Raw genomic sequence first — 66066 nt, forward strand, 5'->3', positions numbered from 1 at the left:
TGAGAAATTAGCTAAAAAAAAGGAATCCATTGTTTAAGGAGCTAAAAGAAAAAAATACTTTAATCATTTATTACTTCAACAAGGCTTATAAGAAGAGGAAATCTCTTTAAACCTTCATTCTTCTTCCACTGTTAGTTACAGCACCTCCTACTGTGCACTTAACATCATCTTCAGCTGTGTACTTGTTAGGTATAATGATTTAGATGCCACATTTTGAACTGTGAGAGTTGTAAAATCTGGGCTGAGTTCTGCAGCCATCTCTCCCCACTCTTCCTGTGGTGAGATGGCCTGCCCAAGTCAGCACCTCTGCAGGCAGGGCAGGACAGGAACGTCCTCCCTGCCTGAGCAGGAAACAACCATATGGCACCAGGCAAGGCAAGAGACTGCCCAAAGCTCATGAGAAAGGATGTTAAACTCACTATTCAGTCAATCCATTATCGTGAACAAACTTACACATCTGAAAAAGGAATGAGTACATCCTGGCTTTGTTGAAGATAGTAGATGGATGATTGGAGACGTGGTTGTGTCTCCCTAATTATTATAGAGTTAGGCAATAACGCTTAGTGAAACAGACATGCATTTATATTACCTAGGCTCACTAATATAAAGCAATCTTCACCCTTCCCTCTTTAAATACATTCCTTTCCCCTTTTTTATTACTTATGGTAGAATTACTTATTCTTTACAGATAAACACATTCCTAAGGAACTCATTACTATGGCATTTTTCCTTTTTTTTCTGCATATATTCCTCTTTGCACAGTTCCTGTTTTGTTTCATCTTTGCACAGTGCAATCATGTGCCTTAACTGTTAAAAACATACATTCCTCTTAGCTGCCCTCCTAGCTTAGCAATATTTATCCATAAAGGAAAAAGGAGCTGCCGAGAGAGAAGGCTGCCAATTGCATAGCCAAAATATACCCAGTCACACCCTGAGAATGGATGGATTCTGGAAGGATTGCACAGATTCCACCCTGATAGGTTTTGGTACCACATGCCCTATCTGATCCACTTATTTCAGTGAATACCACAACCATGAAAAGACAGGTCTGACCTGTTAATTCCTGCAGGCATAGTTATCCACTCTACCCTGATCTGAACCAACAGATTTACCCAAAGTTTCTGAAGCACATTTTTTCATCATTATTTATTTAAGACTCAAACCCAGCTCCTGTGAAGTCAGAGGGAATTTGCCAGTGAATGTCAACACCTCTGCTATTTTATTCTTTGGCTTCCTAAGCAGGAACTGCCAATCATACCGTATTACACAGTCATTTTATTAGGCATCCAATCATGCTTTCATGAAGTAGAGACAAGTTACCATGTGCCTTTGCCGGCTGCAGAATTGGGCGCCTTCAGCAAACCACCACATTCTCTACATGTTTCTTTTCTTGGAAGACACAACACTAAACTTCAAACCGCTCTGCTTTATGAACAGAAAAAAACCCAAAACATTATACTATAATGTATATATAGTACCAAACTTCTATCTGCAAGCCTATTTCCTGACATTTTTCCTCTCTTTCAGAACCTAAGTGTTTTCCTATTTCTTTCTGAATACTAAAGGCTGTAAAATAGACATTGGAAGATTCAAAGTTATGTAGTTTTACAGAACTAGAACAAAGAGTCAAGAAAACATAATATATCTAAATCTCGTTTTTTCATCAGACAATCAACTTGACCTTTATAAAAATGTGTAATTATGACTTCAGATTCTTTGTCTAGAGGTGTTTATTTTTGACTGAAGTATTTTTTTGTGCTATTCTTAAAAACAGTAAGTCTACATATAACAAAATGTATGCCTAATAATATTAGGCAATCTTCTTAAAATATTGGCATGTTAGCATAGCAGCTCTTGGCAGAACTGAAAGCAGCAGACAGATATGGCTTAAACTGTCTTGCTTTCTTTGCTTCCTTTTCTGCAGTTCCAGCTACACCCAAGGCAATAAGCCACCTCTAAGCTTCTTTAGCATTCAATAGCCCTTGGGGAGGGAAAGCAGAAATATGGCAGTACACATGCACTACTTAAGGAACACAAAATGGGAGTAACACAAGACTCCTCCACCCAGGGGGTTGTTTTAAAGCCATTTTGCACTGTCAGCATCAGTCGCGGCAGCTCTAAGCACCATGTGCCATTTGACTGCACATTCCCCCTATTTACACTGTTGTCTTGAACAAAGCTGGCTTTCTAAGCACTCTTCAGCTGACCAAACAAAGTGCTGAAATAAATAATAAAAGACATTTGAGATTAGTACAGTCCAGTTTTGATACCACTTATTCATAGCAGTCCTATGAGGAACACTTACACAAAGCATCCAGGTCATACAAATACTAAGGACCAAAAGAAGCAGGAGATAAATAACATGATATGACCACTTCTGACAAATTAAACTGCAAACACAATACACAAGCCTTAGAGCTCATTGAACAAAAGAGATTACTTACAGATTGCCAAAAAAAAAGAAACATCTGTTACTGGGGTCTATACAGAGAAAATATTACTGTTTAACTGCAATCAAAACCATTCTGTCCCTCTTAAAATCCACAGTTCAATTTAAATGCATTGTTTGGGGTTTTTTTTTTTTGAAACTTGATACTTTGTAAGGTTTTCTTTATCACTTAAAAAATGCTTTTCTGCAAAATATTTCCTAATAAATCTTGAAATTCTTTTCAACAGGTCTAAGTATACCGAGCAATACTGCTTACAAAAGCCTTTTAGTTACATTGTGGTAACTCTTTGGATTGTGAATCAGTGTTTAGATATATTTTCTTTGAGACTTTCAGGCTCTACACTGTACTTTTAAAATGTTACCATAATAAATTAAATATTCACTGTAAAGATAAGGGTCTTGGGAAGGTGTGCATATCAGTAATTATATTGATCATGTATTAAAGGATCAATTATACATAGAAAGTTTAAAATATTTCAAATCTAAAGTCTTTCTTATAAACAAAGCACTTAAATATAAACTCCATAAATTCCATCAAATTACTTTGCCCTTACCCATTAAGTGCTTAATTAATTTTGAGAGCTGAGATTCCTATGATGACTAAAGTATATCAGATTATTTTCTCTATTATGGCAAAATCATAAATTATTGGCTGGAAAGGGTCTTCGAGGTCTCTAGTCTAACCTCTTGCTCAAAGGAGGGCTATTTTTGCAGTTAAATCAGGTTGCCTATGGCCCTTTTGAAAATCTCCAAATTTTGAAAAATCTTCAAGAATGGAGAATATTTACTTCCCTTCACCCCCTGGTGGTGTTGCTTATACCACCCAGGATGCCATTCAACATCATTGCTGTGAGGTCCTGCTGCTGATCACGTTCAACCTGCTGTTCACCAAGAGGCTCCTGTGACAGTCAGTGCATGGGGGTTTTCTGCCTCCAGTGCAGGCCTTTATACTTGTTGAACTTGTTTCTGCTTATTCCATGGTTGCAAAGTTCCATGGGTTGCTATATCTCCAGCTCATTTAATTTGACCCTCCTCTGAGCTATTACAATAGTATACAACAGAACACTATAGAATAGCCTAGTTCTGTTGAAAGGGACCTACAATGTTCATCCAGTCCAGCTGCCTGACTGACGCCAACCAGAAGTGAAACTATGTTATTAAGGGCATTGTTCAAATGCATCTTAAACACTGTGACAGGCTCAGGGCATTGACCACCTCTCTAGGAAGCCCTTTCCAGTGTCTGATTGCCCTGTCCATAAAGAAATGCTTCCTAATGTCCAGTTTGACCCTCTGCTGGCACAGCTTTGTACCATTCCCACACATTTCTTCACTGGGTCGCAGGGAGAAGAGATGGTCATCTCCTCTCACTCCCTGTGCTCAGGAATCTGTGCAGAGCAATGAGGTCACCCCTCAGCCTCCTTTTCTCCAAACTAGAGACCACAGTTCTTAGTGACATCTCCCAGAAATCTCACCAGCTTTGTTACCCTCCTCGGGATACATTCAAGAACTGTCACATCCTTCTTTTCTGATTCTATGTTTTTTAAATCACAGGGCCCAGAACTGCACCCAGCATTCCAGGAGAGGCTGCACCAATGCTGATACAGTGATAATCACCTCTCTTGCCCTCAGTGCAGTGTTTGATGCATAGTGAGATGCTGTTTGCCTGCCAGGCTGTCAGGGCTCACTGCTGACTCACACCAAGCTGCTGCCAACCAGCAGCTCCCTCTCTGCACCCCAGATCCCTCCCTGCAGGACTGCTTTCCTGCCACTCCTTTTCCAATTTGTACTTGTGTCCAGTCTTATCCTGTTCCAGATACAGAACCCAGCATTTGTTCCTGAATTTCATGCCCTTGATGATTGCCTAATACTCTATTTGGATCCCTCTGCAAGGCCTCTGATCCCTCAAGAGAGTCAAAAGCAGCTGCCAGTTTAGTATCATCAACATAATAATGGTGCATTAATCTCCTGCAAACAGATCACTGACAAAAAGATCAAACAGAAATGGCAGAACCTGGAAGGCTTAGCAGGAGATCCTGCTAGTAAAAACTGAAATAAGTAAAGCATTAGGTACATCAGCATTTTTCATGCCCTTCACTAGTAGATCACCTATCTGATTCTCCACCAGGTCTGTGATTTCCCTGGTACTCTTTTTGCTTCAGTATAACTGCAGAAGCCCTTCTTGTTGCAGTTCACATGCCTTGTATGTTTCAATACCAGCCAAACTTTGGTATTGCTAATTTCATCCTTGCATCCCCATATTGTGTTTCTATTCTTGCTAGTATATCCCATCTTCTGCTTTTCATACACTCCTTACTTGTGTTTGAGCTCAGCCATGTGGTCTCTGTTTGACCACACTGGTTTCCTGTGGTGTCCACTGTGTGTCTTGAATATTGGGGTAATATCAGTGGCCGATAGAGATTGAGTCAAAGTAGGTTTTGTCTACAGGCATTTAAGAAGTAATTATTCCAGTTTGGACTTTGGAGCATTCTAATATTTTGGCTTAGAATTATTTCTTCCTGGTGAAATCACTTCATGTCCCTCATATCTGAACTATACATTAAGGCTGAGACATGCTATCCCTCTCTGTCAGGGCTTTAGACTATGAATAAATCCATATGTGACAGTTTATTTGTTACTGTAATGAAAGGGTTGACAGCACACTGGATCTTGAACTTGAATGTCAGACGTCTTTCTCTACACCATGGTTTTCTTTTGCCTTCATCAATCTTGTTACTGAATGAAGCACGTGTATCCATTCTGTTCATCACAGACTCAAAAGTGGAAAATGAAATACAAATCCAGTGAGAATTCTAAAAAGCAGGAGCTTATGAACCTGAATTCAAGGATGCTTGACTGGAGGGATAGATGGACAATACACATGAAAAAGGAAACTAAGCACAGAATTCTGTCTCTCCTGAAGCCTAAAATTATAGGGATTTAGAAGAACTATAAAAAAAAGAAGAGCTGGAAAAAGTTGAGAGAGGAAATTATTTAAGAATTAATAAGAATTTCAGTAGAGCCAGAGCTGAATCAAGGAAGAAGCCTGGCAGTGCTGTAGGGATTGGGGAAGGTAAGTACACACAAGCAAACTGTAAGGAGGATAGAAGGTTTAGAAATCATGTGAGATTCAAGGATGGCTTCAAGATTTCTTGTCTTCACTGCTGCAGAAGATAATTAAGCAAATTATTGCAACAGTTGCAGTCCTCTGACAAAGATTAAAAAAGCAAAACATATTTCACAGCTGCCAAACCAGCATCCCTACAGACTTTTGTTCCCTTTCAATAAAAGTTAGTGGAAGTAGGGATGCACTAGTGGGTTTCTGGTACTGACATCTGTCAAGGCTGGCCTTAATGCACTTGCTTTTAAACAACCTGTAACATATTTGGAAATACACATGCAGGGGATTTGTTTGAGGAGATATTGTGGAGTAAAAAGAAAAAAAAAAAAAACAAACAACAAAACCAAAGAAACTAAAGAAACTGTAAGAGACTGACCTTGACATCTTTTGTACAGATAACAAACATGTTAAAAAGTCATGGAAAAAAGGATCATAGGAAATGCAGAATGCCATGTAAACAAAGCTCAATGTGCTCAACAGAAATGGCAATGGTAAACAAAAGAAAGTTCTAAGTAGCATTTTGAAAAAGCAGTGATATTTTAGAATGAAAGTAGTAAAACATTAGACAAAGAAAAGATGTAGAGGAGAGAACAGCTCAGTTACCTGCTTTTCAGAGTTGTCTGGCAATTAACAATGGCAAAAGCAAGGAGGGCATGATTCAGTGGAATCCCTTTTCCACTTGATAGGAGTTCAGTTCACCTTACTTGAAAATGCCATGCAGGACTGTAAAAGTGGAAACTTTCCAGCTGGCTTTATGCAAAGCTGTTGTCCTAATGAGAAAATGTGAAAGGCTGAAGAACAATAATTTCATAGACCTGCAAATCTAACAGAACACAGTTCTAGAGAAGAAATAAACAACTCTTAGATCAAAGGCTTAATAGATCACCTTCACTGGAGGAATAAGTAGAAATTTATTAGTTGCTTTTTTTTCCCTTTTTTTTTTTAAGCCAGCTCACAATAAGTATACAGTTTAATGTCAACTTAAATTACATCTACATTTTTCTAACAGATTCATTTGCTTTTTGGGGTTTATGTCTAACACACTGACAGTTTCTAATCAACAGAAGACAATTCCCTTTGAGAGTTATTAAAATATACCTTGCATTTAAATGCAATAAAAAGCATGACTGAACATGCCTCTGTTCCTCATAACACATAAATACCACATCTGGCCCATAAAAAACATGCATTATACAAAGGTTGTATGAATGCCAGATACATATTATTACATGGAACTGTTTTATCCATCTAGCCTAATTTCCAGATGTTTTATTACTTGTAGACAAGAGTATTGTCAAAACTGTTGTTGGAAGTCCATTTATTTCAAGAGGGCAAGGGATAGGGATAGCAAGTTAAGCTACAGGAAATGTTTGTGATACAGTTAATGGCAAATCATGTGACTGAATCATCAGTGCTATCATGTTTAAAGAAATGCACTTAAAAATTCAACTTCAGACTAAGATTTCACTTGACTGCATTTTAAACACGCACTTACTTATTCTTCCACCAGTAAATGGCACATAATTGTAGGTAATATTTACAAAAAACAGAGCAAGCAACTAATGAAAATGAAATGGAAACCATTAGTACAAAAATTGCTGGTAACTGTAACCATATCCAACAACATATCAAGCAGTTAGCTAAAAATACTGAAGACATTGAAAAATAACATCCTTTAATTCCTCCAATTTGGAATTGGGCTGTGGGATTCTTCTTGGGTGGGGGGGTTGCTGTTGGTTGGTGGGGTTTTTTTAATCTCTAAGGGATAGAAATATGTTATCAAATATATTTGAAATTAGAGTGACAGTTCTCAGAGAACCATATGGCATCTGAAAAGCTTGAGTCCCTCACAAAAGCCAGATTTCTAGTGCAATAGTAAAAGTATGAGGTAGAGAAGGGGATGAAAAGACATGGTGGTGAGCACATAAAGGAAAAGCAGCAGACACTATGTCATAAAAATGGTGTTTGACCAAGATGTTTGAAGAGACAGGATACAGAATACTTTAAGCACAGCAAAGTAGAAATGAAGAATTGTAAGAATGCCACTAAAACAGCAGTAGTAACATAGGAGTTGGGCAGTAACCACTAGTTTCCTTGTAATGAAAGTAAATTTTATTAAATGCACGGTTTGGTTAAATGAAATACAAGATATACAGAGATGTGAAGGTTACCAAGTGAAAACACACATTTTTAGAATATGAGATGTATCAGTGTGACACTTCTGATTTTATCCTTGAAAATAAACAAACAAAAAACAACAATCTTAGAATGACTACAACAAGTATAATTCACAATACTATTCAAAATGGTATCATAACATGATCTAACTTCTGTTTCTAAAAAGTAACATTAACCCCAGGGTCTTTTATGTCCTGTAATATTTCCTATACTGGCACTGAAAACATGAAAGTTTCTCTGCTCAATTCATTGTGAGTCCTGTTTCAAATTACATACTACTTCTCACATCATGCCTTCTTTTTTTTTTTTTTAAAGTCCTAAGCAGGAGCACAGCCATTAAAAAAAAATTCAGGCATTTCAGGTGAAGGGAGGCAGACCTAATAGGGTCTCAGAGAAACCTGGAGGCTACAGTCTAGGGTTGACTTCATAATTAACGATTAATTTGTTTACCTCTTTTCAAATTTACTAAACACCAATATTTAAAACAGGGTTATACCATATCCACTGAAAACATAAAAAAACCCCTAGTTTTTTGAACTACATAATGGCTGGAAGGGTATAATTAATTTCAGTCCTATGAATACCCTGACCCTGTAACTTGTATTTTCCTGAAACCCAGCAAAGACTACAAAAATATCCCAAGGTTTTAGACAATACTTAAAAGATGGGAAAACATTCATCATTCTGCCCATGAAAAATAGGATGGTTGATCCACCATCACTGTTGTAATGATGATGGTAATTCCTCAGAAGTTGAGCTAAGATGATGATCAATAATTTCCCCTACTTCTCAAGTTAAGGCCTGTCCTGCTGCAGCCATCAGTTCTCTTTTCTAAAGACAGCTCCAATGACTTTCTGATTGGTGAGCATTTCAGCAGGCCATCTAAACCAGTCAGAAAATGGGGCTTAGTGTACTGCCAACTACAAGACAAGGACATTTAGAGTTCCAGTTTGAGTAGCATAGCACATCAGATTATCCTTGATAAACACAAAGCTATTTACTTGCCTTGCTGTGAATAGCCAGCTGAATGGGTTTTCAATGTGGTTTCAGACCAAAGCCAGAAGACTCCTTATATCCCATGTCTAAAGGTTTGTGTATAATGATTGAGATAGCGGTAAAAAAACTAAGGAGGTAATTAATATTTCTCACTGTATGTATTAGCCTAATTGCCATTGCATTTCTCTTAGAAACTCTTTGTTCCTTTATTGTAAACAGAAAGCAGTCTGGACCAAGAGCATACCTGATATTGCTTGTTCAATAGATTGCTGAAGGAGGACAGAGTACACAGAAATATTCTGTGTGCAAACACCAGCAAGAAGAGAGAAACCATGCACTTGTGCAATGCTGAAAGGAAAATAACCTGTACATTCCCTGTAATGTTTCTGAGCTGGAAACGTAAATTAATTATTCCTTTCTGGATTCTACAAAGAAGTCCTGGTTAAATCAATCTTGAGGCTCTGCATAACTCCCGCTATTGAAAATAAAAACTACTCAGACTATCTGCATTGCTAAATATCCTGACAGAGATAAAATCTGTCACTTAGAATATGTCTATAATGTATCCAACAGAATGAAATTAAAATTGACTGATTACAGCAGTATAAACACAAAAAAATTTCAAAACAAGTAGCTTGTTACACACAAGACTTACATATTTATGCTCAAATTATTTTTCTCTCCAAAGCTAATAGATAATACAAAGATAATAAATACTACTGGTACTATCTATGTTAGGAGGTCTCCAAATAATTTGCAAAGGAGACACCGCTTTCTAAATGTACCATGCTAGCCAAAACCACACTAACCAAGTCAGACAGAACAATCACAAGATAAATTAGAACAGATGCAAATTATATGGCAGGTAGAACTGCCTCATCCTCACCTTTTAGAGTAATGCATTCACCTGTTTTCTACTATCAGTTTTTATTGAAAGCATCTGCAAGCTCTCACTGCAACACCATCGTCCAGGAGAAAAACAAGTGTTGTTAAAAACAAACCAGTATCCTCAAAGTATTCCTCTCTGGAGATTTTTTTAATATACTGTTACCTATATTACTGTCTAAAACATAGGGTATTCCTTTCACAGTTCTCATGAAGTCCTAGAAAAAAAGGATATACATATATCTTTGATTTTCTGGTCTAGAAAATGTATCTGCCTTGTATGTACTCTGGGTCCTGTTTGCATACATGCTGTAATCCTAACACATGTTCTTGTTTCATTTTATAAGGACCAGTGGAAGAGTTTGTATGCACTGGCTTCTTTACTGCTCCATAAAGCATGACTCTTCTGTAATCAAATTCATGTTAAAAATTAAATAAGCCTAAGGAGGATAATTTATATATCTTTCCTCCATATTCCCCCAGCCATACCATTTGCGCCAAGAATAGTGTATTTGACACTAAAAAAAAAAAAAAAAAAAGGGTTGGATTATTTTCTTCTTAGCAAACTGCATGCAGCTTGCTGCTCTTGGGGACCATAATGCTGCAAGAAAATAGTAAAAAAAAAAAAAAAAACCCAAAAAAAACCCCCAGCAAAACAGTAACAAGTTGCCAGCAGTGAACAATGCACCAGATGTAGTTTGGCAATATACTAGAACACACTACTGATCAGCAACACTATATGACCTTTTGGAAGTACAGATCCCAAACCACAGGATCATAGAATAGTTTGGGCTGGAAGGGGCCTCCAAGACCCCCACTGCCACAGGCAGGGACACCTACAACTAGACCAGGCTGACCCAGAGCTGCATCCAGCCTGGCCTTGAACACTTCCAGGGATGGGGCACCTACAACTTGTCCAGGCAACCTGTTCCAGTGTCTCAGCACCCTTATATTGAAGGATTTATCTGTAATGTCTAATCTAAACCTAGCCTCTGTCATCTTACTGCTATTCCTTCTTGTTCTATCATTACATGCCCTCACAAAAAGTCCCTCTCTACATCTCTTGTTGGCCCCCTTTATGCACTGGATGGTGTTCTAAGGTTTCCCAAGAGCCTTCTTTTTTCCAGGCTGAACAACCCCAACTCTCTCAGTTTGCCTTCATAGGAGAGGTGTTCCTGCCTTGTTATCATCTCCATGGCCCTCATCTGGACTAACTCCAACAAGGCCATGCCTTTCTTATGCTGTAGGCCCCAGTGCTGCAGGTGGGGTCTCACCAGAGCACAGCAGAGCAGAGCAGAGGGGCAGAATCCCATCCCTGGCCCTGCTGCCCACACTGCTCTGGATGCAGCCCAGGACACGTGTGGCTCTCTGGGCTGAGTCCCCATGGCTGGGTCAGGTCCAGCCTCTCAGCCACCAGCACCCCCAAGTCTTTTGACTCAAATCTATTATCAATCCATTCTCTACATTGTCTACCATTCTGCACCCCCACCCCCTGGTAACTTGTGCTTGGGATTACGAGATGTAGGACCTTGTATTTGACCTTGTTGAACTTTGTAAGATTTACATGGACGCAGCTCCAAGGTCTAACAAGGTCTAAGACTAACAAGGTCTCTCTGGATGGCATCCCTGCCCTGCAATACATCAACTGCACCACACAGCTTGGCGTTGGTGGCAGCCTTGCTGAGATTGCACTCAATCCCCCTGTCTGTGTCACCAACAAATATTTTAAACAGGGAGAGTCACAATACTAACCGCTGAGGAATTCCACATATCACTGGTCTGCACTTGGACATTGAACCATAGGCTGCAACCCTTTGAGTCTGACCATCCAGCCAATTCTTTATCCACCAAGTGACCGACCCATCCAATCCATGTCTCCCCAGTTTAGAGACAAAGGTCATGCTGGACAGAGTCCTTTACAACAGAAAGAGCTACACAAGCACCTCATTTTTGGAGCACCTCTTTTGCTCTTTGGAGCACCACCTTTTACTAACCCTTTTCTTGCTAGGTGATCTTACTGCCCTAGAGCAAGAACTTGATGTATGGGACTTTTATCTCAATAGAAACACTGGAGCACTGAGTGACACATACACTCTCTTTTGTTCTTCTCTTTTGCTCTCCTACAAAACTTACTTCTCTCTTCCAGACAACATAACTGCAACCATAGCTTCATTCCATGTCCAGATCAGCTTTAATAAACCCTACCTACCTCAGCACACAACAGTGAAGATGTAGGGTCCCTCTGTTCAGCTGCAGCGGAAAAAGACACAGCATGACCAGATGGACCTCACTAAGGGTATCCAAGGTGAACAGAAGACAATATCTAGGTTACCGTTCCTAGAAACTTTTATGTCATACAATTTCCCACATTAATCAGTGAATATTCTTAATTTAAGTATAGTGTGTAACATTGATCTACTGCAGCTGGCACTAAGCCAAAGTTGAAGGGGTACTAGCAGGAAAGGACTTCTGCACAAAATGAATTAACAGTGACACCAGATGAGGTCAGCTTCAGCCTTACCTGGCCAAGCTCAAATGTCCTATGGATGAAACTCCACAGCCTCTCCAGAGAGCTTGTTTCAGTGCTGAACTGAAGAAGTTACCAACCAGCCTGTTCTGATGTGCAGGGCACTCAAGTTAATGAGTTTTCTGTTAATCCAATATTTAAGTTTTTCAAAGTCTCTCTGAAGTTGTTCCTTTCTGACTAAATTGTACTGTCCATAAGTTGGATATTTCACCACAGCAGACCAATGGGTCTCCACTTGAAAACACTTTCTGATTTTGTTCAGTGGGGACTTAGTTTTCCAAGTAAAATTAGGAGAAAAAGATGAAAACTTTCCAAGGCCACAACAATTTAATTCATCCTAAGTTTAACATTTTCAATGACAGCAAAGAAGGAGGCATAAACAAAATAAGATCTGCTCAGGTCCTGAGAAATAATAATTTTATTGCTTGTATCTCTAAACATAGCTGATTTCACTTTTTTTTTTGCCAATGGAAAGTTCTCCTAGTGTCCCTAAAGACGGGACAGACTTTCCCCTGTACACTGGGATTCCTATTTTCCTGTAATCTGTAATCACTATATTTGAATGTTAAATACACAGAATACAAATAGTCATTAAGTAGTCATCTGATTTGCATGGATTTCTTCAGTGACAAAATGCAGTAATATTTATTTTGCCGTATAAGCACAGCGTGGAGAAACTCAGAAAAAAACTATGTGCATGGAATCCTGGGATGGTTTGTAATCCGCCAACAAGACATACGGACGAGAGTAACTGTTGTTGCCATGACGCCTGTAGTTACACTTTCAGGGTGAAGGCCCCAAGAATGAGACACTGGTGCAGTGAGAGCATAGCACCACCTGCTGGAGAACACCTGGCTTCAGAAGGGAGGAAAAGACTTCGTCATTTTCCCCCATATTAGTTAGATATAAACCAATCAATCAATCAATCAATCAAACCTCTCTGTATAGACTTTGTCCTCTTTCATTATTAAAGAAATCTCTAACATATAAAACTTGCAAGGGCTCTGCTCCTCAGATATTTTGTGGACACTCCTAGTGTTCCATTATCAAAAAAAAAGAAGAAAAAATAAACAAAAAAAAACCCCAAAAAAACCCAAAAAAAACCCTCTCCCTTTATCCAACCTTGGCTGAGTCTATATTAGAGAGGGGCATAAAGTAGATTTCAGGTAGCCTTTATCTTCCAAGTACCTCAACCAATGGGGAAATGAAGAGAGTGATGTGGCCAGGAACACAGCATAAATAGGGGGCTGTGTCCCCTAACAATTTCAGAGATCCCAGGGGAATGCCCCATGGCCTCTCCCTTTATATAAAGTTCTACAAAGTGAATAAAGTAACTGAAGTCCTCTGTTTCCTTTCTGGACATAAATCTCTGGTGTTGTGAATTTTTCCACACACTTCTAATCCAGAACAGCTCTATTATGTCCGGCTTCACAAACTGCCGTGATGACCAAAGCACTTTGAGAAATCAGCAGTTAATGAACTGGCACAAATCATTACTCAAAAAAGACTGTACAAAAGGCTTTACTCAGCCTTCTTCTCCCTCTGATATCTCATTGCAATTGATGCAGACCAAAGAAACAGTGCTGATGAAACCAAAGACCCCAGAGCAATCTATTTGCAAGCAGCGTATCTCTATGAGAAGAGGAGGCTCCATAAGTCTGAAGTGCCTGAGTCCAGAGGCAGCACTGCTATAGACCTCACTTTCACAGAATTCCAATTCCCAGACAGCTGTGAAACAAAAAGAAAAAAAATCAACAAGAGACCATGAGGAGTTTTATAGCCACCCAGTAGCCTAGAACTTTCTGTACCTGGCATAAGTTAGCACTTTCTCCCATCATGTTTTTCACACTTTCTAGGTGCTTAGGCATTGAAGCCACAGACCTGATCCAGTACTAGAATCATTCCGTTTTCTTTCTGTCCGAACAACATAACAAAGACTACAAGTGGTCAGACAGTAGCACACAATGAGGCTGGCAGCTTAAACCGCAACTCCCTTTACAAAAAAAAAAGTGTGTGTATCATATATATGCATCCACAGTTTGCTTTCTAGCTGGTTCACCTACTTACACTAATCATGCATCTGCAATGTGCATCCATTCACAAACTGTCCTTGCTATTGTTTGAAATATTTTCAGCCTGTGAGTTTCCTTGAAGTTACATCATTTAAACATCCTGTTTTCATTAGTTCTTGTCCCTAATTATGTATGTCAACATCAATACCAACATTCCCAGCATGTAGCTCACAGACAGCCCATGTATTATCTTCCATTTGGAAATTCTCTTCAGCCAACACACATACTTAAAGTCAGACAGTTCTAAACCCATCTTCCAAGCACTCATTGGTCACACACAGGATCTCTAGGCTGTCAGGGCTTCCAGCCTTCTAGATGTAATTATTGCCTGGATACTCCTGATAATATAAAAGACATCCATGAAAAGATATCTATACAAAGTGGCCAGGATGAAAAAGAACATATATTTGGGAAAATGTGGACATACAATAACCATACAGAAAACTGTGTGCAAGCTAGATTAGGAATTTACAGTGCTGCAAGTGACTTCCTTCTAGAAGTTTATTACATTTCCAAACTGCAGAATCTTTACAATCTTTCCCTATACAAAATTATTGTCAGCAGCTATACGTAATATGAAATTATCATCCTGCTTTATTCAGTCACAACACCCACTTGTAGGCAAGACCTTAATCTGAGGTACCCTATGTTATGTATCTAGCAAGTAATCAACTGCATGGAAAGATTCAGTCCCATCTGCAAAAGATATGTACTGCTCATATGTTCCACTATTCAGATAGTGGAACAGCAGAACTTACTACAACCATGGTAAAAAAAAACACTTACTTGTGATCTGTCAGTTTCAGGTAACTTAAGAATTTAGCTTAGCTTGGCAAAGCAGCAAATAAAATATCACCTGGTTTCCAAGAAATGGGTGTCATATTTTTCACTATCAGTGTGAATGTCTTTTAAAATTTAATTGATGAACCTTTAACATACTCCAAAAATGTCTTTGTGAGACACTGATGTGCAATTCCCAGTCAGGTCTCAATTCACACCCTAGTCTACTGGGTAGTAACATGCCCATATGTTGACCAGACTACAGTGGCCACAAAATATTACTCAGTGGTGGTAAGTCACTGTTTCCTCTATGCCACCTCGTTATTTCTCAAATAAGAAATCAACAGCAGAGACTGTATGGTACATTTCTTTAGCGGAGTCAACAGCAGAAACTGTATGGAACATTTCTTGGTACAACAGGAAACACTGATGAGAGATGTCCTACCACTTTGAAGTGATTGCTATAGCCTCAGAATAACTGCAAGAACTGAGCTACATAAATGGAAGACCTTCATTCTGTAAAAGTTATTGGTGTGCAGCCCAATTCCACCATTTTGGTTAGCAAGGTGAACTTTTGAGATTCCTAATGTCCAAAACCCTTGTTTTTTTTTTTTTTTTTTTTTTTTTTTTTTTTTTTTTTTTTTAATTCCTACTTAACACAGGAATGTGTCTGAAGGAATCTGTACAATTCTGTTGTAGGAGTCAAGCTCAGCTACATTTACCATGTTTTTTTACTGTAGCAATTTTCTTCCGCTTTTCAGAAAGGATTAGTCTGCAACTAAATGACACATAACTTTTACCTTGGGGAATGGAAAACACATCTCTGGTAGATCTATGGGGTTAAAGCTCATGATCAGAATCACTCATGACTGCACTTTTCAATTTTTCCACAAAAATGCAAAATAGTACTTTAGTGCTCATTCAATGGGTGTATATAACCTATAAAACCATGTAAGTCTTTACAAGCCTAGATAAGAGTACATTTCCAGTCTAACACAGTTTACAATATAGGCAAACATCAACAATAAAGAAATATCAAAATCTATTCCTCTCAAAAGCACATCAAACTTACAGAACAGGCTAAGAATAAAGTATGGTGGATTTTCAACTTAAAGATTTTGAGTTGATACTGGAGCTCTCTTTTTTTTTTTTTTTTTTTTTTTTTTTTTTTTTTTTAAGAGCATGAAGCACACTGATGTCTTCTCTGATTGTGCACAATGCTGGAAACAATTACAGTCCTAGCTCTGCAGTTTCATCATTCTGCTGTGTTCAGTGGAAATCTCTCTGAAATCACCTGGTCCCTGAAGAGAACAACTACAGCCTGTAGTCCAATACTCTTCAATTCTTTGCATCCTGCTTATCCTCTACCGTGAGCTTAGAACCAGTCCTAAGATGCAACATAAAACTTCGTTACATCATAATACTTCAAACCTAAGTGTCTGAAAATGCCAAGGCAGACTTAGATTGTTTGTGGTAACCAAAGACTCGACAGCAAGGTTTCCTCAGAAAATGAGAATAGCATGTTTATGTCTGAGTACTCCACCCAGTAATTGTTAAATCCCAGAGGCCAAGATACCAAGTTTTTACAATTTTGTGCAGTATACTAGTGGGTGTAATGGGTAAAAGAAAGAAACTATATTCATGGACTTACACAAGGAAAGACTACCTGATCTCTTTATTCAGCATCAGAAAATCTACCCAGAGAAGATAAAAAAAGCAAACTTCATTTAATTCTTATTTTGTGCACAGAATAAGTATTTTAAAGAGTGATTATAACAAATTCTTCAGTGAATATTTATTAGATGACTAATGAATAGGTGCACTTCATTGGTATAAAACAGACTTGCTCTACAGCAGATAACAGCCACTGAAAATAACTGAGAGAAAAAATTCTCAGTGTGTCTGAGGATTACCTTAGCAGTGGCCAGGCTGGTTAACACTTTCCAGTAAACAGAAGATTCAGTTCAGTATCTTACAGGCTCCCTTCACTGCAGCTAATTATCCTTAACCCTTCCTTCCCTGAGAGCTTACTGATCAAGATATGTCAAAGGAAACTATGAAATAACCCATAATATCTAAGTATGTCTAAAAAGATGAACAGAGGTAGACAGCAGGAACAGTTGAATCAACACAGTTGAGGAGACAATCACACCAGACAAAGGAAAGATATATAGGGTATATTTAACAGGCAGCTGGAAACCCCTGCCACTACTTGTAGAGTAGTGTTACAATTGCCCTTGAGAGCACCAGAAAAGACAGCACTGTCATTTCCATTTTCATCTTCGGCCATGCAGGAGCAGGAGGGTAGGCTTGCAGGTGTCATGTCCTGCTGTGCCTCTTTGAAATCACCAAATAAATAATTCCTTTTACTCATAGCATTACAAGATTAAATAACATTCTGCTATGGATAGCCTGCATCAAACACTTTCCACTAAGCCTTTCCACTCCACTTGCATGGTTGGGGCAGCAAATGGCAAAACTACCATGTTTTGTGATCCATCCCCTTGAGGCTGGCTGACCAGCTCCTCAGTTATTCTGCAATAGCAGACTGCAAGTGTCAGTTCATTGCTGTGGGTTTAACTGGTGCCTCAGCCAAAGCAACAAGGATAGCACTTCAGTTCAATTAGAAGTGGCGTGAAGCCTGAATTCCTCCCCACTGTGACTTCAAGTCTTGAAATGTTTGATTTGCCTTCTTCACAAACACTTCAGAACAACTTCCCCAAGTTTGCACTGAGATTGGTCAAAACACTGGGTTTGTTTGTTTAAAAGCTAAAACACTTCACAGCAACTCGATCTCTTGCTTGTTCACCATATATCTTGTAATACATTCTGTAGAAAGCCTGTGAAAAAGTAGTTTCTGCTGAGACTGAAATTGTTTTGTAGCAGTACAAGAGATGCAGAATCTTTGCTTTGTAAAAGTGTGGCCTGCATCACACCCCTTTCATACAGAAATTAAGCTGACCCTGCCACACTCTCTTATTCTGCAGAGCAGTGCCATGTGCAGGACATCATGGTGGTGCTGGCTGATGGAAAGTCATGGAATATGCTGAGCTGGAAGGGACCCATCAGGATCATTGAAGTCCAACTCATAGCTCTGAACAGGATAGTCCCATGAATCACACCATGTGCCTGAAAACATTGTTCAAATGCCTCTTGAACTCTGTCAGGCTGGTGCTGTGACCACTTCCCTGGGGAGCCTATTCCAGTGCCCAGCCACCCCTGTGTGAAGAACCTTTTCCTGATAATAACGTGAACGTCTTGTAACTCAGCTGCATACTGTTACCTCAAATCCTGTCACCTGCTCCCCTGTTTTCCCTCACGAGGGTGCTGAAAACCACAATGAGGTCTCCCCTCAGTCTCCCACAGATTGAACTGACCAAGTGACCTCAGCCGGTCTTCATACATCTTCTCACGCGGACCCTTTCACCATCCTCGTGGCTCTCCTTTGGAACGCTAATAGTTAATAGGTTTTTTATGTGAGAAAACCCCTCAGAGGAGCATGAACTACGTACTTGCTCCAGCAAAGTACCCCTTGGGCCCCTTCGCCTGGAAGCCGCCGGGCGGGCGGTGCCGCGGGCGGGCACTGGGACTCCCGAGCCCGCCCCGTGGCGCCGGAGGCGGAGTCTGGCTGCCCTGCCAGTGGAACAGGCGGGCTGAGGCAGCTTCCCCAGTATGGGCAGAGCCATGGGGCTGGCTGGGCTCCTGCTGGGGCTCGTCATAGTCCCCGCCGTGCTGGTGAGCACCAACCTCCGCCACGGCACCCCGCGGACCGAGGCCGAGCCGGAGCCGTCCGGCTGGGAGCTGGCGGCAGACGCCGTCCCCGAGGACTCGCTGTGGCCGCTGCCGCAGTGGGTCCGCACGTATCCTCGCCAGCTGCAGCTAGCGCCCAGCCGCTTCCAGCTGGTGCATGGCACCGGCTCCTCGGCGGGGCCGGGCTGCGGGCTGCTGCAGGACGCCTTCCGCAGGTGAGCGGCGGTGGGGCCGGGGTGCTGCAGCGGCGGCCCGGGGACGGGAGCAGCCGCCTCAGGGCCCCGCTGGCTCCTCTAATTCCCCGGCAGGTACTATGAGTACATGTTCGGGCATTCCCGGCGGCGGACGTGGGGCAGGCCGCTGGCTGCCCGAGCGGAGCCCGAGCTGTTCCAGCTGCAGGTGGTGATCGAGGCGGGGGACCCTGGCTGTGACAGGCACCCGCACCTCGCCTCCAGCGAGGCCTGTGAGTACCCGCTCGGCGCGCTCCTCCTTCCCCGGCTTAGGCAGCACCGTTAGGCGCCTGTTTTCCTATCACGTGCCCCGTGTAGAAGTCAGCAGGTTTTGGGGTGGTTTCTTTAAGGAACTGGAGAGCACGGGCTCTCGGAAACCCACGAAGACATTTCACAACAGTGGCGACCAGAAGATAATGCTTGCTCTTGATACTATGAGAAATCTCAGCTCACAGTGAATCATGAAGCTTATCACGTGTCGCCTATGATTTTTGCAGTTGAGCTGTCATGCAGCTCACTTATCTGCTACTATCTTTTCTAGCAGCTGGCATTAGGAATCAGAGATACCATAGTGTGCAGTAGCCAGTTATCTTTGCCCAGAGATCTGTGCATAGTAAGGAGATGATCCCTTTCAGTACAGGGTATTTATTGAGTGAAGGCTGTTGCTGCTTACCATCTCCTAAGAAGTGACTGCATTTAAATTGAAGCTACTTACACTGAGATATGTACATGGTATTTCCTGTTTTTCCAGGAAAACCAGAAAGTGTTTGTTGAACTTGTTATTCATCTTGCAGTCCTATAAATCTACTTACTTTCTATCTGTAGATACAAGAAAGGATTTAAAAACATGATGTTTGTATTGGACTTATTTTTCTATGCTTTTTTAGTTCTGTGACTAAAGTTCAGAGTGGAGAAGTACTCTTAAGTATTAAAGTACTAATCGCCAGAGAATTTCCTTAACAGAAATAAGACTGTGCAATAATATTTCTTTCTGTCTGGGCAGGCTAACACAAAAATCCACATGTTCAGTTAGTGTAGACCTGTTCTGAGATAATCTTCTGTTGTTTGGTTTCCAGGATACAGATCCCTAGAAAAAAGATCCTTTTAATCTCAAGTCATACATCTGCAGCAGGATTGATTCCACCTGACTTGTGACAGAATGTACTGATATTAAATTTACTCAGTCCTTTTGGGACTTACAGCCATTTGGTTTTTATGCACAAGCTTATAATACATTTCAATGGAAATGAAATATCACAGCAAAAATGCTAACGCTCTTGACATTGTTCTGCCAGTCAGGTTATTGTGTTGCTTTATTATTATTTGAACTTATTTGTGAACTTAAGATTTTAATCAAAGCTGGTTCTTGTTTTATGTCATGGAATCTTTCAGACCATGTGATTTTTAGGTTGCATTCTTTAGAGCAGGCAGTTTTTTCCTTCTGCTTTAAGAAATAAGTTTTCTGTTACAAATAACGTGTTTTCTTCATATAATAAGCTGAGCATTCCAGGCTTCAATAAGTTTTAATTTTCTGGTTTTTAATGAGCTATGTTTTTAAGGGTTCAGATTCTGAAAAATGCTGTTATGGGTGACTTGCTGTTTGGGTGGTCTGGCTTGTTAATAAAGAGAGTATGGACCAGTCAGTGACTGTCCTGTGGCAAGAGTATTGGATATGTGATCAAAGTACAGGTTATCTGCCCTCCTGCCTGTTGACTTCTTGCCTGTTTTTGTAAAGTGTTTAAGCAGCTTATTATAAAACTGCCCAAGTTCATTTTAAGGTATCAGGAAAAAAAAAAAATCTAAAACCCAAATAAACTTTCTGCTGTGTTGGAAATAAATCTTTGACAGTTTATCACATTTTCCCTACAGTTTACCTGCGGAGATTGCAGTAGCCTTCTAAGTTTTTTTTCTTACTCCAAACACCCAGTATGTGTAATCAGTTCTTAGGTTAACATGGACGCTTGCGATACTTTCTTCATGTCACTAAATGGCTTTTCTCTGGTAGTTTAGATAAATGTTTGAACTGTGTAAATTGTAGCCAACCATTCTTTCATACTGACACGTATCACGTAAGTCATTGTACAGTAATTCAACCTTTTGGTTTTTTTCCCTGCTTTTTCAGATGTGCAATTATAGCTTTGATGTTTGAAAAATAATATAAATCTACAGTTGTTGTATATTTTTATGCATATATATGTATGTGATTTTAAAAAATACTTAAAATATATTTGTTTGTTCTCTAAAATTTACTGAATCACCTTAAATTCAAAATTATTTTAGCTTTTTTTTTTCACTACTACTGTACTGTACTCCAGTACTCAAGGGATGATTGTTACGGATTCCTTCAGGTACCATTCTTTATTTTACTTACTATACTTCATCTTACTGCCCCCATAGTGGTGCTCAGATCAGGAGGGTGACCTGGCATCCTGTAGGTGCATCAGGCCCAGCATGGCCAGCCAGGCAGGGGGGGGGATTGTCCTGCTCTGCTCTGCACTGGAGCAGCCTCACGTCAAGTGCTGGGGGCAGCTCTGGGTGCCACAGTGTAAGTGAGATACACAACCATTGGAGAGTGTCCAAAGGAGCGCTACAAAGAATGTGAGGGGCCTTGAGAGGAATCCCTATGACGAGCAGCTGAGGTCACTTGATCTGTTCAGCCTGGAGGACACTGAGGCACCACTCACTGAGGTCCTCACAAGGGGAAGCTGAGGGGCAGGTCCTGACCTCTTCACTCTCATGACCAGTGACAGGACTTGAGGTAACAGCACAAAGCTGAGTAGAGGAGGTTTAGGCTGGATATCAGGAAAAGGTTTCTTCCTCTAGGCTGTGGCTGGACACTGGAACAGGCTCCCCAGGGAAGTGATCACTGCACCAAGCCTGAAAGATTTTAGGAGGCATTTGAGCAATGCATTTAGGCACATGGTGTGTTTCCTGAGGGTGTCCTGTGCATGGCCAGAAGTTGGACTTGATGATCCTTATGTATCCGTTCCAACTCAGCGTATTCTGTGAATCTGTATTTTGATTAGTAATTTTTTTTTGAGTAAGACCTTAATAGTAAGCACCTGACAATATTATATGACAACTTACATCTTTAAAAAAAAATAAATGTAACCATAACCGTAAACATATAAAAGGAAGGTAAAAGGAGAAGTAAACTTTTCATAATCATGACAAGTTTGGCTTAGCCACCCAACCTTTATCACATATGTCTTAAATGCAAAAATATAGTGTGTTACGTTTTGAGTCAGTTGGGTTAAACTTTGCTGGAATTTTGGCTCATGTACAATATTTTAGCATTGCCCTTACTAAGCACCTTACTTCTTTTATCTTCTTTCTGATGAGCTGTTGACTCTCCAAACAGTTGTTTGCTTTATATTAGGAAAACAAGATTGAAAATAATTACATACTATCACCATTAAAAGCAGGATTGGTTGGAATTTAATGCTCAAAAGGAGATGTGACACTTGAAGAATCTTTTATAATACCTTTTGGCATGTTCTTGCAATTCATTCTTTTTTAAAGAGTAAGCATTTTCTCTTTTTTTCTTTAGACCATTTAACTATAACTGAACCTGTGGCTATACTGAAAGCTTCTGAGGTATGGGGTGCTTTAAGAGGTAAGCTGATGCTTTTCACATTGAGCCATTTTTTTAAGGCTTATACAAACTTCATGGCAGACAAAGAACCAGCTAACCACAGAGCCTTGCCCTCATTCTGTACTTCATTGGAACTAAGCTTAGTCGGGCCATAAGGATACACGGATCAGTTAGATCCTTGGTCCAGATGCTCAGCATCTCAGATCCAGTGGCACACTCTGAGTACATGCTTGCTATGCCTGAAATAAGCCAGGCCAAGCAAAAAGCTTTCTAAACTACAGTGTGAACAGATTATTTTCTGACTGCACCTAGAAAGTGGACATGCTGAACGCATCATAAAGAATAATAATCCTGACGTTTCAGTCTGCTGTTCTTACTGAATGTTAAGCTTATATGTCAGTTACCTATAAATCAACAGATTTTTCATGCTGAATTAGAAATTTCGCAGTTCCAGAAAGTACAGGAATAGATGGACAACAAGACCAGAGATTCCCACCTTACTCTCAGTGACTTTCTTACTGTTTGGGGATTAATTTGCTACAGCTGAGCAGTAGCACAGGTATTCAGTATCTGTGCATAATAGAGAATTTGAATGGCTCTCTCCAGAATTTTTTAAATTGTGATGTTTGAGCAATTAAGGGAACTGTGCTAATGAGAAAGAAATTCAGCTATAAAGCATTCTTTCTAGCTACACAAATGTCTGTAAATAGTTGTGGTGCTGTTCATAACTAAAATTTTAAGGGCAAGTACTGGGCTGTAATTGAGATATCTTTCTTGGATATTTTTCCAGGTTTGGAAACCTTCAGCCAATTGGTTCATGAAGATGACTATGGAAGTGTAAGTATGGCTGTTAGTTAAATCCACTGTATTGGTAACTGGGTGCTTCTCTAGACAGGGCAGATCTACCAGTTTCATTCAGCAACATTTCAGTTTGTTACATATTTCCAAGAACAATTTTCTGAAAAAGAAAAAGTATTTCCTGTTTGAAATTATGAATATGAAATTAATATGAAATTCTGATTTTTAAATTTTGTTCTCATAGTTTCTTGTCAATGAATCTGAAATCAGTGACTTCCCAAGATTTGCTCATAGAGGAGTCTTATTAGATACTTCAAGGCATTATTTACCATTGAAATCCATTCTTACAAACCTGGTAAGTAGGTAGTTTAATATCATTAATAATGAAGGCTTTTTGTTGTGTTTTGGCTCCTGAAGCAGGTAGCAACTGGAGATGGTATGAAAGAAGAACCCGTCTCTTCTGTCTGACTTTAAAAGGTCAGAGTGAACTTTGCTAAGTAAAGGTCTGAATGTAGACTGGAGAGGAGTCAAGTGGGCAGACACAGTGATTATTGAATCTCCAAAGGGGAGTGGTGTTTGTGGTACCTTGGTTTCTCTGTATTTTCTGATGCCTAAATCAGCTCATGCATTATTTCTTGGAAGCATGTTTTGAGACGTCTGACTGTCGTCAAGCAATACAAGGCATACCTTGCAAATTCTAGCTTCAATGCTAGTGATTTCAGGAGAACTCCAGTCTTTTGGAGCAGACTTTGGTAGTCCAGCAGCAGGCTTAGGTAGTTCTTCCTTAGGCTGCTAAGTGCAAGCCGGTAATTAAGTATTACAGAGCCAGGGAGGAAATTCAAAATGTTAATGGGAAGCTACTGAATAATAAGCCCAGACTAACCAATAAAAGCAAACAAAACTTCCTCCAAAAAGTGTAAGCAGGCACATTAAGAATTAATGTGCTCCAGCCCTGATGGAAAGGTGATGTATTTGTATAAGCTTAGCAGCCAAAGATGGGGTTTTTTGCACCTTTTTTTTTTGTTTTGTTTTGTTGTTGTTGTTGAAGTCCATGTAGAAGGGATTATTTGTTGAAGTGGAGGAACAGGCAGTTTCCCATCTTGTCTCTGTCTTGCTTCTCCAAGGTGAAATAATACCCAAAATTGCCCCTCCTTATTGTGGAACTTTGAAAAATAGGTATAGGATAGGTAGAAAGAGTGCAGATAAACAGTCTTTAATTTTTGAGGTCATCCTTGAACTGTGCTCAGAACTTGTCCTTTAGGTATTTACTACTTGTTTTAGCATTCAAGGTGAATGCTTGTTCAGCAAGTAATGCTTGTGTAGTGTTACATTTGCGACAGAGGGTGCTTCAAAGCCTCATATGTGGCAATATTTTTTGTCTTGTCTAAAAGAGATGTCCAAAGAGACTTGCATTTCTAACTATCTTTGTGTTTCTGTAACTGCTGCTATTCTGCATTCTTTCCTTAAATTGCATGTCTGTCTCTAATACATTATCATGTAGAGCTACATTTCATGATGTCTGCTGGTTTAAGAATAAGTATGCTTTTTTTCCCACCTCTGTGCCTTCTTGAATCCCAACTAATAAAAAGCATCTGTAATCTCTTCTCTGACGTGTGGCGATTAGATACTTAGGGCAGCAGTTCAGGTAGATTTATCCTGAAAATACAGCACAGTTTGTGTTCAACTACTGTGCTGTATTTCCAGGAACAGCATTGTTCTTGAGGAAGGAGTAGGTGAATTGAAGGTCCAGAGATGTAATTTGCTATGTTGAAGGATGGCATTAGTTAGAAGTGCATGAAGACATGGCAATTAAAACTTCTGCAGTGTAATGAAACAGATGAAATAAATCTAGGAAATGGATAAGATATAAACCTTCCTTTGTATTTGGTGGGAGTTCCTGAAGAGATTTTATCACCTCTTTAAATAAACCTAGGTGAAAAAATAATGGGAGGAATGGGTGGGAAAAACAGTTGTATTGTGGCAAGGGATTGGGAGCAGCTGTGTTGCTGTCAGTCATAAATGATGTAAACACTTACTTGGTCTGCTCACAGCACACCCTTCTAGCGACTAACGAACCAGCATAACTCAAGGTATGTGTGCAACTGTCCAACTGGAGTCAAAATTCTAAAATAAGTGTGTTAATATTGATCTTGCTCGTCTTCAAGATGAAAAAAAGGGAAGTACTGACACTGTTATCAATGAAAACATAAAAGAAACTGTCTTTTGCAGGGAAAACAGTTTATCTTGCATGCATTTGAAATGGATTCTGCAGAAGTCACTAGTGAGGAGGGATGTACTATGTAGTAGGAAACTCTCATGCTGTTCTGTTTTCAAGTCCAAGGTATTTAGTTATAAAAGTGTAGGCTTTTCTGTAAGCTGGAAATAGTTGATGGTGCATAGAGAATTACCCACAGAACCATCTGTGTTGGAAGGGACCCAGAAGGATCATCAAGCCCAACTTTTAAATGAATGGTCCATATGGGGGGTCAAGCCTGCAACGTTGGTGTTAGTAGCACTTGAGTTAATCTCAGGGTATGTGTTGTGAAGTGGAAGAAATTAATAAATGTTCATAGCAGTTCATATTACACAGGCTGGTAGAGTGGGGGTCAAATTAAGAGTTTGTTAACAGCAGTGGTGAAAATAGATTGCAGAGGCGTGGAGCAGTAGGTGTATGTGCTTCTAGGATTTAGTGAAACATAGAATGCTTTTTTGGTTTGTTGTGGGGGGTTGGTGGGTTTTGGCTGGTTTTTGAGTGGTTTGGTTGAAGTTTTCTTCTTTTTTAGTTGTTGCTCTAGGCATCTGGGATATGCTGGGACAAGACCACTTTTTTTGCACAGATTTTCTATGAGAATGAGGTGTTTAACTAGACTTTGTTGCATTATTTGTTACAGGATGCCATGGCTTTTAATAAGTTCAATGTTCTCCACTGGCATATAGTAGATGATCAGTCCTTCCCTTACCAGAGCATTTATTTCCCTGAATTGAGTGATAAGGTGAGTGAATATCATTGGAACAGGGTAGAAGTGCAGAAATCTGGCACATATTTAATGAAAATAACATGCAGAGTTAACCAATACTTGAGGACTTCTGGCTGATTGTGAAAACAGTACCATGGGACCAGTAATCAGCAAGTCCATATTTAGGATCCTGCGTGAGTTCCTATGCGGACCATTTTTACGTCTTCTTTTGGATACATCATGGTAAATGACTACCTTTACTCTTCTGTGCAACCTTTCTGAATGATCCTCAGTGTTTACAGGCCTTCAAACACTAATGGTATGCAGATAAGTAGTGAACACTGCTTGGATTTCTGTTGCTGGGTTTCTTTAACTGGTTGACTTCTGCCACTCAAACAAATGTAAGAGATTTTCCTGCCAGCTTTTAGCACCTCTGCAATAGTAATATTATCCTTACAAAACACACCATGTCTGTAAGAGATCCAAAAGTGCAAGGTTGTTTACTGAAGCAAATACAGTGGAATGTGTCTCTTTATTTCAGACACATAGTAGGCTTTGTTACGTTAGTGAAAGCCACCATGAGGTTCTTGCTCAGTCACTGTACAGTAGGAGCCAAATCAAATGTAGTAAAGAATAGTTAAGTAGACTAAGCCTAAGTACAAGATTTGTGATTCTATTTTAAAATGCTTGCTAGAATCTGATCCTCATGAAAATTCTGTTGGCAGTGCTAGAGCAGATGCTGTGAAGAATTTTATAATTCAAAAATTGTAGATGTTACATGGTGCAGTCAGATGATTTTTTTGTGGTAAAAGCAAACTAGTAGAGTTCTGTCATATATCCCACTGACAGCTAGAGAGAGGGAGATTGTCTTTGACTCAACAAGCTTCTCTTAGAAAGGCTTCTTGTCTGCTGTTTCCTTTTTTGAGTAACTTAGCTGTGGAATCAATTTTAGGATAAGCAGAAGCTTAAGGTGCTATTTATCATGAAGAACATCTTTGGCAAGCATCTGTTTCACCAAACTGTAGTAACCTGGGTCATTGTCGCATTTGTTGGCTGTGTGGGAGTGGAATTACACTCAAATTTAGTGTCACAAAAGAAGCACGTCCTGATGCTAGCTAAATTAGTCACGCACAAAACGGAGAAGAAGAGATGCTGGAAGTTCTTTCTGACTTGGCAGAATTTTTCCATTAGTCTTGTATGTTACGTAGTAAGGGCCCTACATTTCAGAGCTAATGGGCAAAAATAACATGCCTCTGTACAGACGAATTGAAAACTGTATCTTTAAAAATTCTGAAGGAGAAGAAACTAGCTCTTCTGTGTTCTTCAGTAACTGCAAGCTAAGGCGAAAGGAAGGTCTCCTTAAGACGATCACTCTCAGTGTTGTGAGTTTGTTGTTTTGGTGGGGTTTTTTCTTCTCCACAAGTTAAGTGAAAAGTTATGTCTGTGCAGTTGCTAAACCACAGCCAACTTGTAAAACTGCCCTCCAGTCTACTGGAGTTTAAAATACTTCCGTCCAAATTTTGTGATCTGCTGGTATAACGTGTTGTCTCTAAATGTGAATATTTTACAGGGGGCATACTCCTCTAATCTCATCTATACTCCTGCTGATGTCCGTCTGGTGATTGAGTATGCCCGGTTAAGAGGCATCAGAGTTATACCAGAGTTTGATACACCAGGACACACGCAGTCTTGGGGAAAAGGTATGCTCAAGAAAGTATTAATTGTTAAGAAACTGTGGTAAGTAGTAGCAAACAAATTAATTTTTTAAGAACTAACCAATAAAGTACTTTGGAAGGCCCTTGATAAGAGGTAAAGAAAAGGCATTAAGTGATGCCATGACCGTTACAGGTTACAGGAAATAAAATGAATGAAGAAACATGTTCTATGCTAGGTATGTGTGCAAGGGTACAGATACGTTATGCTTTAGACATCATTCTGCCTTGAGCTATGTACCTGACTTAGGTGTTAAAAACCCAGAGTAATAAAAAGAGAAAATAACTGTCCAAAGCATACTCATTATGTTTGCCTTTCTTCTAACTGGCTTCCTTCTGATACTCATTAAAGCTGCTTCTTTTGTTCAAGTAGTTATCCAATTGCTGGTTTTCCAGGTATTGTGACATGTTACATATGTTAGATTGTATTAAATCATAGATGTGAAAGTCAGAGTCCTGATAGCCAGTTAAGAGTTCTTCAACCTTTTACAAGTTATCTTATTTCATCCTGCCTCTATTTGATTATATTTAAAATAGGTGAGCAGTTAGGTCATGAATATTTACCTTTTTAATATGGCTAACTGCTTCTTCCTGCTAGCAAAGTTAGCATAGCAACATGAAACTGAGTATCATCTATTAATTGTTTTTATTAGGTCAAAAAGATCTTCTCACTCCGTGTTACAATGGAGGACAGCCAACTGGGTCTTTTGGACCTGTAAATCCTGTTTGGAATACAACTTACGACTTCATGACTAAGTTCTTTAAGGAGATCAGCAGTGTATTTCCAGATGAATTCATTCATTTGGGAGGAGATGAAGTGGACTTCAGTTGTTGGTATGATGATAATTCCAGGAACAAATACCTAGTGCCTCCTAAAACTGTCCACCTGCATCAGTTATGGAACTCAGCTGCATAAGATAGTTTTCACTGCATAACCAGAAGATCGCCACTCCTACCTCTGTAACAACTTACAGGCAGATAATTTGTGATCCTCAAAAAGCAACTGATGTGCAGAATTTTGCTTTGACTTGTAGTTTCATAAATGTTCAGGTATTCTAAATTATTTCTTTATGAAAACTACCCTGGCAGGACAGAGGACTATTATGTTAGAAAAGTACTAGATAAGAAAATTAACATTTAAATGGTTTGTGTTAAAGTAGATGTTTACAGCCCACCAGAAAATCGGGTAACAGTAAGAATTACCAAACAGATTCATATGTGTTTGTATTAGAAGTACAGCATGTATTAATAGTGCTCTTAATTCTGTTGTGGGTGTTAAATATTTTCGAGTCTTTCTTCTGAAGAAACTAACTAATACTAGAGGATTTGGAGCATTCTGATGAGTATTCAAAGTGTTTCTACATTCTCTTTAAAGATCAAATCCAAACACTTAGGACATGATTTAATTTTCATAGAGGGGAAAACTTCTGGCAAATGCTGTAGCGCAGATATGTTGGTTTGCTTTTTGTGGTAGAAACACAAAATTGTTGAGTTCTCAGACTGCTGATAACCTTGGCACAAAGTGGCTGAGATGCTAGGAACCCCAAAGCTCTTAGGAGGCAGCCTGCCAGAGACTGCTTCAGAACAGGGACTCCATCAGATTTAGCAGAGATTAGGTCTGTTGGCTTTATTTCAAATCGGGATGAAACTCTTTCAAAATATCTAAGTCATGTTAACCTACTGCTTCTGCTCTGCAATGTGTTCCAGGCTGTGGCATGCTAAGGCATCAGTTAGTGTGCTGTGCATAGGTAGAAATGATTGGGAAATCTGGTTTAAAACGTAACAAGAATAATATTTTTTTAAACTTCTTCTCTTGTTGTTATTTAAGGAAATCTAACCCTGAGGTGAAAGAGTTCATGAAGAAGCAAGGTTTTGGCACTGACTATGCTAAACTGGAATCTTACTATGTTCAGAAGTATGTTGATTTTTTAATTCTTGCTCAGTTTTTCACAGCCATTTTTTGAGGGTGGCATTGAGGTGCTGATATGGAAGCTGACTTAGTATATACATTATTTTGAAAAATTGCCACATATTTGGAACTATCCACTTTATTTTAAACTACCAGGTCTGAAGTCCATGGCTTTAAAATGTTGGACACGGCATGGATATGTAAGCTAGTTTTACACACACTGTGAATGTGTTGGGTATCTTAAACTAATATCTGCAGTACTGTTAGCACAAGGGTGGGGAGGAAGCTTTTGCAGACATTTCTTTCTCTCCTTAAAAAACACGGACTTAGTCACCCTGTATGAGTTGCTGGGTTGTGTTAATGCATGTGCCCATTGTTCTACATGGTTGAACATGCTCTGCAAGCATGGTTCCGAAACCAGATCAACCTGCTTTTTCTTGGTCCCCTCTGCAGTGGTGGGAAAGGTCTGATATGCCTTGGGGTAGAAAATACTGCTACTTTATCTCATTGAAGTTCACAAACCTGATCTTATTTCTAAATTCTAGCATTTTAGACATTGTTTCCTCCTACAACAAAGGACAAATGGTCTGGCAAGAAGTGTTTGATCACAAAGCGCAAGTAAGATGGGAAAATTAGTAAGGTACTCTTGCATAACACCACAACATTGTGTGAGGCTTCCAGAGCAGACTATTAAGTAAATCTGGCTTTGTCTCTTAAGAGTTAAAGCAAAGTCTGCTGATGTTAGCAAATCTCTCCAGCTGTGGGTAATTTCAATCCCTTGAAATTATCATTTGTTGAATATGTAATAGGCGAAACAGGAACACCAGCACTGAAATGCTTTTTAAAGGTGAACAGAGTTAATATAACAGCTTCAAAACATCAGATTAAAGGGTGGGAAATTTTCTATGAGTTTTCTGAGGGTTTTTTTTGTCTTACTTAACTATGTGTCTGGTCTAGTAACACCAAATGATCAGCACTTAAGAGCTGGTAAGATACGGGGTGCATGTAGGAATCTTCTTAAAGCATTAACTGTCTATAGCATAACCTAGGCTTCACTGTAGCTGAGTGTTTAAAACCAGCAAAAAGCTGATCAGCTTTAGACTGCAGAGGTGGGGAGGGGAGGGATGACAAAAGGTAGTTTCCTAAATGTTCCTATTCAAAACAAAATAGAGAGTTTTGCAATTCATGATCCTTTTCCTTGGTAACAGCAATTAGGATTGCCATTAGTAGTTTTGGGTTAAGTTGGTTAGTTTGTTTGTCTTTTCCTCTTTTAGCTGAAACCGGACACCGTAGTTCAGGTGTGGATGGCAAATAACTATGCTCGTGAACTGAGCAGAGTCACAGGAGCTGGGTTCACTGCTGTCTTGTCAGCACCGTGGTACCTAGACTACATTAGTTATGGGCAAGACTGGAAGAAATACTACAGTGTTGAACCACTTAAATTCCCTGGTTTGTTACCTTTTTTATATGTGTGTTCTGTGCATGAAACTCCTTGGTTTGTAGTACATTGTAAATGGAAAGAACAGCGCTGTTTAGAGTGGCCATACCATCACTGTGATTACAGTATCATCAAAGGAATTATGGTCAGCTAGAACCCTGAAAAACTCTTTAAAAAAAAAAAAAAGGAACTTTTCACTTCTCACAGGGAAAGGTCTTACCTTCCTCAAGCGTCTGATACTGATGTTTTGTTAAGATAGAATGCTGGGCTAGATGGGCAGATGCTTTAGGAGCAGAGTTGTGCAAAATGGCTGTTTGTAGAAAGACGCTGAATTTATGTTGTCAAGCTTCTTGATTGTTAAACTAGTGTAGAAAAAGACATGTTCTCTACCTGTATCTAAAGTTGATACAAACATCTTGTGCTTTCCATGGGGCTTTCATTTTGTGTGAGGGACCTCTCAGACTCTCAGAGCTCATTAAGAATATTAAGAATACCTGACTAAGTAATTTTTTCAAGGAATGTTCTGCATGTGATAGAATGAACAGTTTCCATGAGATTTTAAATCTCAAAGGAATGTCAAAAAGCTGAGGAATCTATTCAGAGCGTAAAAGGTAAAATCCTTTCTGACAGAGCAGAGAAATTACTTCTCTGGGCAAATGGCTTGGTAGGTCTCCCATTTAGTAACAAGACTACCAAAATGTAAGTTAATGCTCAGGATAGCTCAGGTATTTTATATGAAAACAACTGAACATCAGTCCTATATAATTGTTGATCTATGCCCATCTTCTGGACAGAGAAGAATGCTGACTTTCTGGTTTGAATTCAGGATCTGACGAACAGAAGAAACTTTTAATAGGTGGAGAAGCTTGCTTGTGGGGGGAGTTCGTGGATGCAACTAACCTGACACCAAGATTATGGTATGGACTGCTTTATGATTAGATTTTTAAAAGCATTAATTATTCCCACAGGACTATGCTATTGTGCTGAACCTAAGCAGCTATGAAAAGTAATGATTCTTGGTATTGAAGTATTATATTAGACCTGGTATTAAAAAAAAAAGATCCATTGCTGGTTATAGACTGTACCTACTCTAAAACTTAGTATACCTTTATAGGCCTCGAGCAAGTGCTGTTGGGGAAAGACTCTGGAGCAGCAGCAATGTGACCAACTTGCAGGATGCCTACAAAAGGCTAACTAATCATCGATGCCGCATGCTCCGGTAAGATCTAGTAGCTACAGTGTACCTTGGTTTTCAGTTTTGTAACTAGTGGAATAAAGGTACAGGCATAGATTGCTGGCCTGGAGATGAAAGGAAGAGAGCTAGCAGTTTAACCTGACTGTAAATACAATCCCATTTGATTTTGTATCCACAGAGGAGGAAGACAGATGCATTAAGACAGGAGCTCTGGACAGTTTTGCAACTAAAATTTTCAGAACTCACTTTTTTCAGTGAAATACTAGGACTCTGCAGTGTTTCTCTTTCCTATAAAGGAAAAATTAACACCATGATTGACTTATTTCAGACAAAAAAAAAAGTCCAAGTTTGACTTCACTTTTGAAGTATACAGTCAGAGAGGTTGAACTACAGCAAGCATGAAACATAACATTTTATTTCTTTACAGAAGTTTATGACAACTCATTGAAAACTTCAACTCTGTGGTAGTAGTTCAAGGCAGATACAAATCAAATTTTGAAAGAACAGGATACAACAGCAGTTATAGTCAGCACTTGAAACTCAAGCTCTCTGCTCATGTTCATGAAGATGTCTTAGCATGATTATCTGTTGGAATCACTTTAGTTTAGAGTATATAGTGTATGTTTAGCTTACTGTCACTCTTTAATCAAGAGTGACTGAAGGACTGAAAAGTTTTGACTTGGCTGAGTTACTTCAAGCTGGCTTCAAATAATCATGTAGGAAAATAGCTGTATGTAAGTTGTGCTATCTATCTCCCTCTGTCATGAGAAAAACAGATACATTAAGAGTGAGTTGATAAATACATGTTAAAAACAATATTAAAGTGATTTCAAAACATGTCCTGTTACTTAGCAGGGTGGTGCATCTCTTGGTATGGCTCAGGAAAACACTGCTACAACTGAGCAGTTAAGTGTACAGTGGCTGTACCACTAGGATTAGGCTTTTACAGTGAACTAAGCTATGCTGTTCCTGGACCTTGTTGACTCCACTGCTGCAGCTGCATCTTCTCACTTAACACTGGTACTTGTATTGCTGTGCAGGGAGCTGGTCCAGATAACAGCAGCTGCTCTGGTAATGCTGGCATGAGAGATGCAGAATGCAGGGGCAGACTAAGGACTACTCCCTGTACTTGTTGCACATATTTAGCAACAGAGAGTAGTCGAAGGACAAACTGTTTTGCTGACTTAGGATGAACAATTCCTGTTAGAAAGTAACTACCTTAATAAAATTATACGTTGTCCTGAAAATGACTCTTTTTTATACAGGCTCTGAATGAGAAAAACACTAGAGAAACCATTCCCTTTCCACTGATGAAATGAAAATTCCATGGGGCTGCAGCTGTTGTTTCATGTATATGAAATACACAATAGCCTTCCTCAAAGAGTTCAGTATCAGGCTGTTGTAGTCTTAGCATGTACACAAGGACTATGCTCCTGCTAATGTTTTTATTCATTGCATATGCACAGACTATGGCAGTTGTAGGAGGACGGGCCTTTTCCAAGTGAACAAAAATCTCTGGCTTGCTCTGCAGCTGGTTACCAGGGAGCAAGGGGAAGGGGTAGGTAGCACACTGTAACAGCTAGATCCTGGTCACTGGAAGAACTCTACTGAAGATTGAGGCCACTGCTCTTGAAATAGTACTGTGAATGCAGTAGGTACTACGCAGATCCAAACTCAGCTTCTTCTAGGATACAGCAACCCAGATTGCAGAAAATGGTGATGGGAGGAAGGAAACAAGAAGATGGGCATATATTCCAGAGACCCAGACACCAAGCCTTGCCTTTGCTAAGAGTATGTCTTGCTTAGGGGCAGCAGTCCTTAAGCTGAGCTATTACTCAGTTTCTTCCACTGCACCACTAAACATTAGTAGCAATAGTAGCTATATTTTAAACATTTGAGAAATAGAATATTGTTTACAACTATTTTAATTCTGAAACATGTCTTTCGTACTATCTTACTGCACTATCACAATCCACAGAAGTTGGTTTGTTTTTAATGCCACATGAGAACAAAATAATTTATGATCGTGTAAGCTGAAAGAAACGACTCCTTCCCCCAAAATAATGAAAATTATGGAAATAGAGCTGCATATGAAGGAAACAGGCTGGGAGAGGGAAGATTGTGTAAATGTCAGTTGATTTATATTTGCCTTTCTTAGGAATTCTTTTCAATAAAAGCAATAGATTTTGCGGAACATCAAAAGAACTAGCCCCTGAATTTAAGCTTTTCAACGTGTCTGCTAATAGCCTGGTGCCTCTGATTGAAACAGAGGTTCAATCAAAAGTACAATCAAAGTAGAATAGGGCCCTTTTTCACTACCTAAATAGGCCATCTGTTGTTTTTTGGGAGTAGTTTTGTTTATATAGTTATTAAAATAGATTGCCAGTATCTCTCTTCCTGCCTATACAAGCAGCCAGTTGTTTGATTATAGTCATACCCATTCCACTTTATTTTAACAGCCGTGGCATAGCGGCCGAACCAGTGTTTGTTGGATACTGTGCCCATGAAGCAAGAGGGCCATAACTGCTGCAAAGACTTCTTGTCAACAGCCTGAAGTGCCTCGGGGATATGAATACGTATGTGTGGTTTCGTATCTGAATCAAGACTTGAAATTTTCACTTTTAAAATAAAATTATTTGACAGCCGTGTTAGAGTAAAAATTATCATTTTTAATCTTTCAAAAGCAGAGATTCTTCACTGTGAAATCGTGAAACTTGATACCATAGAGGTACTAATTCCATACACTTTAAGGCTGAAGAAAATAAAGCTAAGACATCATTTAAACTCAGAAAAAACTTATCTTTTTTATTTCAAAGTATCACTTGCCCCTTTTCTAGGTAACCAGATAATTGCAACCCATAGCAAATCAGAACCATTACAGCTTAATTCACTAATTCCAAAAGGTAAACATTCAAACAAATCTGTTCTCAACATACCACGGGGTAGGTAGGAATTGCGTCCTGGGAAAACTGCCTTTCTTGTATTTTGTTTGCACAGATCTTACTTGATTTGCAGAAGTATCCATTTCACTTACTTGCTAAACTCAGGTAGAAATTACACCCAGTCCTGAACTCTGGTTCATAACTGGTTTCTACCAGTAGAAGCAATACCTGTAAGTTGTGCAATGTAAAGTGCTTATTAACTATATCCTTTTGTACAGCTGAAAATAAATCAAGATACAGAGTGCCAAAACTGTAAAGTCATTTCAGTGATAAATAAAACTTCCACAAACTTTATTTACTAGATTAGGAAAACAGTCCCAGTGGCACATTAAGGTGGACTTAGTGCTCATTTCTGTGAAGACAACTTGCATCACTTCTCATTACAAATGTCCTCAAGATAAGAATTTGCAAAGCACAATTTGTTGTTGCATCCCTGCTTTGCAATGAAGTTATGCCAGCAGAGCAGAGTCTCTTGAACCTTCCTCCCTGGCCAGTTAAAAGCAGTCTGTTCTTAAGCTGCTAACTCATCATTTGCCAACACCAGTTGGTCCCAGACGAACACACTGGCGTACATACGAAAATATTTAACAGGAGGATAGAAAACACTGTTCCTAGAGAGTAAAGATCACACCAACCCCATCCTCCTCTGAAGAAGTGCACTTTGCTCTTGACTGCTCAGGGCTTGATAACTGGCAAGCTCCAATGTGAAGGTTGCTGAGCCCGATGTTAGAGAACGCAGAACTGTTGAGTAGCCCTGGACAAAATGGAGAATACACATCATTCAAGTTAGGATAAGGGGAAGGTAAGTTAGCATAGGAAGCTGTTTAGACCAGAGACAGAAAAAAAGAGTGTCAGAAGTATACTGCAGTGTACTAGTAAGTTAATGGTCCATTATTACTGTATCAGAATTGCAATACATGCATGAGTCAATATTTTTTAAAAACTGTTCTCCACAAAACCTATTTTAGTAGAATTTACTAGTTCTCTACCTTACAGCTGAATACATTCTTGTTTAGCAATCTTGGCATGAAAAAGCTGCTCAACTTGTGGACACTTCTGACCTTCAATAATTGAAATACAATTTTAAAAATCCAATCTAAATTTACTTATCCATAACTAAGAAAAAGGAAACTGAAGCCAAATATCTTAAAGCATATAAAAAAGATCCGTTTTATCATTGGTTAAGGTAATCACATACCATCATTTCTGCTAGTGGAACAGCAGCGACCACAACTCTGTTATCTTGACGAGACTGGATTTCCTGAATATTACCTCTCCGCTGTGCAAGATCAGCAAGTGCTGCACTGAGATGATCTTCACTTACTGTGATTTCTAGGTTCATCAGGGGCTCCAGTATTTGTATACCAGCTTTTTTCAAAGCCTACATGGAAAGGAAGGAAGTTACACTGATGTACTCCCCTGTGGGCTTTTTAAAATAAAATTGACATAAGTACTTGTATCACTGAAGTTGACTCAAACTCTGTACTTGGAAATACTGTAAATTCCCCAGCAAGGGCATTATGAGGGCATGCAAAGAGGAACAATGATGAGATATTGATGCACATGTATTTTCCCAGCAGAAGATCATGCTACTGTGTTTACAGCAGGTTTCACTGTACCTTTTGCAAGCAACGGGAGACACAGGCTGATACCATTGCGTGCGAGGTGTCTGGGTGCACTGTCAGTGATTGCACTGTCACATCTATATCTTGAACTGGGAATCCAAGCAGAGGTCCTGGGTAGGGCCATGAAGAAGAGATAAAAGGAAAAAAAAAACCAAAACACAAGCTCATTTTTTTCCAGAATATTAAGACACATGCAAAAAATTTTCAGAATTAGCTTGAAGTTTCTCATTTTCCTCTTTGCTCTTTCCTTTCCTGTCCTCTCCCCAGGGGTGTGGCTACTGGATGTTCCTCACTTAAAGGTTTTATCATTACCTAACTTTACCAAAAGAGACAAAGGAATGCAGACTCCTACTTTCTTACTGTCTTTATTAAAAACACAAACAATTTTCAGAACAAGAAGCTCCTGAATATACTCATCCAGACAAACATTCCCAAAAAGTTATTTTAAATACATTATATTATCTAAAATGAGTTGCTTGAACAAGACATGATTTGGAAAAAGTAGGGAAAATTTTTGTTTAACCACAAGACAGAATATTTTCTGTGTTTTCCTTCTGAACACAATATAATCACAGCAATGCCTGATACTAACACATAACAAAAACTCCAGGGGTAATTCAGTGCCATAAAGGATAGTGTCCTAGGCAGATTACCTCCAACCCAGAATTGTCAACTAGACCAAACTGTATTAGACTAGATATGAGGCCTGAACTACATGTAAGAAAAGAAACATAACTTTGTTTTTAATGGAGAACATGGCCAGGTATTTTTATTTTTTTTAAAGCACATGATGGCATCAATTTTAGGCTGGAGACAGCACAGTTCTAAATTTTCTTCAAGAAGCATAAAGAAAGCACAAGGTTAAGACATTCCACAGCCAAAGATGGGAGATGCTTTCAAATTCCACAGAACAAATTTGAAAAATCACTTCATGCTGGTTCTTAAATTCACCTTTGTTAATCCACAACCTACTGATTTTATTGTAAGGCAGGTTTTTGCCCACAAGTTTCTTAAGACTTATATTTTTAATTAAAAGTCAAGGACACTTTTAATGTATTCAAGGTCACTTTAGTCCTTTAGAAAACACAGACTTTCCAATTAGGTAAAGCTTTTACTGAAAACCCATGGATTTAGCATATTTGAAAATCAAAAAAAAAATGCATTAGTAACAGTAATAGAAGTGTAATACATGCTGGCCTATGAAACCATTTCTGTTATATCACTATGGTTTACATGATGTCATGAAGTAAATGCCTTATCTCTTATACCACATCAAAAAATAAACCAAAAGAACTCTAAGCTCATTGTTGAGTAACTGAGAAGAAAAGCAAACCAAAGGCATGCTGACTTCCTTTCCAGGCATGGAGAAAAAGATGCTTGGCAATTTTTGTAATAGAAATTTTTGTAGTTTTTGTAATTTTCCTTTGTACCTTACGTATACATTAGTCGTACGTATATGTGCTATCTTTTTTTCAAGCTACCAAGCGGTTTCTCTTTCCAGAAAATTGCTCCTTACAAAAATATTAGACCAGTACAGCTGACATAACATTTCCTTTACCTTGAATGCATGAATTTGTGATTCCGTTTTCTATAGCTCCTTGGAGTTCTTTGGGCAGTACTTCACTGACATTCTCAGCATAGCTGATGATGGGTTTTGTTGTTGCTCCTTCTCCTGACGTGGGCCTCACCTCTATCTCTGCAGTTACACAGTGTCGTTTATCACCTACTGTTTTGTCTAATATATCTGCAGGGGGAGGGAAAAAATAGTACCTGAAATTCATCTGAAAGCTAGTCATGTATCGTTTAAAGTAAATCAAGTGACAAAACCAGAAACAAGATGTTCCTTGCATTCACTCATTTTACCTGTAGCTTGGGCAGCATTTAAGATGGTTTCTCGGTATGCTATTTGAAGAGGTCCCAAATAAGTCTCAATTCCATATTCACGTTTGATTCGGTCATGAATAATTTCTATGTGTAGTTCTCCCATGCCACAGAGGATAGTCTGTTGAGAAGATAATTAAGAGAAAAGTGGAAAAACATGCAAAATTTAGGTTTTAATACAAAATCTTTAAGCAATGACTTGCATGCTTCAAATTGTCTCTTAGAAAGGCTTCTAATTCTAATGGCCGCAATACTTCAAATTCTAAGGACGCTAGACATTGCTCTAAGTCATCTAACGTAAACACCATTTAAGTGAGAGTGTTGTTACCAGTGCTGTGCTCATTATGAAAAAGATAATCTTACCTAACCTTAAAGACTACATTATTCAAACCTTTTTAAATACAGAATTGTCAAAAACATGCAGTGCATGGGGTGACTTCCTCTGTTCTGTAAAGCACAAGTACCCAAGACTCCATTTTAGTTTTCTACACATATCATAGGAACATTCAGAGAGTCCTTTTTAATCAAGAAAATCTCAATATGCAATGAACTAACTAAAGTGTGGTCCTAATTCTAAAATAATAGTCCTTTTTAATCAAGTAAAAACTCAATATGCAAATGAACTAACTAAAGTGTGGTCTTAATGTTCTAAAATAATGTTATGAGCAATAGAAGGTTCATCTTACTTGTCCTGTGTCAGGATCTGGCTTCACTTTTAAACTTGGATCTTCACGCTGAAGGCAGCTCAATGCATTATCCAAGTCTGTACAGAAATATCAAACATTTTATCTGAAGCGAATTCAGTAATTTGAAGACCAGAGTAAATGACAAAATATCACTTTCTTCAAAACAAGCAAAAGAATCCTAGAGGAGCATAGATTTTGGTAAAAAAAAGTCAGGTCAAATTACAAGTAACCTGCAACTTCTGATTTTATCCTGCAATTAACTGTGCGACAGAGTGCTTGAATTTAATTATTATACATACTATTTTCAGAGTGATATTTTGTGTTTCTACGAAGACAGACTGGAACCTACAAATTATTCAGGAAGCCAGTAAATAACTGATAAGAAAAATGTCAACTTTTACATGGTTTACTTAATTACTTCAAGATAAGTTTGACATGAAATGGTCCAAACGAAAATGTACATTTTTTTTTTTACAGGGTTTTGGAGTTTTTTTCTGATTCCCCATTATCTTTACTGCTGAGGAAAGCAGCAGAATAACGAACCAAGAGCCAAGACTGCATTCATCATACCTTACAGTCTTTGGGGGAAAAAAAAAAACAAAAGCAAACAAACAAAAGCAAACTAAAACATCCAAACACCACAAAATCAATAACACCTTACAAGCCAGTGGCTCAGCCTGCAGACTTATTGCTCCAAATCTGTTTTCTACCTTACTCTATTCTGTCACAGTACACTGGTACTTATCCTCCTCCTCTTCACCCCCAAACAAGCTCAGCTTTGTTAGAACAAAGATGCAGAATTTAAAGGGCATTTCCAAAAAGAGTCATATTACCAAGCTGTCTGGTACAGGTACTGTTGGGAAAGACAGTAAGATTACATTACAGTAAGACTGTAATGATGCAAGGATGAACCCTAACTAGACATAGAGAATTCTTGGTATATAAAGACTTCATAGAGTAAAACTGAGTGCCAGCTGAAAAAAACCCCCACATTTCAAGGTTATTTGTACTTGGGACACTATGTACAGCCCACCACTGTAACTGCAGCAAAACTCAGAATAAGTACCTCCACCCTTCTATTTCTAACTGAAGAACTAACACTTTTCTAGACACAAAAACTAGAAAAGTAGTAGTACCACTACTGCTTGACACAGTTAATAGCAAAGAATATGGACAATCATGATCTGAAGTATACCCTCAATATAAAAAAAACACCAGAAATAACTATACTAGATCACTGGCTGTTAAGTTTGTTCAACTCACTCATCCAGTTAGGTGGCTGCATTGTACCTTGTTGTCTGGCCATTGAAGGTGGTTCAATGGTACAGAAGAAAACAGGCTCAGGGATCTCAACACCTGCCAGCAGAAGATTGTCTACACCACTCACAGACCTCTTCTTTTCCCCAGCATCCCTTCCAGCTCGGCGTGCTGCAGCAACAGCTGAAGCCTTTGATGACACTATGGTATCTCCAGTGGCACTCTACAGATCAACACAGGAAGTGATGTGAAAAAAAACCAACCCCAAATTCAAAGTGTATGCCAAAGCTGGTTACATTTTAGAAAATCTGTGTAAATGAGATTCATGCAGCCTATTCAGACAGTAAGAAATTATTAAACTAATAGAAGCAAGCACAAAACACATTTATTAGAACTTGAAACTGTTGCTTTTGGGTAACTGATTCGGACCATCATTCCCCTTCCCCACAGGTCTCTTCATGACATTACAGTGTATTTCAAGAGTTATGGTATTAATATGAGCCCAACCCTAACAAAATACTTCAGCTTTCAGTCCTGTCCAATCAGCACTCCAGTTTCCAGGTCAATTACTGATATATGTAGACCGTGGTATTTAATTTTAGGAGGAAGTACATCTAAATGTACTTCAAATAAAGAAAGTTTACATATGTCAACATAATCAAGAACATCAGAGATACAGTATCATAGAAATAGAAAGCACACTAGTGAAACAAGCTCCTTTACAGTATCCACATTTTTCATTACCTGTTTTAACCCAACAGTCAGAGCAATGTTGCCAGGCATTAGTGATGGTATTTCAATTTGCTGATCAGCAAAAGGCAGGAGCAGCCGGCTCATTCTCTCTCTGAAAATTAAATTCTCTGTTACTCAGGACTTTAACAGGCATTCCAATACTACATTGAACCACACCTCTATCTTACTCACGTGCAACTTTTGTTAATATTATATACAGCTGACTGAGGTTTCAATGAACCTGAGTAAACACGAACAAAAACTAGTGGTCCACGACATTTATCATGAAGAACTTTGAATGCCAGGGCACACAGGTCATCCTTGTACCACTGTCTGCAAAATAGAAAGCACAACAAAAAGCATACTTGTAGGATTAATCTACTCATACTCACATTTACCTAAATTTTCACTCATGTAAGAGGTGATATGCTTCTTACCGCAATGTTAATGGAGGCAGATTTTCAAAAACTGTCATTTGTACTGAAAAACAGTAATCTAAACAGTTCCACCTCCAAGAGGACATGTTATGTAAGATGTTACGTGATTCAGACAATACTAAACAGGATTCCTAGGTCACATTTTTGTAAAATGAAGATGTCCTCAGATTAAAAGAAGACTTAAGAACTCCAAAGTGCAAGTCTGACAGTTGGAGATAAATGCATCCAATTCCAGCAGAACTGACCAAAGCAGGTTCAGTACTCAAATGTATTTTTCTGTCCACACATCTCTACTATTATTTTATACCTAAAGAGGGTAAATATTTTTTAAAAATATGAATGCTTTGTTAATATGTTTCATTTTCTCCTTTTGTGTTTTCCTGCTTATTTTTCCTTCATTTTTTCTGAATCTCTTTTTCTACCTGTACTTACAGAAACTCATATGAACGCTCATTAGGTGCAGGCAAGTACAGAGTAATAGCATCCAGTAATGGCTGCACCCCTTTGTTCTTCAGTGCACTGCCACAGAGGACAGGGACAGCCTTCTGAGCTAGCGTGATTCTGCGGATAGCAGACTGCAACTGCAAAAGAATTATTTTCTGTTAATACATGATCTACAATTTAGTTGCACTCCAGCTATTAGATACTGCTAACCAATCTCCAAAAAGCTAAGAAGTATGTTTGTAAATACAACATCACTCATCCAAAATACTTTCACTGCTTTTAGCAAGCTCCAAAACATAAACCCAAACATTTATATGCTAAAACAGACAGAAGGCACTGGTTTTAAGATTTCTAAACATTTCACACAAATCTGCTGCTGTTCTTGTTATAACAGTCCTTTGAATTCAGTATGTTGTAACTCACTGCTTTCAACATGCAGTATCTAAAGATCCAACCATTTCAAAGTAGCTGAGATGCTATTTTTGTTAGTGAGAATCAGCAGCTCAGTCACAAACTGCACTGAGTCTACCTGAAAGTTCCATTCCGCTTTCCATAAACTCTTTTGTAGCAGTCTAACTTTAAAAAAAAAAAAAAAGAAAACCCCACCTTCCTGAATAAATAAATGTACCCAACTTTTAAAACAATGCCTATCATGGGTAAGAATCATAGCATATCTTTATAAAATTCCTACTAACTCTGAATATATTGTTCTAAATTCCCACTATTGTTAATTTACTGCATAAGATGATGTGATCTCATTTTACTGAAAAATCTGCAAAATAATAATTTGCATGTGTCAAAGGAAGAATAACCCAAACCCTTGCAATAAGAGCTAGTAAACACTTGTAAATGTAAAAAATACCTTGTCAGCTGGTATTAAGTCAAAATTGTCACTATTTTCTCCTAGAACCAGTTCAGCAAATTCATCATCCAGATCTGCAACCTTCAAGAGAATAGTTCTTTATTATTTGGCATACAGCAGTTTCACAGAAAAGCTACGTATCTTACTTACTTAGAATATATAGCTAAACAGAGCAGAAACAAAGCCTTTAAAGACATCAGCAATTATAAATTCAGATCATATAAAATTATGGAAATTAAGGCTTCAAGAAAGGATGGGGAGGAAAACCCACTTATAAAGCTGCTGTCAAGCAAAACATCAATGGGAGAGAGAATGCTTGTACTTCTCCATGAAATGGGAAAAAACCTTCAGCCATACAGCAACAGCCATGAAGGGTTTAACTGAGGTACTTCAGTCCTGCAAACACAGGGAAGCCTGAAGTAAGCAGCAAGCAACCTTTACAAGCCAACAGATACTGAGCTGGGAAAAACAGACAAGCATCGTGGCATTTTGGCCTTCTTCATGTAGGTTTGTAGGTCCAAGAGCATGTATCTGTTTTCAAAATTGTACCAGAAAGCTGAGACCGCCATGCTGGTGCTTTCCTTGTGTACCTCTGAGGAGAATCTGGTTCTGTTTTCCGTGAAGCAGGGAAAACATTTGTTTTCCATTGTTAGTTGACATATAACTTAACTCCTTAAACATCTAACATAAATCCCTGCACTGTCACAGACTCAGGACACCCAAGCACAAAAAAGCACTTTGCCCTCTTTATTGGCCAATTGGCCAAATTCTGAAATAAACCCTTGATAAGCAATTAGAAGTCTTATCAAGTTAATAGTTAAAACATGAGAGATAAAGGAAATAGTTCATTTAATTAAATGAAAGTAACATGTGCAAAATGGCCAGTATTCAAAATGCTACATTTTACAGGGTTTTGATAAGGAATATTAACAGCACAGAAAGCATTTTGAAAAATATTTTACAAACACAAGGTTATCTCAATTATCACAATACTGGTCCACCCCTTCCTCCTTCAGGAAGGGCCCAGAAAACAAAGGGGAAAAAACCAATACTTACAAACTTACTGATCTTACAAACCTTTCTATCTGACAACATATTCTTAAGAAAAAAGGCTGGGTATTAACACTGCCATTTTAAAACGTACTAAGTTTGAAAACCAGATTGTGTATGTATTCTACTGAACTTAGAGCATTATAAAATAGATCTCTCCAATTTCAAAGGAAATTGAGAGCTACCATCATCTGTTTATGTACTTGCACTACATTATTCAAAGCTGTGTGGAAGGCAGCCCTTCCAACAAAAAGGATGAGTTTATTATTGGATTCAGCTGCTTCTGACACAGCATTTTGAACAGGCTGCAACATCCCACTCAGCTTTTAGCTGTCATGTCAGAAGAGTATGGATACACTGCAGGTTTCAAGTCACATCTGTCATGCTTCATGTGAATGTACCAAATATATTTTGGCATCCAAGACAGTATAAACACTGTCTGCTTTTAGCTTCCCCAGCACAAAAGAGACTGACAAATTGTAGGAACTCCATTGGAAAACCACTAATGGGGCTGCAGCGTGGCTGGAGACCCAGAGAGATGGGTTTGTCTGGCTTGGAGAAGCTAAAGCAGGATGCAAATACTGTCTCTTACTATTTGAACTAGTGGTAGTGGCTCTGCTTCAGGGAAAACAGAACCAGATTCTCCTCAGAGGTACACAAGGAAAGCACCAGCATGGCAGTCTCAGCTTGCACCACAATAAAATCCCACTGGACATAAGGATATTATGGTCAAGCACTGGGACAGGCTGCCTACACAGAATCATCATCCTTTGACTTGAAAACTCAACTGAACAAGCCTGAACAAGTCAACCTAATGCTTTAAGCAGATCATTTCACCAGACACCTCCACAGGCCTTTCAGCCTATTTTTCCTACTGCTCTGAGTAATGGTTTTAAATATATTATGTATTTACTTTAGAACTTTACTTGTTCTATTAAGGTATTTCTTGCATCCTGGACTTCTTGGAACAGGTTTGGATCATCAGTCTCTAGCAGCAGCTTTCGCTCAAAATTTTTTCCATCATCCATATCAGAAGTGGGTTTCCAAATCATTTGCTCCTTAGTCACAACATCAACCAGTCCTCTGAAAGTCTTGGCTTCCCCAATAGGCAACTGCAAATCAAACAGAGACTTTAGACAGATGCAAAAAAATTAAGAAAGCAGTTCCATTCAAAAGAAATGAAACAAGCATTTAATTTCTAAGCTTACCTGTAACAGTAAAGGTTTTGTCTTCAACTTTTGTTTGATGCTCTCAACAGCATATGTAAAACTACAGAAAAAGAAAACATATTAAGTTAAACAAAACGTTATAATATTAGTATGATAGGCTCACAACTCCCTATTTACTGCAAAAATTACTCCTAGAATTATATAAAAAATATGCATTTCTATAACCAAAGAAGTATATATCATTAACATATGTATTAACATAATTGGGTTGCTCTATGCTTAACGGAAAATGCTAGACATTCTCTTATAAGCTTCTTAACAATGGTTAAAATAACTGCCTGAATACCTTGCCCTGTTTTTGTCCATCTTGTTTAAAAAGCAAATTCGTGGTATCTGATGTTTGTCTGCTTGTCTCCAGACTGTCAGAGTTTGTGCCTAAAGCAAAACACAAAATGGAAAGATTAGTGTCAACAGCTGAGATGCTCCCCAACACCACAGAAGGTCTGAGTTCAGAGTACAGAAGGGAACTGTGCTGTTTATTGTGACAATCCCATATCTAGCATCACAGATGAACTCTACAAGCAGCTTTGTCTTATCTTGTCTCTCAGCTGTTGTCTTTTCCTTTCCTGCACTAAGGGCATGCAGGCATAGTGGCAAGGAAATGTGAAGAGAAACTAAGCATTATGGGGGGCATATATAGGGAAAATATATAGGGGCATATATAGTGACTTTATGCTTTATTGCCAAATTACTTAGGCATACACAGACAAGCACTTCTGTGGCTACACATACAACAGTAAAAACTACTGTGGTTTTAACAGCAATGTGTGCACTGCTGAGCCATTTATCGTATGCATTTTTATTTGAAAATTAAAGCAAGTATATAGAAAAAACAGTTCAGATTCAGTAATAGTCTCTTACCACTACATGGAATAATGCAAGAATTTGCTACAGAGTTTTAGGAAAAAACACGCAGATCTAGTTGATTTGTTTTTGAGGGTGGAGGCTATTACTCAGTTCAGGTTCATATTTAATAGCACCTAAATATTTTCCAGTAAGTTTCCAGCAAGTTAAATAATGTGACTTACAGTGATTAAGAAGTCACTCATCCCTCACCCAGGAAAAACATATGTTCCATGCAAGAGGGATTTCACATGTAACTTTTCTACAGGACTGAACTACTGAAACATCTCATGCTATAAAAAGTCCAATTCTAGCTTGCCTCCACCTTTTATGCACTCTGTTAAAAAGGCCACTGGAAAAGGAGAAAACCTGCCTGAAAATTATCTATTTTCTATGTGAAAATGAGAAATTGACCTATATTAGTTTCATTCAATTTGTCGAGCTAGTCAGAAGCATTCACCTCAATCGACATTTGTAAAAGACAGCAACAAAACAACAAAACCACCCCAAACTTATAATGGTAATCACACTTACTTGCTGCTTATTACCATGGAAATTCCTGTGCACTACAGGATTTAAAATTAAATGCTCAGCTTCCTGAAGCTGAATTTTTATAAAAGCATTGAGAGAGAGAATACAGAGAAAAATATCTGTACATTATTTCAGCCTGATTAAAGTGATTAAACACTGTGGGAAAATAACTGAGTGACTGGAGGTAAAATCAGAGAAAACTGGGAAGGCACAATCAACCTCTAGCAGGATTTTTAACTACAGGGTGAGATGCAGTTGCTATTCTCCAAATAGGATGTGGTCAGCATGCCCAATTTCCCACACAATATGTGCTGAGCAGAGTGAAGACACTGCAGTGTCTAGGTTTTGTTTAAATCCTTGCAAGAGGGGGAACTCAGTGGTACCTTGTAGCTGGTAAGCCACATAGCAGCTGTCAACTAAGGGAGAAAAACCAAGATTTCTTGCTGTTGAATCAGGAACCATAACAAGATCACAGACATATACCTCCATCTTAAAGGTGACCTTAGATGTAAAACTGATATTACCCAGCTAGAAGGTACAACCACCCCCACTGAACATGATGCATGACTACAGTCACTGAAGCCCACCTAAACACAAAAATAGCACTGAAGTAAATAAAAAACGGGGAGAAGTTAGACGCCTGGGAAGTTCTGGGATCAGACCACAGGCTGAACTTCTCTTCACTCCCACAGCGACATCTACTGGGTAAGAACTGTACTCTATCCATGCTGAATGACTACCTCAAGCTAGCTTTGGTTAGGGATTAGAGCTGGTTAGCATATTGCTTTGAAGACACTTTTGCAGCCAAATGCTATCACCAGAAGTCTTTAAACCTTAACCTGTCATAGTTTTCAATTACATTAATGAGAAGTGCTATTCCATAAACTGTTAAGTCTGAGTCCTTTAAGGCTGTAACAGCTGTTAGCAGCAGGTAACATACTGCACTGTGTAGGCCCAGGGTCTCTCTTAACGTGTTGGCATGTCTCTCTGGGTCTTTCCTGAGGCACCAACAGATCAATTAAGGACCCCTTAGGAGGGTCTCTTTCTCTTTGCATATGACCCTAAACAAGGTAGTTGAACCACGCTCTGATCCAGTGGACTGTTAGTGAAGGGTCCCTGGGTCCCCATAATGGAACACTGACAGAGTCAACTGGCACAAGGATTTCATCTTTCCTGGGGAACTGAAAGATTAATCAAACACAAAGGGTTTGAGAAAATCTCTGCCCTTTACCACGACAGATTGCACACACACACACACACACACACAAAATCTAAGTTGATTTTACCTCAACACCAGCTGAAGCATCAAATACCGCTACTGCTCCATCCAGGACCCTCAAACAACGCTCAACTTCCACTGTAAAGTCCACATGGCCTAAAAAACCATCTTCCTTTTATACCATCATAATTCAAACAGGCACCATCAATAGGTCATTACACATTTAAACAATTTTCTTTTCTTTCAAATAAAGTCAAAACAACTTTTTCTTTACTTGCAGGGAAATAAACCTATCAGTCTTTGAAATAAACAAGATTATTATAATGCAATCCTAGAACTGAGAACAATTTAATGTGGAAACATCTGAGCTCACTTTATATAAGCTAGATTTGGAATCATCAAGCAATAATTATCGAAAGCTGAACAGAGCTTAGTGTAGGCATTTCTATTGATGCAATTAAACCAATTAAATTTTGCACCGTATTTAAGACAAAGACAATCTGAGACACTCCACCTCACCCTCTCTCCCTTAATAATATGAGTGCAACTAAAGAACAGTACCTGGGGTGTCAATCAGATTGATTCTGTAGTCTTTCCAATCAAATGTAACAGCAGCAGACTGAATGGTAATACCACGTTCTCGCTCTTGTGCCATAAAATCTGTCACCGTGTCTCCATCATCAACATCTGCAAACAGAAGCCAGGATTGGGTAGGTAATCAATCAAAATCTGAAATTATCTTTGAATACAGATGTCAAGAGAGAGTTGGAAATAGCCCCTTTTACATATATATGTGTAAGCTATGAAAATTAGCCTTTTTGAAAACATTACAATGCCAGGATATTTCCTAGGAATAAATGTCCTACAAGTGAAAGACAAGTAATTCCAACAAGCTTTTTGCTGTTCTTAATCCCAGTAACACCATGAGCATCTTAAAAACTAAACAAAGTCCAAAATCATGAACAATCTACAACTTCAAAAAAACCTGGCTGAACTCATTGTATGGAATGTGACTGACATGTTGAAATTTGGTAATCAAAAGGTAATTAAATCAAAAGTAAAGTATAAGCGAACAAACCACCAAGTAAGAGGTTGGGCTTGGCTTACTTTTTAATAACAAGAGAAGCAGTTCACATTTTTAAATTAGCAGGATCCCAAGTTCAATTGCTTCGCAAGCCGAACATCTTCTATCAGTCATATACAGTTGACAACAAGGTATAAAACTTAAAATATCACAATGAAACACAGAGGCTGCTGTGACCATTTCAATCTTGAAGAATTCTATTAAACTTGCTGTAGCAAAGAAGTTGTTCTGTGTCATGGCTTTCAAAAGAAACGTATATTTTTTCTTACTCTGCCCTCTTCATAGGTCAAAAGAGAACTCAACAAACTACCAGAATGGCTAATTAGCAACTAGCAAAATAAGGACATTCTCCAATTAAATGTTAAACAGAACATAACATGCTGAAAGTAAAAGAAAAATATCAACCTATGATATCTGAAAGCCAAACTGCATTAGTGCAAAAAAGATCATGCATTAAAATTCAATTAAACTGCAGCACAACTTTGGAACAACTACCTCCTACATGAGGTATTCCACCAGCAACTGTACTGCATGTAATTGTACACTATTAAATCTCTTAAACCTACTGAAATACAAAAAGCATTTCTAACCTCCAAGTGTTCTTATATATCCAGAATAATACAGCATTCTCTCTGTTGTTGTAGTTTTGCCTGCATCAATGTGGGCCATAATGCCAATGTTTCGGATTCTGCATAAAGCGAAAACATTGCGGTTAGTGCAGTAATTTTTTAAGCCTGTGATAATTCTTATTTGTATAGTTAATATTCCCCAAGAACAGCACACCAGATTAATAGCAATGTTTCTCTGCTGCACATCTGATACAGTGTACACTATAACACTGAAAAATGTCAGTATTGACATGATTTTCTTCAAATCAATAGTACTGAACAGTGTTGCAATAGATTTCCAAGCTCCACTTCATGGAAGGCCCCTTCTTGGGCTCATGCTCACCCATCTGTCCTCCCAACAAACAGAAACAGCCCCTCCCCTCTCTTGCCCATCCCAATCCCGGACACCTGATGCTCTAAACAACCTACTGCATATACATACACCCTTTATACCCCAAATACAGCACACCCAAGTTCCTATGAAGCTATCCTTGATCTAGTTCAGCCTCTTCATTCCTGAAGTACCTCACCAGTAACTTCCAGAACTGCTTTGCTTGCTTTGCACAGCACAGGCTTGTGATCAGCCCCCAATAGTGCTGCTTGACCTCACCCCCAGGTACACACTACCCTTCCCAGGGAACTTCAGCCCTAAGGCACTTCTTTGGCAGCCTGGCCCCTAATTACCTTGCCCTCATAAAACGTGCCATGAAAACAAAGCACACAGCCCTGCCCACCGCAGCAGTTTAGTTGCCAAGACATCCTTCCCGCTTCTTCACCTTCCAGCAATACCACGGATTTTGAGCTTCCCTAACAGCCTGGGTTTGGTTATGATGGTGCAAGCAAGGGACAACACAAGACCTCTGTGCCACCAGCAAGCATTCTCTATTGAAATGTCACAAGGGTAAAGGTAAGCAAGCACTAACGTTGTATTAAACATGCACATCAGACAGGCATGGCAACAACCCACAATTTCTTTATCACATCAACTGCTCTGACTGAAGTTACATCCCAACAATAAACTAGCTTGATATACCTGGATATATGAGGATTAATGACAGACTGCAGAGACTTAACATCTCCTGGAATCAAAAAAAAAAAAAAAAAAAAAAAAAAAAAGAAAACAACTTTTCAGAGAGAACCCAATGCAGAAATATATTTAAGAAGAATTATAAAAACCTTATTAAAAAAAAAAGATTTAGAGGCACAAGTCATGACAATCTGTAATCTCTACCACCTCAAATTTAAATTTTCAAAGATATTAATTTAGTTATAAATAAATCTCTCCCCACCTCAAAAAAAAAAAAAAAAAGAGAAATGCTTGAGAAAACAGCTGTAATTCAGAAAGAACAGAAAAAAAGGCAACATAGGAACGTATCACCATCTGACTGCAGAAGCATACCTCAGTTCAAGACAACTGTAATAATGACATTCATCTGAACTGGTGATTGGATAATCAATTTGAAAAGTTATTTCTTCTTTAAGTCTTAAAGCTGTACAGCATAATTCTAAGGGATAAAAGTAAGCTGACCTGTGTTGAGAAAATATGGGACTGGGAAGTTTTAAAAGCTATTTTCTTGCAATATACATTCTGTCTCACACAGCTTAGCTAGAAAATAAGTTGTCAAGGCAATTTTTTACGAAACTAACCCAAATTCAGTTATTCAAGCTATGAAGTTGTGTTTCAGGAAAAAAGTAGTATAGTTCATCTTTGATAGGCCACACAGAATTCAAAAATATTTAAGCTAACATTCCTTCACCACCTACAGACCATCTGTCTCATCAGAGACACATTGAAGCAGCATCTTACAGGAACCCTTAATGAGGGGTTCCAGCACACTTCACTGGACCTGACTTCTTATAACATGTACCTTTGCTTACTATTGTTTTCTAAAGGCTTTATACTGTGAATCTACTGAGAAAAGAGCAGCAACACAAAACTCTTCAGTCCTTGAGCCATCTAAGTGCTCTATGTATGTTTCATGCATTGAATTTGACAAAGAATGACCAAAAGAATAAAATAAAACAGAAAGTGTACAGAAATAGAAAGAATGTTTTATTTTCATTCACTTTTAAATTAATCTTTACTATAAAGAATACACTATAAACTTATACCTGGTGGAGAACTGTAGTTTCTCAGACTGCAGTTTTGCTGTGTCACACCCGTGACTCTCATTTTTGTATTTCTGAAATACATGTACTTGGAAAAAAAAAAAAAAAGAATCATATAGAATGTTTATCGTTATCACTACCTACTTTGCAGCCACATTTTTGGCAGCTGCAGAAAAATAAACAAAAAAAAAAATAAAATCTACAGGAACAGATATTGTTGCTACATATTTATATAAGGTCAAAACACCAACTATTTAAAAGCAGATGCTTGAAGCTGATGTTCACACTGAGGTTTAAACCAAAGTTGATCCAAATAATATTTGGAATATTCAGTAAAAATTTATGGCAGCATCAAAATATTTTTTCAATAGCCAAAACCTTTTAAATACATCTAATTACCTGCATAAATAATTTAACAATAACAAGAGTTAGGCAGTCAAAAATTTACATAAAATTTACAAACTCAATTCCCAATTCTGAAGTCCCATTCCAACATGAAAGTATGCATTGTCCAGAGGCCAACGTTAAAAACAAAAAAACCCAAACAAAAACCAACAACCCAATTAAAAAAAGCTTACTCAGAATAACACAAGTGTTTCCCTTGCTCACAGAGGAAGAATCAAAACTGGGGGAAAGCTTACCTTATTGCACAAACTTGATGACTTCAATGCATTCACTGAAAATTTCCCCATAATTCTCAACATTCTGGCTCTCGTCTCTAAAGCCGTTCCCTGGCAAGGTAAGTAAACATTGTACAAAATGTTTATGACAGGAAACAGGCTAACCATGTTCCTTTGACATAACTCAATCACAAAACTTCATTCTTTTTCATGGGAAATCAGGTTTATATTTTTGAGGTTATTGCTTTGCAATTTAAATCAGTGTCAGATCTGTAATATTATTATTGTTAAGGCTTAATATTATTAAGCCTTAACAATGCAGCATAAATGCATGCCCACAAACATAATATATTTCTCCACGAAACATTAAGGCAGAATAATGAAAATTAAGAGTTTACACTCACTCTCAGATAAGCTCCAGAGCACCGATTACTGGTGAGCAAAGTGCAAATAGTTTTCTAGTCCTGAAGAACGAAGGATGGCAGGGCAAAGTACCTATTTAGGTCAGACACAATACAAAATATTAAGTACTATAACCTTTTAAACACAGGTAAAACCATTGCAACAAATAGCCCAAGTGCAGCAGGATTCCTAGATGGCTACTGGTTATTTGAGGAGACATCACTGTCCAGTGAAGCTACCTGCTTCGTAGTAGTTTCACAATGAAGAGTAAGCGGCTCAGGGCACACGCTCACCTCCATTCCCTCATCGTGCGAGCCGCACACATCTCCCGGCGGTGCCGGAGCAGCGTGCTGACCGGGGGAGCGGGAAGGGCGCGCTGCCTTCACGCTGCCCGTGACGAGTCCCCAAGCCGAGCCCAGCCGAGTCGCGCCAGAAGCCGATCCCCGGAGGCTCTCCGCAAAGCGACACCGCCTTCCTCGCCGCGTTCCGAACGCCCGGGCGTTCCCTGCGCCGGCTCCGGGTCACCTTCTGCTGCCGGACCTCCCCCTCGGCCCATCCGGGACCGCGCGGGACCTGCCCCTGTCAGCACAGCCGCCGGAAGGCAACCTGCTTCTCCCTTCCCCCGCTACCTCACCTCCCTCCCGCGTTCCGCTCTCCCTCCACAACCTGACAGACCAGGCAGCAAAAAGCGCCTCTTGGACCTCCCCCGCTCCGTTTCTACCCCTCTTTCTGTCCTCGTCAAGCCCGGCGCGGAGCCCTCGGGGGGCGCGGACCGCCGTATCTCCGCCGGGAGGAACCAAAGAGGCGCGGGGAAGAGTTTCCATTCGGGCCACTTCCAAAGGCCCGCCCTTTCCGCCGCGGAGGAGGCTGCGGGGCTGCCGACATGGTGGGAGCCGGGGCTGTGGGATACAGCAGCCGGGGGCGCGGGACGCGGGGTCGGGGCGGCGGGATGCAAACGGCGGTGCAGAGGAGGGACGGGGAGGCTGCGGGAGGCCGGGTGGGCCCTGCAGTGAAGGTACCGCCGGTCGGGCCGCCGCCTCCCCGCGCGTGGCGGAGGAGCCGTCACCGGCCCGTGGGCGCCCGTGCCCGCTGACCGCGCTGCCTTTGTTTCCACAGCCGCAGAACGAGCACATCGAGCTCCACCGCAAGCGCTATGGCTACCGGCTGGACTACCACGAGAAGCGGAGGAAGAAGGAGGGCCGGGAGGCGCACGAGCGGTCCCGCAAGGCCAAGAAGATGATCGGGCTGAAGGCGAAGCTGTACCATAAGCAGCGGCATGCCGAGAAGATACAGATGAAAAAGACGTGAGTGTCCGCCTCCTCTCTGATACCATCCCGTCATCTTGACGCTTGAAAGATGAGATGAGGAGTAGATAATGTTGCAAAAAGCTCACTGTTGCTTGAGTCACATGTTATGGTCTTAAATAGCGATCAGGCTGTAGAAGGAAGGGGGCTTTGCCACAGCAAACACATTTCAGAGTCCCTCTCTTTTAAATGAATGTTAACAATTCTGCTACTAGAAGTACTTCCCCAGGCAAGTGTTGATGAGCAGTAACCGTGACTAATGTAATCGTGACAAAAAAGTGAATGCAGTGCTTTGGAGCTTTTATGTCAGCTGCTGTGTTAGTGTAGCAAGAGGCAGTATTTTTTAATGGTTAATAGCAAATATACAGTAGCATACAAAGTATTTAAGCAGAAGGTGTGGCTGTCTTCAAGGATAAACAGCAGTGTCAAGCAGAGACAATAAAATAAATTTTCTGTAAATTTTATCTGTTATCCAGAACTTGAAATCAAAGCTGTTAATGATGCCTGAAAACTGGGCAAGAACACAGTACTCCATAGCATAAGACCTATAGAGCAGGTATTTATTTGTTTATTCAATGCTGGGAGTGAGTGGGATAGCTGCACCACAAACTCACTTGTCCATTCTTTCCACAGCACTAGCTTTTTTACTTTTCTTACTTAATGTGCACGTCATTTTCCTAGCCTTAATGTTGCAACATATTTTTTAATTACGTGATTATGTAAGCTCTTGTAGCACATGCATGGTTTCCACACGAGGTGGTCATCATCCTCCTGGTGGTTGTTTCTGATGAAGGCTCGTAAGTCTTCCTCAGGCCTGAACTTTTCACCCCTGGTTCCTGCGGATGCTCTGCAAGATTGTCTGCTCTAGTAGCCAGTGGTTAGCTTTTTGCAGTTAGCTTGTTCTGCTAAATTTGTAGGTTATTAAAATGTGCATCATTCACATACCCTCTTACAAAGTAACTACTTCTTTCTGCGTAGCTCCAGCTTTTTGCATAGTTCAAGCATTATCTTGTTGCCTAGGCATCATTAACAGTCTCATTAATTGCTAATGAACTTCATACCTATCCACCATGTAGTCTTTGCTGGTTTCAAAGTGTAGATAGCTGTTTTCCTCTGCTACTTTTAAAGACAATGGGTTTATTAACCCATTATTAGTTTATGGGTCTTTTCTTCCCCCCAGTAAACAACCTCAAAAATAACAAAACTTGGCTCCTCTTACAAACACACATTCCTCATATACATAAGCATTGCCATCAAATCTCAGAAGAGGAATAGAATGGGGTTTTTTTGTCAGCAGAGAAGAAGGCTACCTTCTCTCAAAGTGCTTGGCTGTTTGCTTTGGGTCACACAGAAATTCCTTAATGAGGTGCATGTCTTTCTTGTGTTCCTGTCCTGGTAGAAAGTGACAGGATTAAGTGAAATTAGTAGTTTACCTTGAAAATTATTTAGTACTAATTCCTTAAATATAAATACATAGTACTCTACAAATACCTTTTCAAGAAAAATTTGTGCAGGCACAAGCTAAGTTAAAATTATATATCTAAAAATAAGTCTTTTTTCTTGTGCTGTTAATATTGGTTTTCTTTCTTTGCAGCATTAAAATGCATGAGAAGAGAAATACAAAACAGAAGAGTGATGAAAAAACACCCAAAGGAGCTGTACCAGCATACCTGCTGGACAGAGAGGGCCAGTCCCGGGCTAAGGTCCTCTCTAACATGATTAAACAAAAAAGAAAAGAAAAAGCTGTAAGTAAATGTATCAAAGTTCAGATACATAAAATTACATGTAATAATGACCACTTTATATTGCTGATGCTAAGGTGACAGCCTTCAAGCAAAGACTATTTAAAACATGAAACCTTGAGTAACTTAGGACAATGTGAGCATATGCAGTATCTTGATTTTTGGAACTTTTCAAGTGCTAATTAAAATAAGTGGCTATGAGTTGCATAACAACTATGGTCTAGCTATTTGCTTTCCAGAAATTTGATTTTATGCTTTGGTTTTTCCCCTTCTGTTTAAATATGTGACAGGTAAGATTATTGACTTTTTTTGTTTTGTTTTGTTTTACCCTCCTTCCAGGGAAAGTGGGAGGTTCCTGTGCCGAAGGTTCGTGCACAAGGAGAAACAGAAGTTTTAAAGGTGATTCGTACAGGAAAGAGAAAGAAGAAGGCATGGAAGAGGATGGTTACAAAAGTTTGTTTTGTTGGAGATGGCTTTACTAGGAAGCCTCCTAAGTACGAGCGATTCATTCGACCAATGGTAATGTTTTAGAGCCTTAAAGAACATTTAAGTAATAATTATTTTGATTTACTGCTTTGATTGTCTGTGTTAAAGAAATTTTCTTGTATGATTATGAACTTGGTCATTACTCAAGTAGAACATTCCTTTCGCTTCCTTCCCAAAATATAATAGTACAGGGGTGGGGAAATGCCTCTACACTCCCAGTCTATGTTGAAATTCCTGCTTTTATTCCTATAACTCAGATGATGCCAGTAAGTTAAAGCTACGAGCTTTTGAATTATCATGGGAAAATCTTTATCAAAAGTACCTCTATGAAGTGTGGGTCACTAGATAAAAAGTGCTGTAGGAGATGGATATTTCATACTTTGCCATACTTCTTCGTGGAATAGAAATTGTCCAAGGTAACAAGTATTATTGTTGGGCTACTACTAAAAATTGACATCCTGAAAACATACATGGAAAGCTTTATCTTTTCATTAACAGATTTTAAAATAAGTCTGTCAAGGCAGATAGCATTCTGTATTCTAAGTTGTTTCATTCTTCCTAGTCTCTCTAAACATTTAAAGATGAGGACATAATTCCCAAAGTGTTCAACTAGATCAGTTGTGAGGGTTTAAAGCAAATATTAACTCATTCTAACACTTTTTATGCAACAGGGCTTACGTTTCAAGAAGGCACATGTGACACACCCTGAACTTAAAGCTACTTTTTGCCTACCTATCCTTGGTGTAAAAAAGAATCCGTCATCTCCTTTGTATACACAGCTGGGAGTAATTACTAAGGGTACTGTCATTGAGGTGAATGTGAGTGAGCTTGGCCTTGTGACACAAGGGGGCAAAGTTATCTGGGGTAAGTAAATTTAACTAGTTATATTGCAGAACTACTTCTTCAAGTTTTTCATCTTCATTGCATTGTGTATTGTCAAGACCTCATTGTCTAGTCATAATTGATTCATTGTTAAAAGTTAGGTTTGGGCTGTAGCAGAAGCAACTAATAGCAACTCTAAAAATACAAGCTTTAAGTGTTAATCTTAGGCTTTCCATTCACACTTGCAAAATCAAATTAGATAAAGTTCAGAACAAAGACTAAGCTTGCTTTCTTGTGTGTCATATTGAGCAACGCCACAAATCTGTAACCATGTGAACCACGACAAACGAATTAAATTTGCAGGACCTATGTAGGAGCCTCATTAGCAGGTTCTGCACCGGGGATGGGGCAGCCATGGTTGTATGTATGGACTGGGGAACAGTAAGGCTGGAAAGCAGTGCCCTGGAAAGGAACCTGGAGGCCCTGGTTGATGGCAAGTTGAACATGGTCAGCAGTGCCCTGGCAGTCAGCAGGGCCAGCTGTGTCTTGGGGGCATCAGGGACAGCATCGCCAGCCAGGCAAGGGAGGGGATTGTCCTGCTCTGCTCTGCTCTGCACTGGGACAGCCTCACCTCAAGTGCTGGGGGCAGTTCTGAGTGCCACAGTATAAGATACAAAACTATTGGAGAGTGTCCAAAGGAGTGCCACAAAGATGGTGCAGGGTCTGGAGGGGAAGCTGTTTGAGGAGAGGCTGAGATCATTTGGTTTGTTCAGCCTGGAGCAGAGGAGACTGAGGGGAGATGTCACTGTGGTCTTCACCGTCCTCACAAGGGGAAGTTGAGGGGCAGGTCCTGATCTCTTCACTCTCATGACCAGTGACAGGACTTGAGGTAACAGCACAAAGCTGAGTCAAGGGACATTTATGTTGGTATCAGGGAAAATTTTCTTCACCTTAGCTGTGGCTGAGCAGTGGAACAGGCTCCCAAGGGAAGTGATCACAGCACCAAGCCTGAGAGATTTCAGGAGGCATTTGAATAATGCTTTCAGGCGCATGGTGTAATTCTTTGGGGGGTGTCCTGTGCACGGCCAGAAGTTGGACTCAATGATCCTGATAGATCCCTTCCAACTTAGCATATTCTGTGATTCTGTGATCTTCATAGGATCAGACTGACTTAATTTAACAGACGAGTTCACTTAAACAGTAGGAAACCTAAGATTTTTTTTTTAATCTTCTCAGAACTCTAAATTATCCATTTATTTAAAAAAGGTTTAATATAATGCTTTGAGAACTTAGGTTTACAGCTCTGTAGAAGGTAGTTTTAGATTTCAAAATGTAAAATTACACATGTAATTCCCTTTTCTCTCTAGGGAAATACGCCCAAGTAACTAACAATCCAGAAAATGATGGCTGTATTAATGCAATTCTACTTGTTTAAATTGGATACCAAGCATTGGATGTGGGCACCTACAAAATAAGTGGACTTTACCCAAATTTACAAAATTTTTGGAACCTTCAGCCATTCCAGAAGAGTGACCCCACAAGCCGATGAGGTACTTCAGCCAGAAACAACTGATCACATTTTTATGTTTGTATTTGCTCAGCTGAACATTGTCCAAATAAAGAGATTTAATTTTTATTTGCTGATGTTTTTACAAAAGCAGTTTCCTTGCTTAGGTATGTTGTTCCTAATTCAGGTCATACTCCCATAGGGGAAATTTCCCATATGGGAAATACAGCCACTGTCTCAGACAATGTCCTGCTATTACAACTAAAAATACAGAAGAGCGTGCTAATTTGTATTTGACTTCTGGGAAAGCAGAAGACCTGAGAGACTGCAGCTGGAATCTTACTGCAGACTGACATTAGAAACTAAGCACCAAGTTTGATACTTGCCCCTGCAGAATCATGGGCTTGGGAACATGTGAGCAGTAATGGGGGTGTGTTATGAATGAGTGAGATTGCTTAAAAAATCACTGGCAAGGGCACCAGAAGGAAACAGATTTAATATTAAGCAGCAGCACAACCAACTTCATTGGCAAGATTTGCTCTACTTCTATAAGGCAGTTAAGGCACACTAAGGAAAAAGTGATGCAACAGACCAAAAAACAAAATCCAGTAAATCAAAACAGAAATTAACCAAGAACTATCAAGGGTGTGTGTGTGTGTGTGTGTGTGTGTAAGTGTGTGTTACAAAAGGATGGGGCAAGGACAAAAAAACAGCCTAAAAGCCCAACAGCACTCAAACATAACCATGCTTAATTTATACCTTAAACTTCACTCATAACTTAACTCATAACTTAGCCTTAACAATTTAACAGAGGAATAACATTTAATAGGACTTAACTTGTAACTTAACTTAGCAAGAGCAACACTTGACAACATTTAACTTAGCTTATGTCTTTACCTACAGGCCTAAATTAGACACCTAAGATACTTAAACGTCTAAGAAAGCAGAATTTCTCCTAGATTTTCTGTAGCATATGTGCACATGCATGCACCCAAAGAATTAGTGCAAGGTACTTTTGAGGGGAAACATTCCCCTCAAAGGTAGTGAAATGCTCACTCCGGATGCTTTTCTCCTCAGCAGCTGGAGGGTTGGGCCTCAAGGAGCGAGGGTATCGTTGTTCAGCAGTCCTTTGTGTACAACAAACAAGGGTTAGCTGACTCAGGAGAGCTCAGCTGGTCTTATTTTTCACCTCTGTTTATGGGCCTGAGAGAGTGGGCTTCAGTCATAACAATGTTTCATCCTGGCCATTGTTTGCGTCAGCCACTTTATTTGAACGTGCTGGATCACAGATGTCAGTCAAGAGAAACAGTTTCCAAGGTTGTTCATTATGAAAACCGGAGTGGTTATTGGCTGTTTCTGGGAGCAGACCATGTTTCTCTTGAGCCCTAGAGGAGCCGAGGCCTGGCGCTGTTCAGTCATGGCTGAGCATTGTCAGATCACAGCACTGCCTGGAAAAGGAGCAGGGTATGCACTACCACAGAGCAGTGTGAAAGATAACCCGAAGTGCAGCTACTCTCCACTGCCCCCTTACCACATGCCTTTCTCCTCTTGTTTCCATGACTGGAATGAATGGAGTTAATTGAATGAATGAATCTAGGAGAGTGTAGCACCTTAGTTTCAAGCAAGAGAACAATTTCACAAGTTAGAACATACACATTTAAAAGGCCTTAAAGATGTGAACATTGAAAATGGTCTGACAGTCTTGATACTACAACTATTTGTAACAATTTTAGTGGCTTTAAGAAATACTGAAGAGAAGCTAAAGGTCACAAGCTTTAGCTGATCCATATATATTTAGCCTGCAATCTTGAAATAAAAGAATCAAAGGCTACTTCTAAATTGGAAGCTTTGAGCAATGTTGCAACTGAATTGGTAATCTTCCAAATGCATTTAGTGGTAAACAGAAATATTTTATCACTATAAATATCCACACTCGCCACTTTATATTCTTCCTCTTAATTAGCACTTCACTTCCAGCCAAAGTTTTTAGCACAAATTTGCAGTCAAACCCTAATAAATTTCCTCCAGTATATACAGACAATAGTCACAGCAGATATGAGTATATCCAGGTGGGGAGATTCCACCACCTCTCTGAGCAACCTGATCCAGCATTTGACCACTTCTAGTTTAAACTGGTTTTTGCTTAAATAGAATTTCCTATATTCCAGTTTTTTCCCCAGTTGGGCACCACTGAGTCTTAATCCATCTTTATATCCTGCAGTGATATATGGCTTCTGACTTCTCTCCACATCTCTTAGGTTTTTGCCTTCATTAATGATTCCTGCACAGTTAAATCCCCCTTGAGCTTACCAGAAACACTCCATAAACAGGAACTTCCGATGCCTAAGCAAGGGGGGGCACAGGAGATTATCTCCCATTTTCGAACATTACTTACCTGAACCATAGCCAGGGGAACGCTATTCTTATTACTGGACTTTTGAAGAATTCCAGTAGTTATTTACAACCAGGATGATGATTAATTGATGTCTTAAGTCAATCAACTTGCATTCCTATAAACAATGATCCTAAGTGAGGCCCTTTTGACCCTCCTGGGTCACAGGGGGCTCCTCTGGAGCACTTTCCTCAGCTCACCAACTCAAGAGTTTGCAATACTCAGAGGATCTGTGGCAAAAGCTAATGATGAACTGATAGCACCCCTTATTGCTTAAGGCTCAACCCTCACTCCTTCAGAAATGCAAAGGCATTCAATGAGTATTTCACTGAACTTAAGGGGAACTTTAGTAGGTATCTTTATCTTTGTACATATGCGCATGCACACACATATCTGTGAGTTGATTTAAACACGCTGTAGCAAGTACAGTATAAGCATTCCCATCTCAGACCTATAATTATGTTACATTGTTGAGTAAATCCTATTGAATCTCTTCATAAATAATAAACTAGCCAATGATTGAGCGTTGCCAAGTCCTTTACAAATAAACCACTGATGAAGTCCAGAACTAAGACTGTACTCAATCATGCTCTATCATCAGTTTGGAAAGCTGTGGCATCCCATCTGCAGGGAGAAGGAAGCATCAAAAATTCAAGTGCTTGTGGTTGAACAGGATGATAAAAGTCAGAGGATCTTCAAAATTCCATACGTAGCGTGGAAGTTGGTATGTTAGTCGCTGATCTCCTAGACTCACCAGTGGAGTTTGGATAAAGGGTGAAAAGGAAGAGAGATAAGGAAGGCAGGAGAAAGGAAAAGGAAAAGAGGGGAATCCAGCTGATGGGAAGTCCAGGTCCTGGGGCACATGTGTATCTGAACTTCATGGAGTCATGGGGATACCTCAACCCCATTTCTGTGCCTGCTCTGTACTGTGTTGAGCTTTATGTCCAAAAGCCAGAACAAGGATGTTTCTGGAAAAGTGCCGCCCTACCTTTGTACGTCTGCATCTCAATCCATGTCCTGCTCTTGCTCACTGAGTAATTAGCAACAAACCTTATCTTCTATGCTTCTACAAAAGTAAGGGCGTCCTCTTTGAACCTGATAACTCAGCACGAGGTCTCCCTAACCTTTCTGCATTCTCTATCCCTGTGAATAATTTCAGATTGATTCTAATTCAATTTTCCTTTGTATGCTTCATTTCTCTAGTAAGTAATAGAGTGAATCTTGCAATCAAACTTTTTAAAGTCACGATTAGCAAATTTATATTAAACCTGCTTTTGCTAATACCTTTGAAAGTGATTCGTTAAGCAACCTAAACTACTTGTGACATACACTTTCCTTCCACCAGGTATGTGTGTACACAAGGTTAAGACCCTCCCTTAAGCTTCCTCTTCTCCAGCAAGAACAATTGCAGCTCCAGCTTTTCTATGACAGATGCTTCTTCAGTCAGGTTTCACATCTGGAATTCAGGCAGGATGTCAAGCTAGCTGCTTTTATACAATCTTTAAAACTTCTCTTAGGATCGTACAGACACAGTAACTCTAACCTGTGTCATAACCTGTTACAACTACTTTAGTTTATTAGTTTGCCACACTGCCCCACTCTAGACTTAGTAACTTACAAGTATTTGAAAGTAAGAGAGGGTAACAAACATTAAGTTATTTGCTTGGAGAGAGGGCATTTTGTCAGAATAGATAAACCTCCATTTATTTTTATAAAGCAAAGTTCTTGTTGCTTTACTCTTTGCTGGACATTAACAACATGAAGAGAATAATTTCCTACAGCTGTCTTGAAAAGCTTTACTATATTTAGTGTTATAAATACATAACTTGTTGGCTGAATATCATAACTGCACTTAAGACATTTTAATGTACCACACTGTGGGGAGTGTGTTACAGCATTTCTAGTTGACTTGTCTATAGCAAACTATGTTAATAATTCCTAAATTTACATCATGATGCACAACTGATACAAACAGCAGAATGCATGCCGTAATGCTCAGAAGAGCCTATTCTGCTGCTTTTTAAAAACAAAATCTGATGCATAAGCTAAAGAAAATTATTTTAATTGATACAAGGGTTTTTAATTAATAATTTTTTATTTCTTAAAGACTCCTTTGTAGAAGACGGGTTGTAAAATTACTGTTCCAGTGCATTCAACCACTTCTAAATGTGCTTCTTATATAGCAGAAAAGGACTCAAATATTAAAAATCAAGAAAAAAAAATCACAAAATAAAAGTTTATTACTACTTCAAAACATTTCAAAAGCAGCCAAGACAGTACTAAAAAAAAAGGAAAAATTAACACAGTAACAAGACTAAGGTACAATACTATGCAATAGCAATACATCTTTCATAAGATTTATAAACAGGGTATCACTAGTTTAGAAAACATCTAACACCACATTTGTGGAAATAAATTTAAAGTGTATCCCCATAGTAATATTTTAGAACAGTCACTTCGAAGCAAGGAAGCTGAAACTGAAGCAAATTTGTTGCTAATAGTGTCAATGACATTGTAAATGGTCAATTTGAATACTGACATTTACAAAAGAAATGGTACAAAAAAGCAGCAAGGTCAGACATAATTTGAAATCAGTTAAAGCGCTTTTGAAATAAGATGTATACATTTTCATGCGAAGGACTGTGAAACAGGAGAATAGTAAACAAGAATTCTGCATTAAATTAAAATGGACCAAGAGAGAATATGGGAGAAGCAGTACAAGACAGACATTTGAACAAATATTGGATTCAAGTACAAAACCATTTACCATTTAAGTGCAAGGCTGAAGTCACAAATTAATGTTCTTTAAACTCTATTCCTAGACTAAATAAAGCTCAAAAATAATACTGCCTGCTTTTCACAGTACACACATAGTTCCACAGCATGTTGTAATAACATTTGGTACAAACTTGTATAAATTTGATCTTTTAATCTTTCATTGCTGGTGCAATAAGATCTTTAAAATTGTTTAAGAGTTTGATGTTGATAAGAGAGTTAATAGTCCCCAAGGTAAAGCACTCCAGTCAATATAGCTGTCAAACACATTTCCTTACATAAGTGTAACAGAATTAATAAGGTATTGAACTACTGTTCTTGTGGGACAATCAGTACAGCAATAAAAACTATTACTTAGAGTCAGTATTTTGATTTTGCTACTCTGCATTTACTGGAGAACGACTGATGCCAAAGAAGTTGTTGTAAAAATAAAACGTGTCCTTTGGTGCAAAGTACTCCTGTGATCACTGTTAGAACAGTGTCCATCTTTCATGACTGTACTGGTTATTGTAATTACTAATTGCACCACAACTGCCCACATTCTGTTTGTAAAAGTCTACTCATCAATTGTTATCCAGGTACCCCAGATTTATGAAGATAACTACTCAAGGGTATACTTTTAACATGTGAATTTAAGTTCAGTATCTAAAACTGACTCACTGAAATGAGATCAGAGATTTTATTGTTCTCAATAGAAACCAAAACTATCTCAACATCATAATCTCATACTATGTATGTATTTACTCACAAATGTCTCAAAAGAAAGGTACTAATTAAAATCATTCCAACTTAGCCATGAAAGGTAAAAGCCAAGTGAGTGAAATTAACTTCTCAAGAACAGTTTTCCAACCTCACTAGGAACATAAGTGATAAACATACATATCAAAAATCCACCTAGAAGTAATTGAAACTACTGGGGCTCATAAGTAAAAGAATCTTTAACTTTTTCAAAGTGAATACATTTGTATCAATTGAAGGACTCATAAGATGAATCTTCAGTAAAGCTTGCCCTAAAAATAGAAGATGAGTTGCAGTATACTGTATACAACCACTCTATTTTAGGCCACCAGTCCTCAAAAATCCCCAATTTTTAGCAATGCAATAGATGTGTTTTCTAGACACTTCTTTTTTAAAAGCAATTAATCTCAGCAGCAAAAGAGAAACCATATAGAAAATATCAAAAGTTTTGTCTTATATGCGTTATATAAAAAGCTTTATGAGTTTTAGAAATGCTTAAGGTTCACTTGAATGTGTTTACAAACAATCAGGAAAGATCTTGAATATTTATCAATCATGGGGTTCATAATGACTATCTGTATATACATTGATATGATACTACAGCTACATGCAATAGTTCAAGAAACCCATATTTAACTCAATCTCACACACCCTGAATCTAAAGTTAAGGTAACACATATTTTTTTTAAATTGCCTTTTTTTTTCTGTAAGTTGCTTTTAACAAATTTAGAGGGAACTTTTAATTAAGTACCATTAAATGATGGTACTTCATCACCTGAAAAAAAAAGTATGAATGTATCTTAAATAGTTAAAATAGCTTATAAATAGAGTTAAATTTTATAAGCATAAAAATCCAAAACCAGATTCTTACATGAACGTCATAAAGGGATAAAAGTTAAGACAGCATTGCAACTACTCAAGTGAACCTTGTTCCTCTGTTTTTGAGACACTGCAAAAGACTAGTTCACACATCTTGGAAAAGGCATATGCAGGACAAAAGGTGATGAAATTTTCTGTTCTCAGAATCACTGTTCTTTTATTTCTGAGTTTTTAGCCTGTCGCCCTGATTTTGTAAGACTTTGTTAAGCCTTCTGATGTTTACATTCTTTCAACCCCACACGGCCGGGGGGGGATCCTCCCTCCCTGTGTG

At 39.0% G+C, this 66066-nt stretch overlaps 3 protein-coding genes across 3 annotated transcripts; 2 read left to right on the forward strand and 1 right to left on the reverse strand.

Moving 5' to 3' along the window:
• The first annotated feature begins 18636 nt into the window (after positions 1-18636).
• HEXB (hexosaminidase subunit beta) lies at positions 18637-35234 on the forward strand. The gene is made up of 14 exons (XM_041426958.1): positions 18637-18970; positions 19064-19218; positions 22536-22601; positions 23371-23417; positions 23623-23733; positions 26270-26371; positions 27906-28035; positions 28701-28881; positions 29876-29962; positions 30502-30574; positions 31231-31405; positions 32221-32311; positions 32509-32613; positions 35049-35234. Exons 1-14 carry the CDS (start codon positions 18678-18680, stop codon positions 35110-35112), a joined length of 1680 nt encoding a protein of 559 aa, XP_041282892.1. The 5' UTR covers positions 18637-18677; the 3' UTR covers positions 35113-35234.
• A 133-nt stretch (positions 35235-35367) lies between these two features.
• GFM2 (GTP dependent ribosome recycling factor mitochondrial 2) lies at positions 35368-53491 on the reverse strand. Its single transcript, XM_041426957.1, has 22 exons — positions 53444-53491; positions 53153-53243; positions 52770-52859; positions 52132-52216; positions 51053-51098; positions 50002-50099; positions 48889-49014; positions 48395-48483; positions 46021-46109; positions 45714-45774; positions 45432-45617; positions 43456-43536; positions 42582-42730; positions 41905-42045; positions 41725-41824; positions 41014-41203; positions 39724-39800; positions 39020-39158; positions 38715-38900; positions 37151-37266; positions 36730-36912; positions 35368-36285 (listed from the first exon to the last, which is right to left on the reverse strand). Exons 3-22 carry the CDS (start codon positions 52830-52832, stop codon positions 36157-36159), a joined length of 2334 nt encoding a protein of 777 aa, XP_041282891.1. The 5' UTR covers positions 52833-52859; positions 53153-53243; positions 53444-53491; the 3' UTR covers positions 35368-36156.
• Positions 53492-53903: 412 nt separating this feature from the next.
• NSA2 (NSA2 ribosome biogenesis factor) lies at positions 53904-59140 on the forward strand. The gene is made up of 6 exons (XM_041426959.1): positions 53904-54036; positions 54267-54454; positions 56049-56199; positions 56536-56715; positions 57354-57546; positions 58872-59140. Exons 1-6 carry the CDS (start codon positions 54034-54036, stop codon positions 58937-58939), a joined length of 783 nt encoding a protein of 260 aa, XP_041282893.1. The 5' UTR covers positions 53904-54033; the 3' UTR covers positions 58940-59140.
• The last annotated feature ends 6926 nt before the right edge of the window (positions 59141-66066 follow it).

Source organism: Onychostruthus taczanowskii, unplaced genomic scaffold (genome assembly GCF_017590055.1).
Source record: "Onychostruthus taczanowskii isolate IOZ18803 unplaced genomic scaffold, ASM1759005v1 scaffold96, whole genome shotgun sequence".
NCBI classification, from domain to species: domain Eukaryota; kingdom Metazoa; phylum Chordata; class Aves; order Passeriformes; family Passeridae; genus Onychostruthus; species Onychostruthus taczanowskii.

Coding starts and splice junctions, on each gene's coding strand:
- HEXB (XM_041426958.1), top strand. CDS start 18,678: ATGGGCAGAGCCATGGGGCTGGCTGGGCTCCTGCTGGGGCTCGTCATA. Junction 26,372..27,905: donor TCCCTGAATTGAGTGATAAG/GTGAGTGAATAT, acceptor AATATTTTACAG/GGGGCATACTCCTCTAATCT. Junction 28,882..29,875: donor GAAGTGGACTTCAGTTGTTG/GTATGATGATAA, acceptor TTGTTATTTAAG/GAAATCTAACCCTGAGGTGA.
- GFM2 (XM_041426957.1), bottom strand. CDS start 52,832: ATGTTGAGAATTATGGGGAAATTTTCAGTGAATGCATTGAAGTCATCA. Junction 51,099..52,131: donor AAACTACAGTTCTCCACCAG/GTATAAGTTTAT, acceptor TTTTGATTCCAG/GAGATGTTAAGTCTCTGCAG. Junction 41,825..41,904: donor AATATTAACAAAAGTTGCAC/GTGAGTAAGATA, acceptor TTTAATTTTCAG/AGAGAGAATGAGCCGGCTGC.
- NSA2 (XM_041426959.1), top strand. Junction 54,455..56,048: donor AAGATACAGATGAAAAAGAC/GTGAGTGTCCGC, acceptor CTTTCTTTGCAG/CATTAAAATGCATGAGAAGA. Junction 56,200..56,535: donor AAAAAAGAAAAGAAAAAGCT/GTAAGTAAATGT, acceptor CCCTCCTTCCAG/GGAAAGTGGGAGGTTCCTGT.